This window comes from Epinephelus fuscoguttatus, linkage group LG23 (genome assembly GCF_011397635.1).
Source record: "Epinephelus fuscoguttatus linkage group LG23, E.fuscoguttatus.final_Chr_v1".
In the NCBI taxonomy this organism is placed as follows: domain Eukaryota; kingdom Metazoa; phylum Chordata; class Actinopteri; order Perciformes; family Serranidae; genus Epinephelus; species Epinephelus fuscoguttatus.
The window spans coordinates 234030-293058 of record NC_064774.1 but is presented as its reverse complement, the minus strand read 5'-3'; the positions used below and the strand labels follow the sequence as shown (position 1 = coordinate 293058).

At 41.8% G+C, this 59029-nt stretch overlaps 4 protein-coding genes across 5 annotated transcripts; 3 read left to right on the top strand and 1 right to left on the bottom strand.

The window, feature by feature from the left end:
- Positions 1–1704: 1704 nt before the first annotated feature.
- On the top strand, positions 1705–3483 carry LOC125884171 (tripartite motif-containing protein 16-like). Its single transcript, XM_049569008.1, has one exon. The coding sequence runs from the start codon at positions 1705–1707 to the stop codon at positions 3322–3324; it is 1620 nt and encodes a 539-aa protein (XP_049424965.1). The 3' UTR covers positions 3325–3483.
- Positions 3484–5551: 2068 nt separating this feature from the next.
- On the top strand, positions 5552–8269 carry LOC125884172 (tripartite motif-containing protein 16-like). The gene has a single exon (XM_049569009.1). It carries the CDS (start codon positions 5647–5649, stop codon positions 7252–7254), a length of 1608 nt encoding a protein of 535 aa, XP_049424966.1. The 5' UTR covers positions 5552–5646; the 3' UTR covers positions 7255–8269.
- A 1369-nt stretch (positions 8270–9638) lies between these two features.
- On the top strand, positions 9639–12582 carry LOC125884168 (tripartite motif-containing protein 16-like). The gene has a single exon (XM_049569005.1). The coding sequence runs from the start codon at positions 9647–9649 to the stop codon at positions 11267–11269; it is 1623 nt and encodes a 540-aa protein (XP_049424962.1). The 5' UTR covers positions 9639–9646; the 3' UTR covers positions 11270–12582.
- A 1237-nt stretch (positions 12583–13819) lies between these two features.
- On the bottom strand, positions 13820–58608 carry LOC125884154 (SH3 domain-containing protein 19-like). Of its 2 annotated transcripts, none has more exons than XM_049568968.1 (17): positions 58138–58608; positions 44144–44180; positions 37824–37864; positions 36555–36648; positions 33961–34096; positions 33361–33514; positions 32094–33281; positions 27669–27740; positions 24726–25014; positions 24161–24455; positions 23886–24077; positions 23173–23231; positions 22793–23049; positions 22539–22570; positions 21052–21226; positions 20238–20326; positions 13820–19121 (listed from the first exon to the last, which is right to left on the bottom strand). In XM_049568968.1, exons 1-17 carry the CDS (start codon positions 58226–58228, stop codon positions 19014–19016), a joined length of 3309 nt encoding a protein of 1102 aa, XP_049424925.1. In that variant the 5' UTR covers positions 58229–58608; the 3' UTR covers positions 13820–19013. The 2 variants fall into 2 exon arrangements, with proteins under 2 accessions (XP_049424925.1, XP_049424927.1); XM_049568970.1 differs by having other exon boundaries at positions 22805–23049; positions 58138–58605.
- Positions 58609–59029: the final 421 nt, after the last annotated feature.

Genomic DNA, 59029 nt, shown 5'->3' with positions numbered 1-59029 from the left:
TTGACACTGACTTGGTCCTTCGATGGGATTCGTTGACGTAGCCTCCTTGAAATTCAGCTGTTCAAGGATCCTTCTTTGACTTTGAGAAGCACCAACTGTGCGTTACCGGGAATCTGTGAAGGAAATGTTTTTCTTGCATGCCTCCACAGGCAATGAAGAATCCAAAAGAGGCAAAAATTCTTCATGAAGTCTCAATTATACTCCCTTTACAAACAAAAATATGTTTGTTTGTTTGTTTCAAACGCTGTAAACTTCACGACCCTTATACTTCCGTGCGTCCTTTATGGTGGTATAGATACAGTCAATAGATGGCACGAGAGGGTGGAGTCTCACGCAAAAACAAACATGGTGACGGTGGAGGATGTCGAATAAAAACGGAGGCAGTGTTGTAGACCACGGTGGTATGTGAGGCCATAAAATACATCGGACCTGCGGAAGGAGAACTCTTTTCACTGTATTATTGATTCGTTCTGTAAGTCATTATTGAAATGTCTTTGTTGTCTCCTACGGTCATATCTCACTTCAACTACACTGCACTGCCCCCATGATCTTCGGTGGTACTGCTCTGTATCTGTAAGGTTTCAGAAAACATGCACAAATTCAGACAAAATTACTACAGCGTACAGACAGAAGACTCCGTCCATCTCTAACATGAAGCATAAATGAGCTCATAGGCGACCACTTTTAGCAACAATACAACTATATCAAAACATCAGTTTACAAAAATTTGTGTGAGGTAAAATCCAAGTCTCGTTTATCCAGTCATATGATCAGTACTTCCTAGAAAAGTAAGTGGTTCTTCACAACAGAGGCAGACCTGCTGATCATCACTCCCTCCATTCTTAAAGCCCTAGACATAAACCCTGCGTACCTGTTCACCAAAGGGAACTCACAAAGGGACTTTCACAAAGAGCATTTCATTAAAACAAAACTTAATAGGTTGTTTGCAATCACGTGCAAAATTCAGATGGAGGGCAGGAAGTGATAAATCTATTTAATTACGTTAATTGGGAAAAAGAAGAATGTGATGACATAAAAAGGTTGGATGAACCTCTAGTATCATCAGAAAACTTGAACTTTGTTCGGTCTCTTAATTCGCAGGTTTTGCGAGTCTGTAAATTTAGCCCTTCCAATCTGGTCTTAACAGTTTGTGTTTGTCCTTTTTTTGTTTCAACATTACAATGTCCCCGTATACACAGTCACGTCCATAAAGAAATGGTGGACAAACCTAACTGGTCTGCACAGAGCCCAGACCTCAACCCCATTCAACACATCCCAATAAATTCTGAAAGGGAAAGTTTCTCATACATAACTTTTTCTGCTTTGCCTCAACACTGACTACCTAAGCCAGAGAGCTGAACTGTGTTCTCAACCACCTCAACCAGGTGACCAAAGCTCAGTCTTGGTTTAAAGGAGGGCAGCACACGCTGCCAAAGTGCAAACTGACTGTAAAACCTTTAGATAAAGGCCATAAATGCTGCCATGGTTTAAACCGCGCCCTTTCAGTCCAACTCCAACTGAATATTTTCTGGTTCCCACCTCTTTTATTGATCTACCAGTTTGGGGATTGGTGTACTCACCATGCTGCAAAGTGCAATCAGCTTGGCAGCGGGACAGCAAAGAAGGTTTGGCTTCCTTCTTGATGACTTTATTTGCTCAGAGGAAAGTCCAACTCCAAGACATTCCCTGTTGTTGAGGGGTGAAATGGCGCAGCAAAGAAATGAAGCATATGAGGTGAAATTCTGCTGTTCAATCTGTCTGGATCTGCTGAAGGATCCGGTGACTATTCCCTGTGGACACAACTACTGCATGAGCTGTATTAAAGCCCACTGGGATGAAGCAGATCAGAAGAATATCTACACCTGTCCTCAGTGCAAACAGACTTTCTACCCGAGGCCTGTCCTCGTGAAAAACACCATGTTGGCAGAGTTAATTGAGGAACGGAGGAAGACAGAAGTTGCTCCAGCTGATCACTGCTATGCCAGACCTGGAGATGTGGCCTGTGATTTCTGCACTGGGAGGAAGCTGAAAGCCTTCAAGTCCTGTCTGGTGTGTCTGGCCTCTTACTGTGAGCAACACCTTCAGCCTCACTATGAATCTCCTACTTTTAAAAAACACAAACTCATTGAAGCCTCCCTGAAGCTTCAGGAGAACATCTGCTCCCGTCATGATGAGGTGATGAAGATTTTCTGCTGCACTGATCAGCAGTGTATCTGCATTCTCTGCTCAATGGATGAACATAAAGACCATGACACAGTGTCAGCTGCAGCAGAACGGACTGAGAGGCAAAAGGAGCTTGGTGAAAGTCGGCAAAAAATCCAGCAGAGAATCCAGGACCGAGAGAAAGATGTGAAGGTGCTTCAGCAGGAGATGAAGGATATCGATTCCTCTGCTGATAAAGCAGCGGAGGACAGTGAGAAGATTTTTACTGAGTTGATACATCTCATTGAGAAAAGACGCTCTGATGTGAAGCAGAAGATCAGATCTCTGCAGAAAACTGAAGTGAGTCGAGTCAAAGAGCTTCAGGAGAAGCTGGACCAGGAGATCGCTGAGCTAAAGAGGAAGGACGCTGAGCTGGATCAGCTCTCACACACAGAGGACCACATCCAGTTTCTTTACAGTTACCCCTCACTGTCCAAACTAACGGAGTCCACAGAGTCACCAAGACCAAACATCTACTGTCTGCAGCACTTTAAGGATGTGGTGGCAGCTGTGACAGCAGCCAGAGATAAAATGCAGACCATCCTTACTGAGAAACTGTCGTTAGCAGAGCCCACGACCAGAGCTGAGCTCTTACAATACTCACGTGAAATCACGCTGGATCCAAACACAGCAAACAGCTTCATGGTTTTATCAGAGGGGAACAGAAAAATAACATTTAATACAAAAAATCCGCCATATTCTCAGCATCCAGACAGATTCACTCGCATATCTCAGGTCTTGAGTAAAGATGATCTGACTGGACGTTGTTACTGGGAGGTGGAGAGGAGCAGGAAAGCTGTTGTTGTTGCTTATAAGAGTATTGCCAGATCAGGGGACTTGAATGCATGTGTATTTGGATTCAATGAGAAGTCTTGGAATTTACATTGTGACAATAGTTATACCTTCAGACATGACAGCCACTCAATCAGCATCTCAGGACCTAAATCCTCCAGAATAGGAGTGTACCTGGATCACAGTGCAGGTATTCTGTCTTTCTACAGCGTCTCTCAAACAATGACTCTCCTCCACAGAGTCCAGACCACATTCACTGAGCCGCTCTATGCTGGACTTTTTCTTGGTGGTTCTAATGGAGACACTGCTGAGTTCTGTCAACTCAAGTAGTCATTGAAGAGGCAGAGGACAGGGTAATATCCAAGAAACATATTAACTTATGGAGGACATGAATGCAGGTGCAGTTATGTATGCTTTACAGGGACAAAGTGATTTGACACAGGGTGGCTGGTGTTGTTGATTTTGTGTGTGATTTTATCAAATGCAGAAAGTGTGTACCTGTGTGATTGTTTCAAATCATGCCTCATGTACAACAGGAAGTCAGGGGTGTCAATGGAGACACTGCTGAGCTGTGTGAGCTCATGTAGATAGACTTATTAAAGAGACAGTGCGTAACATTGTGTTTGAATTTATCTTTCAATTTCCTTTTATTATTTTTCTGTATCTTTTTAGTCAGTCCTGATCCTGCTTATTATTATTATCATTAATATTTTGTGTTTACTAATTTTAGTTTTTTGTTTTGTTTTGTTTTTTAATTTTATTTACTTTTATTGGTATGACTTTTTAAATAATTCTCTCTATTTCCTATTATCATCTGTCTTCTTCCTGATATGTTCTCTTAATCCTTGTTTAATTCTACCTTAATGTTTGTCTGGCCTTAGTTCAGCATTACTGATTGGCTCCTATTGTTATATTGCCTCTGATGTTTTTGTTTCTGCTTTGCTTTGTTTGTCAGAGCACTTTGTAAACTCTGTTTTTCACAGTGTCATATAAATAAAGTTAATATTATTATTATTATTATTACTATTATAAAAAGATATAATCAATAATTTGAGGGACTGTAAAATGTATTCATCGTTTGGTATTAGCTTGTATTGCTGTTTATTTCCTGTGTGTGAGAGATAAGATAACTATATATCACCGTCCAGTCCTCTGAATGCAGTGCAAATGTTTTGTTGTTATGTCTCTGAATCAGTAAATCCCTAAGTAACAGGAACATTCACTTTGTTAATGCATACATTTACAGCAGCTAAAGGGTGTTTTCTAAAAATGTAAGTTTGGTGAGAGAACTGCACCTTTGCAGAAATATGAGGGTTTTTTTGAAAAACATAATGACTGTAAAAATTAAATAAAAATAAATACACACCAGCTGATTCTATGAATTTATGTAATTCCTTTTTAAGTGTTTAAAGTCTTATTCTTCTAATCATCCAGTCATTATTATATAAATTAAGATGCAGACCTGCTGAATTATTCATGGTAAACCCTGACCAAACTTCTACGTTAATTTATTTAATTTAACAGATATGAATATGATTACTTTTTTCTGTCTGAAAAAATGTGTCTTGGTACCTTTTCCTCTTCCTCTTCAGTTACCATAAATTCAGCCATGGTCTCATGTTCCACAAATGATTTAACTTTTAAGAGACTGGTATAGGTCTCTTAAATTTTTCGGAGGTAAATGCTAGGACCTTCTGACACCCTATTAAGGGAATACTTAAGTAGCAAAGTGCAAACACTTGGAGATCCAAGGGTTTTCCTTTACAACATCATGATGAACTCTAGGTAATTCATCATCTAGGTAGGAAATTCATATAGCCTGAGTGGTTTTATGCAACCAGGCACCTGTAGCTGGTCATGTGCCTTCTCAAATGCGATGCTAGCGTCCCCAAAGTAATGTTATGTAATGTAAATAAAGGTTATAAATGCAACCAAAGATCAAACTGCTCCATTTCCTTGAATGAAACAAACACTTACAACCCCCACCCCCCGACACACACACACACACGCACACACTTGTTTCAAACACAGACTGGGTATTTCCTTGTTACTGTTCCTTTTACAGTACAGTAGTGGATGTTTAACCTAACACAGGACCAGAGATTTAAACATTTGTTTTTACAATGCACTGGGTCCAATCAGAAAAAGACAACAAATATATTATTAGAATTTCTATTTTTAGTTGGAAAGTAGGCAAAACTGAAGAGCAACCTCAGCTGCTGACACATAATTGGACATATTCACAGGCTTATTCAGATCAATCAACCAACTGAAAACCACCACTGTAAACCTGAAAAAGACAGTTGAACATGCTGCTGAAGTTCAAACCAACGATAAACATGTAAATAAAGGCTGTAAATGCAGCCAAAGCTCAAACTGCTCCATTTCCTTAAATGAAACAGACACTGATAACCACTCCCTTCTTTTCTGAAACACAGATTCAATTTTAAGGGTTCCCTCCCCTTTAGTAGATCTGCAAGTTTAGAGATGGGTGTGGCCAACATGTTGTTGAGTGCAAGAGCTGCCAGACCACATTACTGCAGATCGGTGTGCAGTATTGTGAGAAAAGCAGGTTTGGCTTCCTGTGTGACGCATTTATATGCTGAGAGGAATGTGAAACTGTTCAGGCATTCCCTGTTGTTGAGAGGTGAAATGGCGCAGCAAGGAAAAAAAGCTGACGAGGTGAAATTCTGCTGTTCGATCTGTCTGGATCTGCTGAAGGATCCGGTGACTATTTCTTGTGGACACAACTACTGTATGAGCTGTATTAAAGCCCACTGGGATGAAGAAGATGACAAGAATATCTACACCTGTCCTCAGTGCAGACAGACTTTCTACCCGAGGCCTGTCCTCGTGAAAAACACCATGTTGGCAGAGTTAATTGAGGAACGGAGGAAGACAGAAGCTGCTCCAGCTGATCACTGCTATGCCAGACCTGGAGATGTGGCCTGTGATTTCTGCACTGGGAGGAAGCTGAAAGCCTTCAAGTCCTGTCTGGTGTGTCTGGCCTCTTACTGTGAGCAACACCTTCAGCCTCACTATGAATCTCCTACTTTTAAAAAACACAAACTCACTGAAGCCTCCCTGAAGCTTCAGGAGAACATCTGCTCCCGTCATGATGAGGTGATGAAGATTTTCTGCCGCACTGATCAGCAGTGTATCTGTTATCTCTGCTCAATGGATGAACATAAAGGCCACAACACAGTGTCAGCTGCAGCAGAACGGACTGAGAGGCAAAAGGAGCTTGGTGAAAGTCGGCAAAAAATCCAGCAGAGAATCCAGGACCGAGAGAAAGATGTGAAGGTGCTTCAGCAGGAGATGAAGGATATCGATTCCTCTGCTGATAAAGCAGCGGAGGACAGTGAGAAGATTTTTACTGAGTTGATCCGTCTCCTTGAGAAAAGACGCTCTGATGTGAAGCAGAAGATCAGATCCAGACAGAAAACTGAAGAGCTTCAGGAGAAGCTGGATCAGGAGATCACAGAGCTAAGGAGGAAGGACGCTGAGCTGGATCAGCTCTCACACACGGAGGACCACATCCAGTTTCTTCACAGTTACCCCTCACTGTCCAAACTAACGGAGTCCACAGAGTCACCAAGACCAAACATCTACTGTCTGCAGGACTTTGAGGATGTGGTGGCAGCTGTGACAGCAGCTAGAGACAAAATGCAGACCATCCTTACTGAGAAACTGCCTTTAGCAGAGCCCACGACCAGAGCTGGGCTCTTACAATATTCTCGTGAAATCACGCTGGATCCAAACACAGCAAACAACTTCATGGTTTTATCAGAGGGGAACAGAAAAATAACATTTAATACAAAAAATCCACCATATTCTCAGCATCCAGACAGATTCATTCACATACCTCAGGTCTTGAGTAAAGATGGACTGACTGGACGTTGTTACTGGGAGGTGGAGATGAGCAGGAAAGCTGGAGTAGCAGTCGCCTACAAGAGTATTGGCAGATCAGGGGATTTTAATGTACATGTATTTGGATACAATGAGAAGTCTTGGGCACTATATTGTGACAATAGTTATACCTTCAGACATGACAGCCACTCAATCAGCATCTCAGGACCTAAATCCTCCAGAATAGGAGTGTACCTGGATCACAGTGCAGGTATTCTGTCTTTCTACAGCGTCTCTCAAACAATGACTCTCCTCCACAGAGTCCAGACCACATTCACTGAGCCGCTCTATGCTGGACTTTTTCTTGGTGGTTCTAATGGAGACACTGCTGAGTTCTGTAAACTCAAGTAGTCATTGAAGAGGCAGAGGACAGGGTAATATCCAAGAAACATATTAACTTATGGAGGACATGAATGCAGGTGCAGTTATGTATGCTTTACAGGGACAAAGTGATTTGACACAGGGTGGCTGGTGTTGTTGATTTTGTGTGTGATTTTATCAAATGCAGAAAGTGTGTACCTGTATGATTGTTTCAAATCATGCCTCATGTACAACAGGAAGTCAGGAGTCTAAAGTACAGTATGTTCACTCAGCAGCTCAGTGCTGGACTCTGGCTTCGGGGTGTCAATGGAGACACTGCTGAGCTGTGTGAGCTCATGTAGATAGACTTATTAAACAGACAGTGTAATATTGTGTTTGAATTTATCTTTCAATTTCTTTTGATTATTTTTCTGTATCTTTTTAGTCAGTCTTGATCCTGCTTATTATTATTACCATAATTAATATTTTGTGTTTACTAATTTTAGTCTTTTAAAAAATTGTACTTACTTTTATTGGTATGGGTTTTTTTTAATAATTCCTCTCTATGTCCTATTATCATCTTTCTTCTTCCTGATATGTTCTCTTAATCCTTGTTTAATTCTACCTTAATTTTATGTCTGGCCTTAGTTCAGCATTACTGTTTGGCTCCTATTGTTATATTGCCTCTGATGTTTTTGCTTCTGCTTTGCTTTGTTTTGTCAAAGCACTTTGTAAACTCTGTTTTTAACAGTGCCATATAAATAAAGTTCATATTATTATTACTATTCTAAAAAGATATAAACAATAATTTGAGGGACTGTAAAATGTGTTTATCATTTGGTGTTGATTTGTATTTTTATTTGCTGTGTGTGAGAGATAAGATAACTATATATCACCGTCCAGTCCTCTGAATGCAGTGCAAATGTTTTGTTGTTGTGTCTCTGAATCAGTAAATCCCTAAGTAACAGGAGCATTCACTTTGTTAATGCATACATTTACAGCAACTAAAGGGTGTTTTCTAAAAATGAAATTTTTGGTGAGAGAACTCCACCTTTGCAGAAATATGAGGGGGGGTTTTTTTTAAACAAAAACATAATGACTGTAAAAATTAAATAAAAAGGAATTACATAAATTCATAGAATCAGCTTGTGTGTGTTTATTTTTAAGTGTTTAAAGTCTCACTCTTCTAATCATCCAGTCATTATTATATAAATTAAGCTGTAGACCTGCTGAATTATTCATGGTAAACCCTGACCAAACTTCTATGTTAATTTATTTAATTTGACAGATATGAATATGATTACTTTTTTCTGTCTTAAAAAATGTGTCTTGGTACCTTTTCCTCTTCCTCTTCAGTTACCATAAATTCAGCCATGGTCTCATGTTCCACAAATTATTTAACTTTTAAGAGACTGGTATAGGTCTCTTGAATTATTTCGGAGGTAAATGCTAACAAAGGACCTTCTGACACCCTATTAACGGAATACTTAAGTAGCAAAGTGCAAACACTTGGAGATCCAAGGGTTTTCCTTTACAACATCATGATGAACTCTAGGTAATTTTATGAAATGTGTATTTTTTCTAAGGTATCCTAAGATGAAAATTTAAGGGCAACCAAAGCCTGAGTGGTTTTATGCAACCAGGTACCCGTAGCTGGTCATGTGCCTCCTCAAATGCGATGCTAGCATCCCCAAAGAAATGTTAATGTAATGTAAATAAAGGTTAGAAATGCAACCAAAGATCAAACTGCTCCGTTTCCTTGAATGAAACAAACACTTACAACCCCCACCCCCCGACACACACACACACACGCACACACTTGTTTCAAACACAGACTGGGTATTTCCTTGTTACTGTTCCTTTTACAGTACAGTAGTGGATGTTTAATCTAACACAGGACCAGAGATTTAAACATTTGTTTTTACAATGCACTGGGTCCAATCAGAAAAAGACAACAAATATATTATTAGAATTACTATTTTTAGTTGGAAAGTAGGCAAAACTGAAGAGCAACCTCAGCTGCTGACACATAATTGGACATATTAACACAGGCTTATTCAGATCAATCAACCAACTCAGAAAAAGACCACCACTGTAAACCTGAAAAGACAGTTGAACATGCTGCTGAAGTTCAAACCAACGATAAACATGTAAATAAAGACTGTAAATGCAGCCAGAGCTCAAACTGCTCCATTTCCTTGAATGAAACAGACACTGATAACCACTCCCTTCTTTTCTGAAACACAGATTCAATTTTAAGGGTTCCCTCCCCTTTAGTAGATCTGCAAGTTTAGAGATGGGTGTGGCCAACATGTTGTTGAGTGCAAGAGCTGCCAGACCACATTACTGCAGATCGGTGTGCAGTATTGTGAGAAAAGTAGGTTTGGCTTCCTGTGTGATGCATTTATATGCTGAGAGGAATGTGAAACTGTTGAGAGGTGAAATGGCGCAGCAAGGAAAAAAAGCTGACGAGGTGAAATTCTGCTGTTCGATCTGTCTGGATCTGCTGAAGGATCCGGTGACTATTTCTTGTGGACACAACTACTGTATGAGCTGTATTAAAGCCCACTGGGATGAAGAAGATGACAAGAATATCTACACCTGTCCTCAGTGCAGACAGACTTTCTACCTGAGGCCTGTCCTCGTGAAAAACACCATGTTGGCAGAGTTAATTGAGGAACGGAGGAAGACAGAAGCTGCTCCAGCTGATCACTGCTATGCCAGACCTGGAGATGTGGCCTGTGATTTCTGCACTGGGAGGAAGCTGAAAGCCTTCAAGTCCTGTCTGGTGTGTCTGGCCTCTTACTGTGAGCAACACCTTCAGCCTCACTATGAATCTCCTACTTTTAAAAAACACAAACTCACTGAAGCCTCCCTGAAGCTTCAGGAGAACATCTGCTCCCGTCATGATGAGGTGATGAAGATTTTCTGCCGCACTGATCAGCAGTGTATCTGCATTCTCTGCTCAATGGATGAACATAAAGGCCACGACACAGTGTCAGCTGCAGCAGAGCGGACTGAGAGGCAGAAGGAGCTTGGTGAAAGTCGGCAAAAAATCCAGCAGAGAATCCAGGACAGAGAGAAAGATGTGAAGGTGCTTCAGCAGGAGATGAAGGATATCGATTCCTCTGCTGATAAAGCAGCGGAGGACAGTGAGAAGATTTTTACTGAGTTGATACATCTCATTGAGAAAAGACGCTCTGATGTGAAGCAGAAGATCAGATCTCTGCAGAAAACTGAAGTGAGTCGAGTCAAAGAGCTTCAGGAGAAGCTGGACCAGGAGATCACAGAGTTAAGGAGGAAGGACGCTGAGCTGGATCAGCTCTCACACACGGAGGACCACATCCAGTTTCTTTACAGTTACCCCTCACTGTCAAAACTTACTGAGTCCACAGAGTCACCAAGACCAAACATCTACTGTCTGCAGTACTTTGAGGATGTGATGGCAGCTGTGACAGCAGCCAGAGATAAAATGCAGACCATCCTTACTGAGAAACTGCCTTTAGCAGAGCCCATGACCAGAGCTGAGCTCTTACAATACTCACGTGAAATCACGCTGGATCCAAACACAGCAAACAACTTCATGGTTTTATCAGAGGGGAACAGAAAAATAACATATAATTACAAAAATCCACCATATTCTCAGCATCCAGACAGATTCATTCACATACCTCAGGTCTTGAGTAAAGATGATCTGACTGGACGTTGTTACTGGGAGGTGGAGAGGAGCAGGAAAGCTGGAGTAGCAGTCGCCTACAAGAGTATTGGCAGATCAGGGGATTTTAATGTACATGTATTTGGATTCAATGAGAAGTCTTGGGCACTATATTGTGACAATAGTTATACCTTCAGACATGACAGCCACTCAATCAGCATCTCAGGACCTAAATCCTCCAGAATAGGAGTGTACCTGGATCACAGTGCAGGTATTCTGTCTTTCTACAGCGTCTCTCAAACAATGACTCTCCTCCACAGAGTCCAGACCACATTCACTGAGCCGCTCTATGCTGGACTTTTTCTTGGTGGTTCTAATGGAGACACTGCTGAGTTCTGTAAACTCAAGTAGTCATTGAAGAGGCAGAGGACAGGGTAATATCCAAGAAACATATTAACTTATGGAGGACATGAATGCAGGTGCAGGTATGTATGCTTTACAGGGACAAAGTGATTTGACACGGGTGGCTGGTGTTGTTGATTTTGTGTGTGATTTTATCAAATGCAGAAAGTGTGTACCTGTGTGATTGTTTCAAATCATGCCTCATGTAAAACAGGAAGTCAGGGGTGTCAATGGAGACACTGCTGAGCTGTGTGAGCTCATGTAGATAGACTTATAGAGACAGTGTCTAAAATTCCCTTTCAATTTTTTTGGATTTATTTTTTACGTATCTTGTTATTCTTTTTGATCCTGCTTATTTTTATTAATATTTTGTGTTTACTAATTTGATTCTTTTTTTTATTGTATTTAGTTTTAGTGGTTTTGGTGATTGTGATTTTTTTTTTTTTTATCTCTATTTCCCATTATCATCTGTCTTCTTCCTAATATGTTCTCTTAAAGGGCCAGTGTGTAATATTTGGCATGGTTTATTGTCAATCTGAATCTGAATCTTCTACCCATTAATATGTTTATACAAGTGTATGATCGCTATAAAATAAAATTCGTTTGGTTTTCGTAGCCTTATAATTACGCTTTTATATATATATATATATATATATATATATATATATCTATATCAAGGGCCTTGCTTTAGAGAGGTCGCCATCTTGCGCCGCCATGTATGTACGGTAGCCCGAGCGGACAATCCAGCCAGCCAGAGAACGCGTTGCGCGTGTATAAATGAACCAACGAAGACAGCGGAAGGAAGGACGAAGGAGGAGGAAACAGCAGAGTGTTAGTAGTTCGTTGATAGAGAGTAGTGAAAAGTTTTTTTAGTTATAAAGTTTGCGAATGGACCACACTTACCACGCAACAGGAGAGAATGAACCTGAACCGTCATCTGCGAGGAAAAGAAGACGCAACTTCACTCCTTGTGATGCACTCTCTGCGGTGCTTTTCCTCCTGGTGATATGTCTCCCCAATGATGGTAGCAGTAGCACCGAATCCCATTCTGTGCATTCAGCCTCTCTTCTCACCCGCTCAGCATCAAACACATGGAGTTCCTCATCTGTATGCTCCGGCTCAAACAGGTATGGCTCTGGGTCTGTGTCCGCTACAAGAAACTCTTCAAAATCGCGTTCAAAGTCGTCCATTGCAGCTACTATAGTCCGGAGATATTGCTAGGCTAAATAAACAGCTGAGCTCTGTTTACAGGCTACGCTGTCAGTCAGTGTGCGGGCTGGAGATTGGTGGAGCAGAGAGGGGAGGGGGTCCCACTCGGTATGGTAAACGAGTATGTGTGTATGAAGTGTGTCTGTTACGCTAGAAGAGTCAGAGTTTGGGACGGAGTCTTTTACCCCCTGGAGTGTTACCGGAGTTTTTGGAGTGCTCAAATAAACAGGCCTTTTTCCCGAACGCTCCTCTGGTCTCCTGCTCGTGAGGGATTCATTACAATATCGTAACATGGTTTAGATTTCTAAATAAATATTCACCTCATTGATAGAGATAGACCTACTCCTGAAAAAGTCGTGCGCAAGGCTTTTTGTCCCTACAAGGCCACCGTCATTTACCCGACGGGAGGGGTGAGCGAGTGAGCCCTGCAATCTAGAATTTGACCACTGATGTCACTGTTTTCAACCCATTTTACACAGTGGGCCTTTAATCCTTGTTTCATTCTACCTTATTTTATGTCTGGCTTTAGTTCAGCATTATTGTTTGGCTCCTATTGTTATATTGCCTCTGGGTTTGTTGCTTCTGCTTTGCTTTGTTTGTCAAAGCACTTTGTAAACTCTATTTTCAACAATGCCATATAAATAATCTGTAAAATGTGTTTGTCATTTGGTGTTAGTTTGTATTCTTGTTTATTTCCTGTGTGAGAACATTTTGTTGATGTGTCTCTGGATTTGTAAATTCATAAGTAACAAGAACATTTACCCTGTTAATGCATACATTTACAGCAACTAAAGGGTGTTTTCTTAAAAGTTTTTGCTAAAATATGATGAATTTTTACATTTAATAAAAATGAATTCTTTAAATCTAAAAAAACAGCTTGTGCTTGTGTTTCATTATTGAGCGTTAAGAGTCTCATTCTTCTAATAATCCAGATACTATTATATAAATTAAGCAGTAGACATGCTGAATTATTCATCTACAAACCCGACCAGACTTCGGAGTAAATTTACTTAATTTAAAAGATATAAATATGACTACAATTACAAAATATTAAGCCTGCAAAGACAAAAATCAAAGCCTATGGTTTATAATTTTAGGACTCAACAATTGGGGTATATTTGATTAAAAACTGAATGGCTGAAACCAAGATCGGATTTATTACTTTCTCGGTTGGACAGTATTTCCGTCATTCTCTCTGGTGTAAATTGAACAGTTAATCTTCATGTTCAGTTGCCAGTCATTCTGTCAGAGTCAGTAGAGATCTGAAACATGTCAGCTATACGACAACCTCTGATGAAACACACCAACAATTAACACAAAAACACATAAGAAAAAACAAAACAAATTAAATTAATTAAAAGTCTGAAAGTTTTATTTGTATTAAAAAGTTGGAATGTTTGGTTATACACAAAATATCTCTGACAAAGCACTTTATAAACCTCTTTCATTGTGTGTCTTTCTCACTCACACGCATGTTAGTGCCACAGTCTTAAAGACGCCACATGGAAGATTTCCTCTCTTGACGAGCTGCCACCAGATTAGTTGTGATGACGCCTGCAAATCGTGTCAAAGTTAGAAACTGCTCGGCACACAAATATGCAAATACAGACACCAAAAGACTTGCCCCACTGAACGTAAAAATACTGAGTGATACCAAAACTGTTCACTTCTCCCTCTTGAGTGCACATACCCAATCGTCCGGTGGGATTTAACAGACAGCTAAATACAGTGGCTGCAAAGTGCAAAAAATAGTAACACGTCTGCATTTCCTACATTAAAATTTTTCAGTTTACAAATATATCATGTGAACAGTTCCCCATGTCTCTTTCATGACTGTAAAGAAATGACCAAATCTGTTCTTGTTTCTTATCTGATAGCCCTGTTCATACACGAACAGTATTAACTGGGGACTTCCTGTGATTTGTAGTAATATCCAAGGTCGTCTGTGAGTTTAAGCCTGTGTTAATCTGCCATGTCCGTAATTTGTCAAGTCAAATGTCTCCCCTTCTGTTCCTGAGATATGACGTTTAATAATAGCCAGAAAAGCTTTTTTTTGCAGAATATTATGATGTCAAAGTGAAGTTGACCTTTGACCTTTTGGATATAAAATGTCATCACATCATTATTTTATCCTGTTAGACATTTGTGTGAAGTTTTGTCACAATTAGCAAATGAATTCTCAAAACATGTTTTGGGAGGTCACACTGACCTTCAACCTTTGACCACCAAATTCGTATCAGTTAATTCTTAAGTCCATGTGGACGTTTGTGCCAAATCTGAGGAAATACCCTCAAGGACCCGAAAATGAGGCAGGCGCAATGTTACAGTGACCTTTGACCTTCAACCACCAAAACTGTTTGTGCCAAATTTGAAAAAAAATCTGGTCCTGAGAAATTGTGCTCACAAGAATGAGGCAGACACGGTCACACTGACTATTACTTTTGACCACCAAAATCTAACAGATCATCATTAAAGTCCGAGTGGAAGTTTGTGCCAAATTTTAAGAAATTCCCTCAAGGTGTTCGTGTTTACAAGAACAGGATGGATGGACAAATATGCCTCAGCTGTCGCCGGCACAGAGGCCTAAAACGGAGGTTAACACCGTACATGACCACTGGTTGTGCTTCGTCATATTTCTGTGTTGTGTAGTGGAGTTAAATTGAGTGTGGGCATCATATCCTCGAGAAAATGTCAGTGAATCTGAGTAAAATACAGATTTAACTGATCCTGTGCGAATGTGCTGCACAAACACAGACCTGGGGAGTTATTTCTGAATCACATGAAGTCCCCTGGTTACACAGGTCCTGTAACTACAAACTTTAGTCTAACAAAGAAAAATTCATCGTCATCACTGCTGATTTGCTGACAGCACGTTTAGAGAGAGAAAATCCTCCATGTTTTTATCTTTAATAAAACACCAAAGAGTTTCAGTTGAGTAAATATTCAGTCTGGAAACGTGAGATGCTGTTTTTTTTTTTTTTTTTGAGATGTAGTGTTTTAACTCAGGAAACATGTTGAGGAAACAGTGAAAGAGAAAAGACCATAGTACAGTACATCTAAAAAAAAAAATACAGCCAGAGCTTTGTATCTGTGAAAGAGTTCGGTACGATAATGCTGTGATGAAAAGACACTTCCTATTGTTGGTGCAGGATGGTGCAAGATCGCCTAAAGATACTGTTTAACTGAAGGAAATCAAACCTGAACCAAAGTGGGTGTGAAATCGTTTTTTAGTTCCTCGCTGTTCCAACTTTCACTTCCTGGTTCACTCTGTGCAAGTTATGTATTTATATGACCTTTAAACATGTTTTATGATGACATCTTAAAATACCGAATGTGATTTTTCAAATTCTGTAAAGCTTATTTTTAATATCTTAACAACATCTTTGTATAAAAATTTCAAAATATCTTCTTAATCCAGGTTTGTTTGCTTTTATTGAGCCACTTGCTCTTCTAGTGTCAAGTTTTAGTTTAGCTTGTTTAAATCTGTTGAATGAAACCCACGTACACCTATCGGCCAAAACATTGAAACCACTGACAGGTGAAGTGAATAACACTTATCATTTTGTTACAATTCAATGCTCTTCTGAGGAACCTTGGGTCCTGGCCTTTATGTGGATGCCACTTGACATGCACCACCCACCCAAATACCATTAAAGACCAATACACCCCCTCATGGCAACTGCACTCCCTGATGGAAGTGCACCCCACAGCAGGACAATGCACCATGCCACACCACAAAAACTGCTCAGGAATGGCACGGGGACGTGGCAAGAGCTCTAGGCGTCAACCTGGCCTCCAAATTCCCCAGATCCCAATCCGATCGAACATCCACTGGGCATGCTGGTACCTTACCTCACAACCCACAGGACTCAAAGGATCTGTTGACAATGCCTTGGTACCAGACAACACAGGACACCCCCAGAGGTCCTGCCTCCATGCCTCGACAGGTCAGAGGCTCCATCAGAGATCATACTTGGCTCTGACTTGTCAAGGCCTGGACAAAGGACCTTTGGAGTACTGGTTTGCCCCACAAGTGCTTGATCAGATCAGGATCTGGGGAATCTGAATGCTAGATCGACGTCTTAAGGTCCTTGTCACATTCCTTGGACCATTCCTGAGCAGTTTTTGCCGTGTGGCTACTGTGGCTTGCTGAGGGGCTACTGCTATCGGGGGTACTGCTGCCATGAGAGGGGGTACTTGGTCTATAAAGGCGCATCCACATGAATGTCAGGACCAAAGGTTTCCAAGCAGAACATTGCATTGTAATGAAATGATCGATGTTATTCACTTCACCTGTCCCGTCAGTGGTTTTAATGTGCCTGATCGGTGTATACGTTACATTACTGCCAACTGTTTTCCAAATCATGGCACAACTCTTCTCCAGTTCATCGTGTTTCGTTCACTGGGATATTTTGACTTCATCAGGATGGCGAAACAGCCGCAAACATTCAGCTCTCAAGTTAGAAACCAGCTTTTGGAAAATGTTGAGCGGTGATGTATCATCAGTTTCTAGATGACAGATGAAAACCAGCTTTAGTGTTCTTTATGTAAAGTGATCTGGTTCATACGTCAAAGTGTTGGGGATGTAAGACATTGGAAAAAAAAAGCTTTGTTGTAAGAGTGGATGAGCAAAAACGTGCAACAAAAAAAACTAAACCTTTATAAATATCTACAGGCTCCTACAGTGTCACAAAATTAAACATTCTGACAGTTACTTTTACCTACACTGACAACGTCCTACGACTTCCTGTCTTAAAAGTGGCTATTTTGGGGCCCTCAGATGGCTGAGCGCTGCATGTTAAAATCATTGAGCAAGCAGAGCTGGTGTTTCCTCTCAGGAGGCTTTAGCGGAAAAACATCCTGCCTGCGGCTCACACTCGCCTCGTCGATCGGCTTAAAGCTACACATTACTCAGTTTTTATTCAGTTTTCTGATCTCCTCTGGCTCAGGATGAGAATAGTGTTCTTCACTATGTTAATGATAATGTGAGTTTTAACTGATTAGAGTGAATTAGTCCTCCTCTCTGAACCTTGCAAGCTTTCCAGTTTGAATACTGCAAGTTGGCCTGATTTTGAAAATGTATCTGACGCATGTTTTTAAAAGTCTGTGTTAAAAAGATAGTTCGGATTATTTGCAGTGGGGTTGTATGAGGTACTTAACTACAGTCAGTGTATTACATAAAGTAGATGGCGGTCAGCTGCAGCAACATTTAGCCACCTAAATAAATCAATATCAGTTGAAGGAGCCTTTAAATCAGGGACCAGGCCAGGATCTGAGTGCACCTGACCCCAAAGTTCAGTCTGTTTGATTACTCTAAACACTACGTACCGTGCCAGGGCACATTACCCCAATCCATGTCAGTGTCTATTTCAAAAGCTGGGGGGCAACTGGGGCGGGCAACACCTCTCTTTGACGCCACCAGACTCCATTGACAGAACAGTACTTTTATCTCACAGTACAGGAGAGCTGCTGGTCTACCGCTGCTTCGATTGGTTAGTTTGTCTGTGTTACTGTGTGACTGTGGTGAATCTGAACTAAACTTTTAAAACACCAAAGTCACACAATTACACAAACCAACAAACTGATCAAGGTAGCAGTCTATTGTTCTGTGTGGTAAAATTAATGTTTTTGTCAATGGAGTCTGGCTTTGTTTAAAGCATGGCTATGTTTCACATTCAATCAGCTCCCTGTCGGAAAGGTTTGTCTGGCCACAACGTCAACCCAGTGAAAATGTTCTAAATATAGCATACACTTGATACTGATATTGATTTTTTCTAGGTGGCTGAAACAGTAGGACATTGTTTAGTTTCCATGGTGGTACTCCTGTCTGCTTCTATAAACTACGGCCGTGCCGACTCACTGTAGGTAATAAACTGACTGTAAATAAGTACCGTATACAACCCCACTTCGAACCTTCGAACCTTTCTACTTTCAATACTGCAAGTTGGCCTGAATTTGAAAATCTGACATGTAACATTTTTCAACAGTGCGTTAAACATCTGCAATCAGACACAAAGAGGAAAGTCATCCAACAGCTGCTCTTCGAAGCAGGTCCATGTGCAGGCCGGTCACGACTGATGAACCAAAAAGAGTCAGTGAAAGACAAAAAGTCAAATCCAGTCCAGATGGGAAATCGTCCAACATGAGAATCAACGGTGTAATATCAGTTTTACTCCGTCATTATGTGGCCTAGGTACGTCCCGTTCTCAGTTGTCATGCCAATCGTGAGCAGGTGCCAGTTGCCCAGGTGACGTCAGGTCAATGGTTGTCAATCAAAGAGACGATCCAATTGCATCTCAGAGTTCCGATTTCCAAACTCCAAATAAAAACTGAGCAGGCGGCTTTTGTTTCATTGCCTGGAAAGTTTTTGGAAAACCTTGGAATTAAGTGTACACAGCACGCTCTGTAGTGTTCACAGGTGAGGGGAGGTCACCAGTTCAAAAACCCTCCGACCAACCTGTTCACACAGAGCGGCTGTGAAAACTGAGAAGAAAAAAAGTTATTTCCTAGTTTTCCCCCATTGGCTGTTTCCATGTTTTCCTCATCAGAGAAGTGAAATGTAGTTTTTAGGCACAATCCCACGCTTCCCGCCCACAACTCCCAAAATCCACTGCTCATCCACAAACTCCACCTGTGTTATTATGTCACCAACCTGCAGGGAAAAGACAGAAAGAGAGCACGTTTGTTAGTTATGTAGAATTACCGCATCACAGTTGATTGCCTTTGACCTTCAAATTATTATCAGTTTATTCTAAAGTGGGCGTTCGGGCCAAATCTAAAAAAATTTCCCCAACATATTCTCGAGGTATCGAGTTCATGAGAATGAGACGGATGAGGTCACACTGCTGTTGACATCCGACTTTCAAACTCTGATCAGCTTAGTCTTGTGTCCAAGTTGACGTTTGTGCCCAATTTGAGGTAATTCTCTGAAGGCCCTCTTGAAATAAAATGTTCAAAAAAACGAGACAGATGCAAGGTAACAGGGACATTCTACCACCAAATTCTAATCAGTTCATCGTTGAGTCCAAGTGGACGTTTGTGCCAAATTTGTGAAAATCCCCTAAAAGCGTTCTACAGATATTGCGTTTCTGAGAATGAGCTGGATGCAAGGTCACAGTGACCTTTCACCACCGTTTGTGCAAAATCTGTTTAAGTTTCCTCAAGGCCTTCTTCAGATATCATGTTCACAAGAATGAGACAGACGCAAGGTCACAGTGACCTTTGACCACCAAATTCTAATCAGTTCATCGTTGAGTCAAAGTGGACGTTTGTGCCAAATTTTAAGAAATTCTCTACAGGCCTTCTTGAAATGACGTGTTAAAGAAAACGAGATGGATGGAAGGTAAGAGTGACACTCGACCACCATTTCTAATCAATTCACTGTTGAGTCCAAGTAGACGCTTGTCCCTCAAGGTGTTCTTGAGATATCGCGTTCACCAGAACAGGACGGACAAATGCACAACCCAAAAAACATACTGCCTCCAACCACTCCGATGTGTGTCCCTTTAAGTTTAGTTAATCAAAATGTATGTATACAATATGTTGTGTGTGCAGTAATTGTTGAATAAAGATGGGAAAGGAAGAATATGAGGGAATGAAACAATCTTAAACTGTTTTTTTTTTTGTCTTCACTGACAAACTAACAGTTATTACATTAAATTTATCAGCCGACATAAAAATAAAGATCTGACATAAACTTACATCTAATCTGTGCAGAGAATACCAACTAAAACTTCCTCATCACACACACACAGACACACATAGGCACCTTTAACGTGAGCTCATCCTCGCTCTCTGCTGCAAAGTCAAACTTGGCCACTGCTTTAACCTCCGACTGCTGGAGTTGGATTGGCTTAGCTGGAAACAGGAAGAGGAAGTTATGGTAAGCGACCTCAGTGACCACACACACACACACACTCATGCATCACAGCACAAGTAAAACATTTAGGGCTGCCCCCGACAAAGAATTTTCCTAGTCAATAGTCGTCATTATGGTCCATCAGTGGACTAGTCTCCTGCATGTTTCTGATATGAATGTAATGATTAAATGATATATTTTGGTGGTTTGAGTTGAAGGTGTGAGAAAGAATAGTATCAGTAACATTGTTAACACTGTGCTACATTACAGAGAAATACAAAACCGTACTAATGAACCTTCATTAATATAGGCCTATATTTTATCTACAAGTGCACGTCACACACTGAGCGAGCCGCCTGTTAATGACGCTGTGGGCTAATGGGCATGTAGCTACTTCCATGTTTCACATGATACGTCATGTTTGTAGTCGACCAATGAAGATGAGTTTACATATCACCTTGGGTTCGTCCTTCACCTTCTCAAAATGATCCCACACTTTGGATTTCCTGCCCGACATGTTATTAACTAGCCTGTGGAATAACCACAGGTACCAGCCCTGGAAATTAACCTGACTCCCCTCACAGAGGGCATTTTTACTTTTACTTTTGATACTTCAACTACATTTTCTTGATACTAGAGTACTTTCACAGTGTGGTATTTGAACTTTCAGTAAAGGACTTGATTAGGTATTTTTCTCTGATGTATTTCAGTGTGTGTGTTTTACCCTGGCAGGGCTGTGTGAAGGCAGCAGGGTAGATCCCCTCCCTCCCTTCCAGTCTTCCTCTCCTCCACTCAGCGTCGATGTGCTCCATCACCTCGATGAGTGCCCCCTTGTGGAAGGAAAGATCCTCTGCAGTCTGCCCGGGGAAGTCAAACAGAGCCTCGGCCCACTCCTTCACCTGCGCACACACACATCCACAGATTCAGACAAAAAACACAACCAATAATAGAATAATCAGTGAAATATATAAACAAAAATCTGACTGTAAACAAAATTATTAAGAGAATGCACTTTACAGTACAAAAAACCATACTGTGTAGGGCTGCAGGATTATTTTAATTAGTTAGTAGCAGTTTATTTCGAACATTTAAGTAGCAAATAAATAAAATAATGATACAGTAGCAGACACATAACAACAGGTTACTTAAGGAAGCTTAAAAACTGAAAAACAACATTTAATGATGTGATTTACATGTCCAAAAAGGAGTGGGAGGAAGTACAAGCTTATTTATTGCTTCCCCTTGTCCACAAATTAACAAAAGTGAATTATGCAGTTTCCCATCAGTATAAAGCTGTACAATAATTAATTCTCCTAGACCTATTCTAATATATTAATTACCAATAATATTTGTCTTAAAAATAACATAATAATACTAATAATACATTTTATTTAAAGGCGCCTTTCACAACACTAAAGGTCACCTTACAGGTAACAATAGCGAAAATAACAGCAGATTAAAAGTCAACAAGATAAGGAATGAAGTAACATAAAATAAGTGACTAAATAATAAAATAATAATAACAACATAACCAATAAATATTCAGCAAAATATGTTTACAGTAATAAAATTCCTTGTCAGGAAAGATGACAAGAACGTGGTTTCTGCAGGTCGTCGGACTAAAACTTTTCCCAGTGTGAAAACACATCCAGGAAACGCTCCAGGAAATACACCCCACCAAAGGTGAGACCTCCTTGGCTGCAGACGTCGGCTGTAGCGCTACACCATCTAAACAGCCAAACTGGATTTTAACCGTGTCTAGCTGCAGGACACAAAGAAGCAATGAAGGTTTGTGGTGGATGAAATGTTGCTCCATGAGTGACTCTCCGTCTTTCAGGCAGATCTTTGGGAAAATACAGTTTACAGGCAACTGAAGACCCCCAGGTAAAAAGAAAATAAATTTGCAAGTGATCTAGCTTTAGCTGCACTTACCTGTGATTACCGTGACACTCGCACAGACGCACACATCTGAATATTGGGCAAGTTTTATGTGGTGTAACAGGAATATAATAAAACGAGTAGCGTAACGAACGTTGGCAGGGAGTAATAACTAAAGTTAAATAATTACTTAAGAGTGATGAGTAATGAGTAATTTATTACGAGCACAACACTGCTACTTGTGAGCCCTTTTTCTTGTTTATCTTCAATGAATATAAATTACACACACACACACACACACACACACACACACACACACACACACACACTCACCTTGGAGTCGAGGTCCTGTGATGTCTTTGGTGCTGTTGAGAACAAAAAAAAAATACCATTACATTCAACTCTAGAGGACATGAGGAAGAATGGGTGAAAGCTCTGCAAGGAAAGTTAAACACCTTGTAGGAAGCAAAGGCAACATTTATTAAAAACTAAACATTTAAAAAAACTGTGCCAGTGGATTTAGAGTATTTTTAACCATCAAACATAATCAATCAGTGATTTAGTAAATCAGTCAGTGTGAGCAGGACCTGGTGGCTCACCAGTACTCTCTGTCACTATGGTATCTGTTGGCACTGTTTTTTCCCCCGGTGACGACGCCAGCTGCGGGGGCGGCTCCACCACCTCAGCAAAGTTCAGGGGGAATATTCCGATTCGCCCGTGGATCTGGCCCCGCCCCCACTCTTGCCCGATGAGCTCCAGCAGGGCGATGACGTCCCCCTGGGAGAAGGTGAGCTCGTCCTCCTCCTCCCCCTCATAGTCAAACAAGGCGACGCACCGAGGGCCGCTGCACACACACACACACACACATTAAGAAATCCACACACAATGACACACCTGGTCTTCTAAAAAGAACTGATGTTTTTCAGTGATCAGTCTGGCGTGTAGTTTTTCATGTTGTGAGTCTGACCTGACAGGAGGAGGGTCGGGCTGCTCTTTCTGCTCAGTGGGCTGCACAGGCAGGATGGACTAGATGAGAGAGGAAAACAAAACTTTAGTTATCAGGGGTGGAGTAAAACTTGATTCTTAGATGCATCGCGATGTGGACGTGGACGATTCAGCATTAGTTCACAGATGTCAGTAAAAGGTCATAAAACATGACGTCGACGTAACAAAAGAGACGGAACTCAACTGTGAAGTCAGCGCAGCACCCAGACAGTCTCCAGCGCGGACGAGCTAAAATTAACTTGTACTAATTCATTCATCATCAGCGGCTGCAGCTTGTTTTAATGTGATGTCTGAATAATTTGAGGCGAACATGAAGTACACACCTACAGCACCGAACTTCCCATTGACAAAACAGCGTTTCGGCTTTTACAACTCTATCAACTAGGCGCCTCGTCTTGTTTAAGTTCAAGTACACTCTTCCACCCTCACACAACAGCTGGTTTAAGGAGATCCTAAACCTTCTCAAGCTTGAAAAGATTAGATTGGAGACACTGGTAAATCCTCCGACAACACCTCGAAGCCCTTTATGGAGTTTTTGAGTAAGGCTACCACTCACTCAGATGACACCTCAGGTATAGCGGCCTGCCTCCTGACATAATATAATCATCTATATTATATAATATGGGCATTTTCAGGCTTTATTAGAAGACTAGATTTAGAGGACTGTTCCATTACCTGGGAGTCTGATAGGCTGAGGCCCTCTAAGGACAGTTTTGATTGGCTGTCCTGATCAGGAGCAGGCTCTGGTTGGGTGTCCAGGTCCAGGAGACACTGCAATGGGCTGATGACAGCAGTTTGACTCCTCCCCTCACCTGACAGGTGCTCTGAGGGGCTTGGGTCATCCAGGACGATCAGGACTTCCTGTTTCTGAGATAAAGGTAAGAAATTACACAATTTCAGCTAAAATCTACGACAGTATGTTGTGTGTGTGTGCATTTGTTTGTTTATACCATGTAGCTGCTGTAGAGAGGGTGTCCAGGTTTGGGACGGGGGGGCAGAGGTGGCCCTTTCTTTGGTGCCTTTTGAGGCTGCACCTGATTGACTGACACAGGAGGAGGGGATGGAGTGGTTTGTGAAGGTGGGGTCAGGTTGGCAGGGGGAACAGAGGGGGTGGGACTAGTTCTGGAGGGAGGAGGAGCTGTCGGGTTGGATGGTAAAGTGGAGCCGACGGAAGGTGGCGGAGGTCGCCCGGGGATGGATTTGATTGGTGGAGGACGCAGGGGGAGGAGCCTGACACTTGAAGGCCTGGAGAGAAAAACAGTTCTTGATTTAAGGCATGAAACAGGTGTGAAGTGAAGCAACTCTCTGAAAGAAAATAGAGCTACGAACAGCGTTTTGTTTGTGGTGATAGATAATGGCGGGTCGGTCCATGTTTCTGAGCGACACACTGATCTCTGACAATTGTTTCTTTGTTTTACCTTTTCTCTATAGATACATGAAGCTTAAACAGAGGAGACAGTCATTTAAAGTTGATGGTTTATTTCTATCCTGGATTACTACAAATCTCTTTCTCACCGTGGAGGGAGAGGAGGGTCTGAGGGGGTGGGGTTTGCAGTGGTGGAGGTTTCTGGTTTGGTCTGGGTCACGGGGCCTTTCCTCAGGGCCGGAGCCGGAGCTGGAGCTGGAGCTGGAGCTGGAGCCGGAGCTGGAGCTGGGTTTGGGGTTGGAGCTGGTGGTTTGAGGCCTGGAATCGGAACCACAGCCAGTCCTGAAGGTTTGGGGGCCGTGGCTGGGGCAGCAGCTGTAGGTTTGGGCGGGAATGGGTTTGGATCTGGAGATGTGGGTTTAGGGGCCAGATTTGGAGCTGGAGGTGGAGAGCAGATGTCAATCTTCATCATTAATCATTATCCAGATCAGGAAGGAACATTTTACAGGGTGCAGCTACAAGGATTGCCCAAATGCTGCTTAGTCAAAATCGGGTACAAATTCAGCTATGACTACTCCAAACAGAGTAACTCCTCACGTTTGTAAGCTCACTCCAGCTGTAACTTCCTGCAACAACTCAAATCTTGCGAGACCAACTGCTGTAAAACACCAAAGAAGAAGAATCTTGTGAGACGTGAGATTTCAGAGCCAGCCTTTCACTCTCTGAGTGAGTGTTTTGACTTGCCACAACAAACATGTCCAAATTTTTACCCAATTTTGACCAACTGGATCTGGATGAGCCATTTGAATGTGATGAACACGGACGTACAAGGACACAGAGCTCATTGAAACTGAAGAGCGGACAAGGAGAGAGAGGGAGCAGCAACAGGCAGAGGAACATGTCTGAATCCAGCTAAAGGTAAAAACAGACGTTCATTTCTCCTTTCCGTTATGTTGTCAGATAATTATACTAACAATCCGAGCCTATCTGTGTGAAAAAAATGCACTTTTAGTGGACGTATTTTGATGTTGCTTGACGCTGTCTGAGTGCCCTATTATTTAATATAGCGTGCACTCACTGGCTGCAGGCAGGTCAGCCCTAGCTTCGTACTGGAGAAATGTCACATATTGAACATCCTATCACTCATTTACACAAAAGTAGATTGGAAAATAGGGCCCAGGTTGAAAAAAAACATTAGTTCCCCTTTAAGGTAAAATAAACCTTTATTGATCCCCAGAGGGGAAACTCTGGGTGTTGCAGCAGTAAAAATAAAATACAAATGTTCTCTGGCAGGTTTTGAAACTATGACACAACTGAATATCCTGACTGGAACGTTTTGTCTCACCGTGAAACAACTTAACTAGCTGCCCGGTTTCTACAAGTTCATGCAGCAGTCGGGACAGTTGCATAATGGGAATTCTCTGTCAGATCGACCAATCACACGACTTGGCTGAATGTACCAAAATACACACGTCAGCGACAGTACAGTACAGCTGGCAGCACACACACATCAAACTCACACAGCAGTAAGAACAGTGGAGGCTTTTTTCTCCTCACACAATCACTGCATTTTTCTTTCACAAGGTTTGGATTGAATAATATAACAACACACCCCGCTCCCTCCGCTGCACACACACTCTGCTACTGCTATCTTTGTGAGGACCCTGACTGACATAATGCATTTCCGAGCCCCTTCCCTTGCCTCAGTTTCTGCTAATTGCGTTTTCAATTTCGCCGACAATTTAAAAATTGTCCGATGCTCCACTGAGGTGAGATGTTCCAGTGAGGGGCAAACTTGCTGCTGAAACATGGTGACCAGACACTTGTAATTATGATGGTGTACAGATTTGAAACACCGAAGTTCATGTCGTCAAGATTCCTTAAAAAGGAAATCATTGTTATATTCAATTCAAGAAGTCTAATTGTTTCTTGACCTGTCCATAAACACATATTTTGATTCTTTCACTGCACTGTGTTCTACTTATTTCTCGGATTTTATTTTTCACTGACAGCTCAGTGTGTTTCTTGTTGTCATTCATCTTTGGTTGTATTGTTCTGTATCATGCCAGTTTGGTACTTTAGGGCCCGTCCCAATACCCTCCCCCGGCCCTACCCCTAGATTTGCGCGTTCCCGCAAGGGGGAAGGGGTGTCCCAATTCCTTTTTGCGTGTAGGGGTAGGGGGCATAACGAGGGGTAGTGGGTATGAAACTAGCTCTTCGGAGCGAGGGATTTCAGATGCTGACTTGCCAGCGAGGGGTAGACGTTGCCATGGCTACCACCGAGCAAGAGACGGGGAAAAAAGTTCATACATAGCTAACGTTACCGTTGTCAGGTTGCTTGTTAGCTAGCTAGCTAGCTAGCTCGCACTATCTGGCGTCTGTCATCTGTCCTGTTCTGCAAAGTTCTCGGATTTTTCACATTACGATAACACGCCAGCTAGTATAACTATGCTGCCTCGTAATGTTAGCTGGTTAGCTAGCTAGCTTGCTAGCAGGAGTCCCCTTTCATCTGTCGTTCATCAAACGAAGTATGATGAATACAGCGAAATGCAATCGGTTGGAAATGCAGATGGCTCGCAGCTTCCTGTTTACAATAGTTACGTTTGCGTGAATGTAACCGACGTGGTGATGTAGTGAGTGGTGTCCCAATTCCTAGGGAAAGATTTCAACCCCTACCCGTCGTTGCTTCATTTCAAGGGCCAAGGGCTAAGGGGTAGTGGACAAGGGGAGGTACTGGGATTGGGCCTTAGTCGACCTTTCTCCCCACAACTCGTCCAATTAAATTCCCACATGGTCCAGTCATATAGGTTTTGATTTATTTTGACACGTTTGCTTATTTTTCCCTGCCTTCCCGACTCACATTTGGTCGACTGTTAGGGGGCAGCCTTGCTAGAAACATACTTCAGTCCTCACTATGTCGCAAATACAAGGTCAAATATACACAAGCACTCTGTGATATGCTGCAAATGCATAATTGCATATTTCTGCTACATAATGAGCAGGATTTGTGTCTCTAAGCTCTCAAACCCCCCATTGTACTGGCGCTACATCCAGCTTAGTGTTCACACACACACACACACACACACTCTTACCACTGGCTCTGCGTGGTGAGGTCAGTGATGCTGGTTTGGCCGGGATGTCTGGACGAGCACTTCCTACTTTCACTGAAACAACAAAAAGACAAAAAAACAGAAATATAAGTGGTGTCACACGACATCACATATCCGACTTATCTGGTTCAGTTAGATTTAGATGTGACTAAACAAAACCGTTTTAATGTTTCGGTAGATAAGACAGTCTGACAGCAGATTCAGTAGAAACTGTTGCAGACTCAACAGGTATCTGTCATGTCAGAGGCAGAGAGAAAGAGTCACTTCCTCCAACGTCAATCAGACTTTCTTCACTGTCTCTCCTTTATCCTTCTCTGTGAGCTGAGGCGTTTGCTCATTGTTTAGTCTGAGGTTTGTACAATGAAACTCTGTTCAGGATTTAACACAGAGGCAATCAGAAACACTGACGTCAGAGAGGCCTCGGTAAAAAGCAAAGAGGATTTCAAATGTCATCAACGTCCACTCCCCTTCATGAGTTCAAACACTTGAAACCTTGATTGAAATATTGATCTACTAGAGCTCACGACACAAAACAAAACCAAGGCTGTTATTTCGGAAAACCCCACAAAGTTAGTCTTAATGTCAGACTCACTGAAGTCCAAATAATCAAACAGAAAAATGTACAATACCATTCTGTGCTTTATGCCTGACAGATTAATCAACAGTGGAACTAATCATTTGATGCAGCCCTACTGTAAGTGTTTGGGTCAGGGTGGGAATGCCTGGGTGGGAATGCCGGGTTTAGACAGGAGGCAGAAGTGCTGTGAAGCGTCCCAAAGACTGGAAGCCAGCCATGGAGCTCCGAGGCCTACAAGGGAGCTCTGTGGAACTGCCATGTTCAACTTTAGACAGGAGGCAGGAAGTAGGCTGAGAAAAAATACAATATTTCAGGGTATTTTTGTGATAACGATAATGATAAACGATAAGAAAATAGAATTGCAACAAAATAAGTGATATAGTTTTACAGTTTGCTTCAAATATTAAGTTAAAACAAAAACGATCTCTCATTTCGATCTGCATCGAGAGTTTCGGTATCCAGTCTTTTCTCTTTTCTGTATTATTTTCTAATAGCCTACTGTCACTGCTGGAAGAGCAGACATATACAGAATTGTTTTTCATCTACGTCTCCCCTGCAGCTTGTTTAAAAATTAGATTTTTGTTCGCACAGAAAAAGTAAAAACTGTAAAAAGGTACCTGTACTGAGCTCTAGGTACTGGAGCTGGTACTGATATCAGCTCAGATGTGAACAGTGTCCAACCATAGTCATCAGCATCACCAGTTTCTTTCCTAATGAGCAAATCATAGCTACACAGTAGTGATACCTTATCAGCAGCAGCTACACAAACATTCAGGTTATCTGGTAGATAAGCAGTGTAAGCATGGAGAAGCACGCCTCCTCCAAACCTCCTGTAAATATTTGTGAAATGACCCGCTTTACTGTTTCTGCACGTGTGCAGAAGTTCACCAGCTGACTCAGATAGACTGTTTTAAACAGTCAAAGTTACTGCTGAAAATACTCCCAAATATAAAACACTCTCTTGAAATCAAAAAATAAATACCAATGTATGCATCTTAATGTTAGTTCAAATGTACATGTATTCACAGAAAAAAGGCTCAGGTGGAAAGACTACTCTCGGTATTTTAACATCAATTTGACGTCTAACCTGTCCATGTTACATGCTGAAATCCACTTGTGATTAGGCCTGCAGCTAACCATTATTTTCCTTGACTTATCGATTATATTGTCTTTTATAAAATGTAAAAAAAATAACAAAAAATGAACATGACAATTTCCTAAAGCTCAAAGTGACTTATTCAAATTGCTTGTTTTGTCCAAAACCCAAATATGCTCAGTTTACTATCACAGAAGACCAAGAAACCAAGTAAATACACGCTGGAATCAGTTGTGTTTTGTTTCATTTTAGTTTAAAATCTGTTGTCAAATAACTTTCTGTCAATCCACCGACTGATTCAGCTCTACTCATGATGGGGTTTTTTTTTGAGAATCTGAATTAAGACAAGTAAAATGTGACTTTGTAATTGCAACTTACCTTAGTGTCTCTTTTCTTCTCTCTTTTTTTAATTTATATAAACTAGTCTATACCCATTGGTAGCTTTGTCACCTTCTACCTATGCCAGTCCTCAATGCCTATGTGCAGTTTCACATAGATTGACCACGTCAGTGAGTAGAAAAACGTGGGACAGACAGAATGACTGACTGACAGAATGACACACTGACAGTTTCTGTGATTATGTACAGCATACCATACCATGACTTAGTCATACCAAACATTAGAAACAACACCAACATTGGTCCACAGGGGGAGCCACAGCGATCGGTCACATTTTAGCCATTTTGAAGCATTTTTCTGTTGTTATAGCGCCACCCAGTTGCCAATTAGAGTTAAATTTCTCCAGTCACCTTGAGGCGTCCTGTTCTACATATCTACCAAGTTTAGTAAAAATCCATATGGCGGTTAGGCCTAGATAAGAAATGAGCTCTCTAGCGCCCCCATTTTGTTTGATGGGGTCAATAATGGAGGGGTCCCCTCAGATTATGTGTGGTCATATGCCTACAAAGTTGAGTGGTGATGGGTGAAACCCTTGAGATGTTCTACACCTTTATGTGATGAGCCACGCCCTCCGCAATATTCATTGCCTTATAGAAGCTCAGTTTTAGGAAGTTTTCCAACTTTTGCCAAGAGGGAACTTTAGATATTGCTCCCTAGATTATGTTCACCCAGTTTCATGCAGATCGCTCAAACTTCCTAGGAAGAGATCCATTTGAAGTGTTTTTCAAAAAATTCAAAATGGCGGAAAATCTATATAAGCGGAAGTTATGGGTTCTTGAGGCAAATGTGTTCCTCATGAGGAGAGGCATCTCTGTGCAAAGTTTCATGTCTCTACGACATACGGGGCATGAGATATGCCCATTCAAAGTTTGACATTTCAATGGGTTGCTATAGCGCCCCCCTTTGGCCAATTGATGTAATATTGCTTCATTGGCATCCTCCCATGACCCTCTACCACTGTGCCAAATTTCACATGGATTGACCAAGTCAGTGAGGAGAAAAACGTGGAACAGACACACACACACACAGAGTTTTTGTCATTATATAGAAAGATAGTGGGTATTGGAAACCCAATGAATTATTTTTCAAGTATTTTGATAATCAATTACACATTTCAGTCATTTTCAGACATTTAATATTTTAGGGTTTGGAAATGTTAGTTGGACAAATTGAAACATTCTAGGACATTCTTAAAGGCCAAACAATTCATCAGATAATTGAGAAAATAATCTACAGATTAATCAGTAACGAACATCATCGTCAGTTGCAGGTTCAGAGCGAGAGAAAATAATCAGTGACTCCTTTATTACTCTGAAATGAACCCCCACTTCCCTGCCTGCTCTGATTGGGAACATAATATGCAGAGTTTGTTTTTGCAGATCCTCTGATCTGCCTGCAGAGGTCAGTGAAGGTCACAGACGACCTAGAGACCTTAAAAATAGACCTAAGTGGGTGGTCTGGGGGATTCAAAACCTTTGTCTCCTGTATCTGGTGATTTTAAATGAATGAAAATAAAATAATACGCACACTGCATCAGAATTTTATGTTGGGTTAGTTTTTGGGTCATGCCCCTGGTGCTGCAGCAGAGTACCAGGAAGAGGGAAGAAGGCCAGGATGTAGGCTTGGCCCACGCCAGGGATCCACAGCCAGCTGTCCTCCCTGGCCCACACACCCCTGGGCCCTTGATGCCTAAGAGGTGGAACGGGAGGCTCACGGTCTCTGGAGGACAGCTGGGTATCAACCCTTCACTAAACGTCATGTGTCCTTTATGGGGGACAAAAACCTCAGATACTGCTGAAGTCAGTGCAACTTGACATGTGTTTGGATTTCTGACAAGATTCAACCTTGTTTTTTACACAGCTGAACAAATGTTTGTTTTGCAGCCTCGCCTGAACCTCAGCGTTCTCGATAACTTAATAAATTAAAGTCAGTCTTTTCCTGTCCACCTGGATCAGTGACCCAAGAAGGTGCACAGTCTCGGCGATGATGCCATGACATGATGCTGGCCTGATCTTTGTGTGTCACATGATACTAGTGATGTCTGAAAGGTCACGCAGCGCAGCAAGCGCTAGATTTTAAATTCGTAATACTAGGAATGTACTTCCTGTGACGTTAGATAATGTGGGGGATTTTTTATGAACATATCTTAAACAATAGCTGAAACAATGTACATTCAAAGGTTTTCCAAAACGCTCTGTTAATTCCAAACCATTTCCAGGCCTGGAAAACAGAAGTGCGAAACCGAGGAGAGGGAAAAGAAAAACGAGAGTCTTATGGGAACAATGGGAGGCTTGGCGAGTTTGGACTGAGTGCACCTTTCAAGAAAAACACTCACCAGTTTGTTTTGCAGCCTCCTGCGTCTCCTCACTTCCTGATGTCTGAGTCTGTGCTCCACTGCTGACCTCCACATGCGGCCTCGGGGGCAGAGTTGGGGTGCTCTTATCCTGGTGTGGAGCTCCTACGCTGGCCCTCGGGGCGACTGGAGGTCTGGGCGGAGGTTTGGGGTTGGCTAAGGACGGAGACTCACTGACAGCAGGGGTGAGTTTGGGTGGAGGGGGCCTGGGGGCAGGGACAGGGGCAGACAGGAGGGGGTCTGTAGCAGACTGTGGTTTTGGTAATATTGAGGGTTTGTCAGGGGTTTTGGAGGGGTCGGGTACCACAGCTGGAGCAGGTTTCGGGGTTTGCGTCGCAGTTTGAGGGTTTGAATCTGCAGGTGTTTCAGCGCTGCCTGAGTCTGCTGCCAACTCACCATCCTCCCAGAACACCTTACTGGAGGGTTTGGGTGCATGTGAAAAGTTTTTGGGTTTCGGGGCGACAGTAGGGGGAATGGATTTGGCTGGTTGCCCCTGGAGACGAGGGCGTGGCCGGGGTTCAGGTCTCTTTGTGGCCACAAAGTCTCTGTCGTCTCCACAGCTCGTATCAGCCACCTGCTGCTGCTCAAAGGCTTGTATCCTCGCTTTCAGGGTCGCCATGTCCTCCTCTTCTTCCTCCTCGCTCTCCGATTGGCTGTGCCCACTGCTGTCGCTGCGGCGGTCAGGGAAGCCCCAGTCGTCTGCGCTGAAGGCCTCGAGCAGCTCCTGAAGGTACTTCCCCTGACTCACTTCCTGGTTCGAGGTGGTAGTTCCTGCTTGGGCAGCTAGCGTGGCCAAACCGTCGTCGCGCAGTTTCACCAAAGTCTGAACTTTGACGTCGCTGCTGACAGGCGGCGCGCTGAGCCTGGAGCGGGGGCGTGGCCTGGGGCGCTCCAGCGGGACGTGAGAGGAAGTGGTGGGAGGAGTTGCCACGTCAGCAGCAACAAATGACCGATCCCATGTGTCCGTTTGAGCACTGGAGGTTGAGGTCAACGGCGAGCAAAGCTCAGTGAGGAGGTCACAGCACTGTGTGGGAGCGCCGCCGTGTGTGTCTGGTACCACACTGTGAAGGGAGGTGAGTGACTGGCTGGCTGTGATGGTGATGTCATTAACGTGAGATGGTCTGGGAGGGAAAGGGAGAGGCGGCCGCGGCGGTCTCACTGGTCTTCTCACTGAGACACAAACACACAAATTAATGTCACTCTCAAATATTCACTGACAAAAACAAAACACAAGCGAGCCTCCTCTCACCCTGCGAGTCTTGGGGGTCGGGGACTGATCCTGGTTCAGTCTGAGTGGCGATGGTTACAGAAGCTGGACGTGATGGGGATGAGGAGGAAGGAGGAGGAAGGAGGACCTGCTCCTGTGTCTTCTCCCTGATCACCTCCTCGTAGGAAGGAGGTGGCTGAGGAGACAAACAGGAAAAAATATGAACATGATTCAGCGTCTCAAAAGTGAGGATTTGCTGATATGCAAATCTCAAAGATCGTTATCGGAGCGATCGGGCATTTGGACCCGATCCTTTGTTCTACGTCTGCTGTCACATGGGTTTCACTCGTTATGTTTTAATGCACAGCAACACAACAAGACAGCAGGGTTGGGGCCCTGCAGTCATGAAACACCACACAACCGCTTATCCTGTTAGGGGTCGCGGGGGGCTGGAGCCTATCCCAGCTGACACTGGGTGAGAGGCGGGGTTCACCCTGGACAGGACACCAGACTATCACAGGGCTGACACATAGAGACAACCACCTAACAAACCTAAAACAACAAGACGTCCTCAGCAGAGGGACAAAGACCTTTAATAACTGGACTCCATATTCAAAGTGACACCTCGACACAAACAGTCACCTGTAAGGACGGAGGGATTGAGGGTCCCCAGATCTGAGCTGCAGGAGGAGGGGGAGGTGGGAATCCTCCAGAAGCTCCAGGGAACCAGGAGGTGGAGGCCAGCGGCTCCGCTGACAGGATGGTGATCTCCGGTCGCCTAGCAACAGTTCCAGATAGCAGGAAGTCAGCAACAGAGAAATCCATGCATTGACGTGCTGTTTAACAGCAGAAGGCTCATTTTGAACTGAAGCATGGTGCGCTTTAAAGTCATTTTCTTGCGTCTGCTATTTTATTTATTTTTCTTACAATCTTACTTTAATTCTAATTTCATTAATGTCTTGTGTGAAGGGAGACTGGCAATTAAGAATTTCACTGTACGGTGTAAACCACTGAGTTTAAATATCGCAAATCACTTAGAGCCAAACAGATGTCTTTAAACTGACTGTTTAGTTTCACACAAGGTTGCCCAATTTAAAATAATGTGATTCAAATCTCCATTTTACTTAATAAACAACTCCCTTATAAGTAATTATCCAAAATGTCAGTGATTCTGTCACCTGATTAATTAACAGAATATATAAGAGAAAAGGTTACATTCCTGCACACTGTATAATTTATTGTAAATACAACACAATACAAAACGTCTTTATTTTAAAGCCACACGCCGCAACAACCAATCAAATAAAGGAAAGCCAGATAAAATAAATTATTAATAGCTGATGAAAAATAAAACCACTCATGTCAAGACATGTAGAATACAAATTAAAATAGAAAAAAGAAATTTTCACTCTCTATTTGCTGACACTGTGCAGGAATTCAGTTTTAACTTGTATTATTTATTTATTTATGTTTGTTTGTTGTTTGTTTTCTGTTATTATTTAGGTTCTGTTTGCACTGCAGATATTTTCTCATGCCTCCCTCTTTCTGTCAGATACGCAAGTTTACTTGATCTCATGTTTGCTGTGTTCTGTAATGTATTCACAAATTATAATGAAACTATAAATCTCAAAAAATATATATTTATTTATATGGCACCTTTCATAAAAACATGCAGCCTAGAGTGCCTCACACAACAAAATTTAACAACAGACAAAATAAATAAATGAATAAAAATATAATAAATGCAAATAAATTGTCTAAAAATTTCAATAAAATTTTAAAAATCAACAAATGTTTATTTATTTATTATTATTATTACCTTTCATGAAAAACCTTTCATAAAAATTTCAATTAAATGTTAAAAAACAACAAATAAAATTCAACAGAATAAATAAAATTATCACCATGGATAAAAAATAATATAAACCAACGATAAAAAGACTACGGCTACAACATTACTCCAGATTAAAATCTTCAAAATTGGGTTGTCGTTAATTTAGTGGATAGTGTCGGCACCCCATGTATAGAGGTCATGCCTCACTGCAGCGGTCGCGAGTTCGACTCCAGCTTGCAACCCTTTGCTGTGTGTCGTCCCCCCACTCTATCTGTCTCCCCATTTCACACTGTCCTGTACGTTAAAGGCAAAAAGCCCCCCAAAAAATAAAAAATAAATAAATAAAAATCTCCAAAATTCAACTTCACCTTTTGCTTATTTTCATTTTTCTTTTTTTTATTTTATAATGAAAAAAATACTAACAATTGGTAAATTGATAAAATGTCAGTAAGACATCTCATGTCTAGATATATGGAATACAAATTAAAATGGAAATAGGAAAAAATTATTTGCATACGCCATTTGCTGGCAGTGTGCAGGAATTTAACTTCATATTTTGCACATTTTTATTTTCCTATGCAGAAGTCTTTGAGGTGTGCGCCAGAACCACTGGTTCCCAACTGGTCCAGCCACAGGGTCCAGGCTTTTCCGTAGTCATTAGTTCAAGGTCCACACAGTTTAATACATTCAGCGTCATACTCCCTGACTCTACAGCAGAAAACAGCACTTCAAAATAAAAGCTCTGTGTCTAAAATTCACTGCACTTCAAAATAAAGAGTGTTTTTTAAAAAAAAAAAAAAAAAAAAAAAAGACACGTTTGCAAGTCACAATAAAAGATACATTCACAATAACCACGGTTCATGCTGTTTATATGACCCTTATCAGTTTCAGGATACTGTCAAACTTGGGGTAATAGGGGAATATTGGTGTGCATGTAAACACACCCAGTATTAGTAAACAGCGTGTGAGGAAGGGGAGGACATCAGCGCAGTAACCTCCATCAACACTTTTTGCGAACAGCTGAGTGGGAGTTTCCATTTGAAAAACAGACAGCGACACACATGGGGTTCAGCCCTCAGCGTTCCGAGGTGGTTATGAAAAGGAAATGGAGCTCAGCTGTGACCTCAACATGAAGGAGGCAACCCACAGAAACAAATGACTCGATGATTAAAGACTGGTTTTATGAATGTTTACATCTAAGAATGTGACTCACGGTGAAGGTGTGTGATAGTGGACCCAGTGAAACTCCGTACATGAAGCTTATTTACTGTAAACACAAATCATCACGCTTGCTTGTTGACCACAAATACTCCCTCCTTCTCCTGACTCGACAAATTGATTACAGAGCACGCACACCAGTTCAGCCTCATTAAGCTGTTACATTTCTTGCAGTGTGTCTTACCTCCTGTCTCTGTCTCTGTCTCTGTCCCTGTCCCTGTCCCGCTCTCTGTCTCTGTCTCTGGATGACTCAGACAGAGACGTTGACCTGGTGGAGGCTGACAGACAGACAGGAAACAGTTAAATATGGATGATATGATAGACAGTGACTCTGACAAAGACGTACTCCTGAATCACATCCGGTGCATTTAGTCATGTAGACATGTTGAAGACGAGCTGCTGAAGTTCAAACGGAGCATCAGAATGATGAAGAAAGGTGATTGAAGTGGCTTTGAACGTGGCATGGTTGTTGGTGCCAGACGGGCTGCTCTGAGTATTTACTGGGATTTTCAGCACAACCATCTCTAGGGTTTACAGAGGATGGTCCCAAAAAGAGAAAATATCCAGTGAGCCAAAATGCCTTGTTGATGCCAGAGGTCAGAGGAGAATGGCCAGACTGGTTCAAGATGATAGAAAGGCAACAGGAAGTCACATAGGCACTGGTTCCAACCAAGGTGTGCAGAAGTCTACCTGAGTATTGTTGCTGACCATGTCCATCCCTTTATGACCACAGTGGGTACACTGTGCAGACTATGCATACGCCTTTTTTCCACACATAAACCAGTACTTCTAACGGAAGAATGTGCACACCTCACACATTCCTCAGACCGGGCATACACACAGTTTTACCTGACACAGCTGCGGGTGACATGATAAAAAGGAGATTAAATATTAGATTAAAGATGGAAGGTTGTTTGCCGATTTCACTGATTGTGTTTATATTTCGTTGTACTGTGCATTTTAAATTATTTGAGTGTTGAACTCATCAGAGTAGATATAAAATATGTGATGTGTTGTACACTATAAAAACTGTGTTGCTATTTTAAATCTACATCAGGGAACCTAAAAAGGACAGACGCAAGTGCAAGCGGTTAAACTGAAGGCTGTGGCGACAGTCCAGTGTTGGGAGTCGCTGCTTTTCGTTGCTATGCAGGATTTTATTTCCCCACAAAAGGTCAAAATGCATATTTTCCATTTTTATAAGTCCACACTTTTCCAGGCCACAGCTCAAACGGACTTCAGACGTCAACAAAGCTCGGTTAGACAAATCAATATGCACTCAGGAATATATCCATCACCCACAATCCAAGCTTTGCTAAAAATACCAAAGTTAGACTGATTACATTTCATGCACCGGTTGTTTTAGGTTATATGGTTTCTGAGGTGAATCTAAACGTCAGACTTAAGTAAGAATGAGAGAGACTTGATGAGGAGGTAGGGGATGAATACTCACTTCTCTTAATGGCTGCTCTGATGGATGAGAGAGGACCCTGGCTGCAGAGAGAAAACGGGGGGGGGGGGGGTAAGAAAAAAAGGAAATCATGAGTCACATTATTTCACCTCTGTTGCCACTTCTCCTCCCTCCCTCCCTCTCCAGTGACAAACACTGCTCAGCCGTCCCACCCAGTCCTCAAACTCCACACAGTCTGCAGAAGTCATCTTCCAACATTTCTTTCCTCTGCCTCACGTCCAGAAAGCTGAGCGGTCAATGCCTTGCTCCAGGGCACATCAAGAACACCAGCTTGGCTCTCGGATTTAAAATCTTTTACCCTCAGTGCAGGAACGATTGACTGCTGAGACAAAAGTTTTGTTTTTTATCTGGTCAGGAATAAGCCTGGAGGGGACAGTGTGTGAGGAGAGTGTGTTTCCAATCTCACAAACTATTGGACCAATCAGCCTAAAATTTTGTGGGCATATTTATGACTGTATGCTCAAGGACCTTGTGTGATTGCAGTGAATTTTAATGGTTGAAAAACCGTTATGATTCTGCTGACTCCTCACTCTTTTTAATAGCCAAAAGGGGCCAAAAGTTTTCCAGAAATAAACTTAGCCTAAAACAAGTTGCAGGACACACTTTGGCCTTCATCAAAGCCTAAAAACTGACATCACTAGCGAGGTACTGGAATATAGTCCTCCTGAAGCCTCAAGGTTTTGGGGGAATTATTCCTCTGTGAAACCCTCTGATGGAGGTGAAACTTTCTAACCAGCACAATGAACAATTAAGTTTCACTTTCACTGGGCCTGACGCTCTGCTGCTCTGCTGCTCCATCCCTGTCCAGACATTCTGCTCTGCAAGAATGTGGAGCAATAACTAACTGAACTTCGTATATATTCCAACGGCACGCCTAATGAACGGCCCAGCTCCAGAAATATAAAATCAAAACGTGGCGGCAGATGTTTTAATTGTGGCAGGCCACCACAAATAAATGATGTGTGGAAAACCCTGTGGTTTGGACATCTCAAAAGCAAAAAAGCGCAGATTGAGACAAACAAAACGTCAGTCGGTGCCACCCAAGATGGGAGAAACAACAAATTGAGAGTTATGGATGTAACTAGGGTTCTATGAATTCTGGATGACTGCCAGTGACCACGCCCTTATTTCAATATGTTACAAGTTAAAGGGGCAATAAGCGGAAATTCATCATTTATAGATTGAAGGAATTAAAAAATTGCTATGTGAAGAACTAGAGGTGTAATTTCATCTGGAGTATAGCATGACCTCACACACCCTCTCTCTGTGTTGATCTCCAGCCCCTTGTTTACAAGCTGGTCCGGCTGCGCGTTCATGTACGTTCATGTGAATCGCCGCCTCCTCCTCCTCCCCCTCTCGGAGCCCTTGGCCCTCCCTCCCTATAAAAGGCTACAGCCGGTGAGCAATGGCAGCGCGTATTTTCGAAGTGAAATGGCAGAGAGTGGAATGAAACGTTCACCTGAAGACAACCAGGATCCGACATTACCTCTAAAGAAACAACAGTCATTGGCGAAGAAGTTGTTGGATAAAGAAAGGGACAGAACCCAGATTAACATTGGCCTTGTATTTCCAAGGTGGAGAGCACTGCAAGAGCTAAAGGGGCTACAATCTGACTCAGAGCTAGCTCTTCTTCTCCTGGACAGGTACAACATAAAGTCAAATGTCTGTTTTAATTTTAATTTTATTAGTGCTACAGTAACATTAGGCACATGTCGCTATGTCGATTCAATTAAATTTAATGTCACAATCGTAGCATGGTTAATGTCCGGAGCTTGAGCTATTAGCGGCTCGGTCCCAGCAATGGGTCAGGCGTTACAGTTGTGTTAGGTGAGTAGCCCAGCAGCCCAGCTAACATTTGCAATTGGCATTGTAAAATGCAGCCAGGCTAAAACGTCGCTCTCACTAACAGAGAAGAGTAGGAACATTAGCGTTAGCTCCTGGTGTTAGCACTAGCTGGGATCCGGCGATGGCTCTAGCCGAGTCGGCTGCCACCGGCTACTTGAGTAACTTACAGCTATGGAGCGCTTCTACCAGCTCTTCTAGTCACTGAGCCTCGCCTCCATCTCAGCAAATATACTGCATTTATTACAGGGACCATCATCATTGAAGTAGGCAGGGGAATAGCTAAACACAGCGACCGAGAGTGAGTGAAAGATATCGCTAACTGCTAAACTAAGCTTAGACGAGGCGAGTGGGGGGTGGAGTTGGAGAGCAGAGGTAGAGGGAGGTGTGTCTCATGACACACTTTGTTTTGGTCTACAGGCAGTGCACAACAGCAAACCTAGCGGTGAAACGATTTCACTTTTTGCCCCTTTAACTTGTTTTATGGAGGCAGGTAAAGTTTGCAAAGTTAATCAATACATCACTTTATCACAAATCATCTTCTAAACCAAGCCACATTTATTATGTGGGACGTTTGGGTCGCCAGATTTTGCCTCGGAGAAAGTGCTCTCAACTTTCGCGCTATTCTTTGGGACAGACAGCTGCAGACACAATGCCCACCCAACTTCTTAGATAAGATTATCTCCTGTCTTTTGCTTAGAAGTGGTGAATATACAGCTCACAAATACTGAATACAACAGTCATATTAGTGCCGTTAGCTTGGTCATTATGGCTGTGTTCAGAAAGACTCACTTTGAGCACTGAAGCACACTCTAGGCACTGTGTGGCAAAGTGAATGTGTGATTACCTTAACTGTTCCTTAATTCATGCAGAAACAGAACTCCCCTTTTCCTTGAGCAACAGCTCTCTCATGTTAGTATAGAGCATCAGATTAGATTTAAAAACGCAGGGCGCCTGGTGGCTCAGTGGGTAGAGCAGGCGTCCCATATACGAAGACAATGTCCTTGCTGCAGCTTCCACGGGTTTGCAGCCTGCAGCCCTTTGCTGCATGTCCTCCCCGCTCTCTCCCCATTTCAAACTTAGACTGTCCTATCTGATGAAGGCAAAAGGCCAAAGAAATCATCTTCTACATAAATGCCACTGTCACACTGAACATCCTGCTGAAACTTAGCAGCTGAATCTGATTCAACTGACATAATTCTGAATCGGGCACAGCGCTACAGTTTCCAACTGCCTCTGAGTGTGAAATAACACGACACAACAGGTCCAGTCGATGCTTTGAGTAGTGAGAAAAAGAAGGACGCACATACAATGCAACCACGCAAGAGGTCATCCTCGTGAGAGGAAAATGAAGAAGACACAGGATGTGGTCTGGTTCACATCCTGATAAGAGAGTGGAAAAAGCCTTTTCACATTCCAGAGGAGAAACACTTACAGACATCTGTTGTAAGTGTGGAGCGACTGAGAGGTACAATCATTACAAATATAAATGATTAAAACAGTGACAGCCTTAAAGCCCTGACAAGACCAACAACTCAGTTTTTCGTGTCCTTAACGGCGCAGTATAGACGCCTTTTTAGAGCCTAACAAAAGCAAAAATATGTCATTGTCATTGTGTCGTCATCATCGCGAGAAGTTTTTGTCGTACAGTGGAGTAGATTCTTCAGCTAAACACCTTCTTCCTTTGTGATTTGTGAAGCACACTTAGCTAAATTCTCATGAAGACATTGAGGAAAATCCCCCTGACCGGAGATATTGAAGGAGCTCCACGACTACTTTTCATTATCTATACAGAGAGGTAGCTGTTGCTAGGCAGGTTAGGAATCAACAGACTCACCCAGATGACAGAAGGAGGTCAGACGTCTGTATCTCTGTATCTCACTTTTTAATCGTCTTTCAGTCTGTTGTCTCTGACCGTCTCTCTTGCTCTTTCTTTCTCTTTCTGCCACAGAGCTGCTAACCATGAACAGACACTCATGACTCACCCCTGACACTGCCCAAACACACACAAAACTCACTGCTTTACTTTCAACAGTGATGGAAAAACAGCCTCCTCTTTATCCTCCTCTTTCCATTTCTCTCTGTCCAAAAAAAAAAAAAAGAAAAAAAAAAGGGTTGGACAAAACAAAAAAACACTGATTTGGTTTGGTGTTAATTTAACTCGCTGGTCGTTTTTGAGGCTGAAGTTTGTGTTTTTGTGAAGTCAGACTTTGGCGAGAGTTGACTTTCTGAACAATGACCTTTTTTTGCTGATGCAGTTTTTCTGTTTGGCAAAGTTTTGAGCCTCTTTCCCAGTTACGTCATTTTGGGGTGTGTGCAAGTGACGGTCCAGCAGTTCAGACAGGGACTGAGCTGAACAGCAAGAAAAGTGAGGGGCTGATTAGGTGCCAGCACCTAAAGTGAGGAAAGAAATGTGTCTTCACAGAGAAGGACAAGACTGAGACATCATGGGGTGCCTACCAGCCCCATGTACAAAGGCTGTTTCCTTGCTACAGCAGCTATGGGTCTGATTCCAACCTGTGGCCCTTTGCTGCATGTCATCCCCCCCCCTTCATCTTCCCCTTCACCCTAGATCTGTCCTATTGAATAAAGGCAAAAAGCTCCAAAAAATATCTTTAAAAAAAAAAAAGACTGATGAATCATACGAATAGGGATAATGTCACACACATTCGGACAATCTTTCCTGGCTTGTACGCTTTCAAACTTAAAGCCCCTACAAGGAACTTTCATTTTGAGTTGATTCTGGCGACCCTGTGGACAAAAGCGGTAGTGTTTTATTTCCCATGAGCTCTAGCGCGTATTGTACCTGGCTTGCACATGTGTTTGTTTTGGCCATTTGAATGACTGGATTTTGATTCATAAAATCCAAGGTCGATCTTTTAATACACGCTTTTTCCTACATATGTGTGGAGCTTTTACTACATTTATCTCACCGGTAGTAAACAGGCACCGGCACTAAATTATTAACGACCGCAGTCGTGAGAAGCTCAGACGTTACCGGCTGTTTCATCTGTAACTGTTAGCTCACCGTTTATTGTTTTGGTGTCATTTATTATCGTGCTGCAGCAGCTGCTCCTCCTGCCGTCTGTGGGCACACACACACAAAGAGTAGAGATGCCACGGAGGAGACAGAGAGGTGAAAATAACTTGAGCTGATGACAACTACGCTTGTTACTGTGAGTGCAATAAAACCTCCACGAGGAAAAAGTCAAGACTTTATCAATACACCAGTGGAGCAACACTGAAACATGTAGAAAAGCGACATTCCAAATTTTTTTTTTTTTTTTTTTTTTAATATATCTAGTGTCGGCAAAAAATGTTGTTACACATTTCCGATCCGTATTTAGCGCAGTTTGCTTGCCATTATGCATATTTGTTGTAAATTTTAAAAAAAAATATATGAACGCAATTGTTGTTGCTAACAGGAGAGAAGTTCAGTTTCGGAGTTATAAGAATTATAAACATTGGCAGATGCATCGCAGGAACAAAGTGCTGTTTGAGAACAGACCTACTGCCATGTTAAAGCAAAGTCAACACTTCCTGAAGCTGCTTCACAGAGAGAAAACCTTTCAGGAAAAGACTGCTGATTATGGTTTTTAATGTGACACAGCTGCAGGAAGTGTTTAGTAACAGTTGAAGGGGAAAGCTTAGCTACACAGGTTTTTTATTGGAGTTAGGATTTGGTTGTTTTCCACAGCTGACTTTGGGAGCAGACCAGTTTTAAACATGTGTTCTGGTGAAGGGAAACTCCTGTGAGGATGCCTGCAAAACGCACGCAAACTGACCTAATCTTATATTTATTCAAATAACACAAAGGCCTCAAAAATTATTTGAACTTTGTCCTGCTCCTTTTAATGCAGACTAATACGAGCAATCAGCTGTTTATGTGTGCACTGGGTGTTTCACAACCTTCTTACGGTCAGTCTTCTTCTCCCGTTACCATCTTTTAGGTGAGACAGACTCAATCTGAGGCTCCAATTCTCCCATAAACACACACACACACACACACACACACAGAGTCTTTAAACTCTGTGACTTCTCCAGCTAGTTGCCATGCCAACCGGCCAACAGCCCAAATACTTTCAGGAGTGTGTCAGACCCGGAGACCAAAGGGAGAAAGTAGATCCTGCAAGTCTGCGAGGACACTGCAGAAAATGGTCCCAAACTGGAGTCTGACGGCAGAAAACATTTACTGCAGGTTTGTAGAGATATATTTTGTTTTTTTTAAAAGCAGGTTTAAACACGCTAAACATCACTGATTAACTTCAAAGAGCTGTCTGAGTCACCTGGATTTCAACATCAAACGCACCTCCTCGGCCAAAACCCTCACTCCTCCATGTGTGTCACATTAAAAGCACCAACAGTTAGTCATCTTGAGCCAAACGGTCAGGTGAGACAAAAAAAGAGGAAAGAGGAGTTTAAAAAAAAAAAAAAAAAAAAAAAAAAAAAAAAAGTCTTACCTGTGACGATGCTCTGGCTTACGTCTCTCAGGACGACCTGGGAAGAGAAAGACACTGTGATTAATAGCTTATTTGCAAATACATGACATTAATGACGCGTGATGTGTTGGTCGTCTTTGCGTTATGCCTGGTTCACACCACACAACATTTTTGTCTGTTTCAACAGTCACCATGTCACATCAGGTGATTGCGGAGTCATATGATTGTGCTGTGACTTGGCCAACAGACTGTACAACAGTCCACACCAATCATCCCCGGTCGTCTTTCACGACGTGTGTGATGTCATCAGGTTATTCTTGTGCTATTCTTACTATTACTACTATTATTTCAGTCACTGGGTCTGTTCATGTGCCAGCCGAAATGTTGTAAAAAGTGCCACCAGATGGCTGCAAAAAGTCTGTTTAGAAAATGAAGGGATTCTGTCAGCCGAGGTAATAAGGGACTTTTAATGTGAAATAGACACAGGAAGTGATGGGTTTGAAATGACAGCGCAATGCATTAACTTTATCAAGGCAACGGGAGCACATTAAAAGTAAATATATAAAAATACAGAGGAATTAAATTAAGCTGGTAGCCTCTGCAGTTGTGGTTAGTCAAAGCCCCGCCTCTATTTTTTAGTTTTATTCCTTTATATCCTCCATTATGAGGAAAGAACATTGTTTGCTAGCTTGATGCTAATGGCAGTACTCAGCGGGTTGACAAAGTGCCTCTACTGTTTCACACCATCATTTTCCCTTTTTACTCTGTGTGGTAGAGGAAATATCAAAAACCCTGGGCTGTTGTTGTCGTACAGTTGTCTATGGCAGCAAATTGCTCTGTGTTCCTACTGGTCAAAGTGACGGCTGTCTGTCGGAACGTCTTGAGGCGTCCCAGCGTGGCGTCGGTTGTCGTCTACTATGACACACAGCACGAGATAAAACTATGGATTATCACATACGACACTCATTGTCATTCACGATCCGAGCTGACACCGTACGACGCTGCGTCATGCTATGATCAGGCCGATATCGTGAAGTGAGAACCAGGTATTAAGTTGCCCATCCTTCATCTGGATGTCACATGCAAAGAAGCTATACGCCTGTACATCCAAACTTGTTTTCTCTGTGTCCGACTCCACAGCATCAAGTATCATAAAGTTTATGAATTTAATGTTTGGTCAGATGTTTTTCATATTTTACAACTTTAGACTATTAGACAGGTGCAAGTATAAAGTGACAGATAAAATTAGGTAAACTGTTGTGGTAATAAAGACAGATTGACAATTTTAAATTTAAGAGTAATGACTTTTGAGGCCTTATATTCATAAAACTGTATTTAAGATATTTTAAGACTTCTTAGGTATCTACAGATATCCTGAAAAAGAGGTTTAAATTATGCTAAAATCCCAAAACCAAAGTTTGGCTCTGCAATGAAAAGCAAGATTCTACCGCACAGGAAGTGATGCGTTTTAGACAGAAGAAGAACTGAGCACACACCAAAAATGGCGCCACCAACAGGACCTACATCCAAAGAGGAATTCAAGGGAAAAGGATGTCAAAGTCTTTGTCGACTCTGATTGACAGGTGATCTTCAGAAACGTCACAGTGAGTAGAAACAATAAAAAAGACGAAGTAAAAATCTTGTGGACTGACGTGTCCTCAGCTGAACCTCAGAACCTGAATGAAAAGACAAAAGTAGTTTCTTTCTCTCTGGCGTAGAGCTGAACTGTTTCTAAACATGTGTGCGTTTCACCATCCCCTACCTCCTTTGCTCTTCTTCTCCTCACACCCCAAACTGATAATCAGGTCAGCTTGACTTCCAGTGGCGTCCAGAGAAACTAAACAATGACGCGTTTGTAAAATATTCTCCAAAAAGAAAAGACTGCTTTCTTTGTATTCCGTTTTAAAAACGCATAAAAAAAAGTCTCTTTTCTGTCTTCTTCTCTTACCCCAAACTCTCCCTCTGTCTCTATAACTCTAATAGGACCGCCCATCTGTTCTGGCCAGCTTCCTGATTGGCAAAGAGCACCCAGGAAGTGAGGCTGTGATTGGCTGCTGTGGGATTCTGCTGCAGTCATCAGGAGTTTTAACACTTCCAGATGTTTGTCCTGCTGCTGCAAGCTGGCTCAGCTTTGTGCTGGAGCTGCGTTCAAACACGCAAAGATGCACACCGCAGCAAATTTTATCCTGCACTCGTCATCTGTTGGCTTTTGTGTTTGACATGGCAGGGTCGGAGGTTACAAGAGAGATTGGAAGAAGGGATTTAATGTTAACTCAAGGAAACTTCAGCTGCTTTAATAAAGACCTTTATATGAACAATGGAACTAATGAGCACATGGATGTGAAAGGTGTTGTCTGTAGTGATGAACCCATGGAGAAGAGAGTTATCACCAAACTCTGCAAAGCTTTTAGCATCTTTCAGCTACAGCTCGCAGTTTAACTGTTCTGGTTCACTCTTCACTGCTCTCATCAAATTAATTTCCAGACTCATGCAGCTCTTTTCACCAAAAAACGTACGTAAATCCACTGTGCACTACCCGTTAAAGACTTGTGAACATCATTTAGCATTTGGATGTTAACTCAAACTAAAACAGAGCGAAAAGAGAGTGAATATTAGACTTATATTCATCAGCTGGACAGGTACACAACCAGGGATGCAACTTAGTACTATTTTCATTGCTGATGCGTCTATAAAATAATGAGTAATAATAAAAATATGCCATCACAGTTCTCTAAAACCCAAAGCAGTAACATCACATTGCTTTATTTTTCCGGCCAACATTTTATCACCTACAGATATGAGTTTATTATCTCCTACAACAAAAAAAGCAGCATTTTGGTTTAAAAAAATTACTTAAACGAATAGCAGATTAATCAGGGTTTTTGACAAGTAGGTTTTTTCCCCTTGTTTTTTTAAATAGGGCTGTCAAAATAACACATTCTTTGATTAATTAATCACAGATTTGCGTGGGCATTAGGGGTACTGTTCTGAAGTAGTTCCGATCCTACCTCTCAAATAGAAGCTTTTCTGTCCAGCTGGGCCAGTATTCTTTGGCCATTAACCCCTATGAGCTGTGGGGTGCCCCAGGGTTCCATTCTAGGCCCTCTCCTTTTTTCAATATACATGCTACCTTTGGGATCTATTTTTAGAAAGCACAATGTCTCGTTTCATTGCTTTGCAGATGATGTACAAATCTATTTGCTGTTAAAAACAAACGATCAAGCCTCTGTCCAGGTTTTATTAGACTGCCTCAATGACATCCGGTCCTGGATGGAAGTAAACTTTCTCTCCTTGAAAAAAAATGAAACTGAAATCATTTTATTTGGCCATCAAAACCTCTTGGATGGCTATGACAGTGCCATTGGGACCCTTAAGTCTCACTGTCATCCTTTTGCAAGGAAGCTTGGTTTTATTTTAGACAGTGATTTTACAGATTTGACAAACAAAGAAGCTCTATGGTCAAAACAAGCTTTTTCAGTTGAGACTATTAACAAAAGTAAAGGCATATCTCCCCAGAAATTATTTTGAGAGAGTTATCCATACCTTTGTTACATCACACTTAGACTACTGTAATTCTTTGTTCGTTGGTCTCGACCAGTCAGCACTGCGCTGTTTACAGGTAGTCCAAAATACAGCCGCCCACCTGCTGACTGGAAAGAAAAAGCGTGATCACATTAGTCCAGTCCTTGCATCTTTGCACTGGCTGCCCATTAATTTTAGGATCCAGCCAAAGTTTTATTAATTGTTTTTAAATGTTTAAATGGTTTGGCATCATCTTATCTATCGGAGCTTGTTCAGCCTCACACTACGACCAGGGCACTTAGGTCGTCAAACTTACTTACTTTCTAAATTACTATTCTAAATTTCTTATTACTGTTTTATTTATTACTATATTTGTGCTTGATTATTTATATTGTATCTTAGTAACTGCACAGCCATTTGGTCAACTGAGGTTGTTTTAAATGTGCTTTATAAATAAACTTTGACTTGATTTGACAGAAAAAAAATAACGTGTTAAAAAAATTAACACCAATTAATCGTGTTCAGTGGTGCCCTTTGACCTGATGTGTCATTGGAGACCACAGTGGCTTTGTCATAGGATGGTGGCAGATGGGACGACGCTGCTTGGCCCCCTGAATCAAACAAATACAAATACAAAAACACCCACATGGAACTGCTGATAGGAGCACCGTCCTCTACAGTTTCTGCAGTGAGGAATTTTAATACCATTGGAGAACTTCAAGCCTGAAACATCACCTCAACACGAACTTCAAGCCTGAAATATCACCTCAACACAAAGCATTTAGCAGCGAACCTGGAGGTCCGAGCTAGCACAGCCTGTGATGCTAGCGCAAGCAGCCAGCCTCATCAAGCCGCACTCAAGCAGGTGATTAAACGCAAACTGAGGAGGTCCACCCGTGACTAACTAACTCCCGTACAAAATGGTTTTGGTGGTCTGCCAAAAGTCATTTGAATAAAAATTTTAAATACTTTCACTGCAAAGATTGATGTATGTGATACATTTAGATTAATTAATCACAGCGCATGTTATTAATTAGATTAATTTTTTTTAAATCGCACGACTAGTTTTAGTACAACAACAATCACAGTCAGGGAAAATAAAAAAGATGAAAAGCAAGAACTGCAAAAGGGAAAAAAGTGAATAAAACAGGAAAATTGACAGTGAAAATATGAAGAAATGTGCACCATATATCATTTTTTAAAATGAAAGAGCTGTGCACTTGTGCAGGGTTCACAGTTTGAAGTATAAAGATTATGTGAGATAATAATAGAAGATACAGTGTAGAAATAAAGTCTCAAATCTTTTTGAAGTGGTCTGGAAACATTTGATGGCCTGATGAAATCTATTAGTGGATGACGTTCACCTACAACTTCGTCAAAAATTCGACTAGTTCCAACCTCCAAGTTTCAACCTCTTCTTATTTTAAATCTGAGACTGTTGATGTCTTCTCTGTTGTTCACTTTATCTTGTAAATATGAAAATGGAGCTGCAGTTTGAGTCAAGATGGTGTTTTGATCGAGCTTCATTTCCCAAAGGTCGGGGAGCGGCTGAAGACAAACAGTGTGGAAACAACAAACTTGAGATGCCAGAAGAATTAATCACAGATTGACTTTAAATGCAGAGCAGAACCACAGAGCTGGAACGCTGCACACAAACACAAACAGTTGCTCTGCAGTGTGCGAGTTAACATTGTGCCTCCAAAGGTTTTCCATGATTTCAACAACATCTCCTGCATGCTGGAAACTGTTGTTGCACTCCTTAACACGCGAAAAAAAAAAAAAAAAAACATATTTAAAAGACACCAGATGAAAACTCGGTGACCTCAGCGTGTCACGATCATATGCTCGAGTTTCATTACACAACAACAGCTGACTGAGCAGCACATGCTCCCAGATCTGCATGTTTAAGCCTCTGTCCTCATGTAGGAGCAGTAGCTGATGAATTAACAACACTGACAGGTGGATTTCTTTGTTGTTGTTTGACAACAGCTGAAAACAGGGGGCTGTTTCAGAAAACAGGGTCATCAAACTCTTAGTGTAACCCTGAACTCGGAGTTGACTAACCTGAGTTGGCAAATGTTCAGTCTGTGTTACGCTTGTGTGCAGTCCGATACTGCAGTTCACCATAGCAACTCATTGAGTGCGTTTACATGGACAGTTTAATTCCATTTTCATTTGGAATGAAAGTTCATTCCTCTTAAAAGTGATCTTGTAAACACCTAATTCAGAATGAAAAGGGCCAATGCGACTGAAAATTAATTCTGATGTAAGGGGCTGGAATATTCTGTTTCTAATTCCGAATGAAAGAATTTCTTGCACTTCTATACACTCATTCCTCTTTAAGTTCATTCCAGTCTTTCTGCGCATGCTCGTTTCCTTGCCCTTCTGGCGTGATGACGTATATAGCGCGCAACGGGCTGAGATAGAGCAGTCGGACTCGTTGCACTCACCAGTTTCCATTCGCCACAGCACGGTCATCTATCTCCCTTCTTCGACCTTCTGCCTCCCTTCTCCTCCTCAACAGACGAAGCATTAACAGAACAAGGTTGTTGTCGTACTGCTGCTTCATGAATATAAGCAAAACACGCCTGAAAAAGGCACTAAGAACGGCGTCGTCAAGCATCTTGTTATCCGGAGCGAGGAATAGTGTCTTCTTCTGGTAGACATAAACACTTAACATCCGCCCCGCCCCCTATCCAATCAGAAACCTTCCCTGCCCCAAACCTTGCGTGGACCCAAGTAAAGGTAATTAAACTGATCTCCTGTGTAAACCCTCATTGGGAATGAATATTTCTCACGTAAACTACCTGGAAAGACTTTAATTCCGTATGATTACATTCAGATTTATTTATTTCCGAATGAGAAGCCATCATGTAACCGCACGCATTGTCATGATCGTATTTTTTTCCATTCACTTAAAACAATTTATTTGAATTTAAATAAATTGCAAAAGCAATATGAAACTCTGCGCCTCATGATGATGTACCAGAAGAAGACACGTACATCTTAGATGGGACAGGAAACGCATACAGGGTGATAGCAGAAACTTCTGTTTGTTATCGTCTAAATCATTCTGGGGAATTGGTGGTGATCGTGTATTATGGGTCCAGGTGATTCGTGATTTTCAGGAACTGGTACCACCCAAGGTGGAAAAGTCTAGATTGGTATCATGGAAAACTCTTTTATCTCTAGATGATATTCCAACATAATAACCCTCCTCCAGTGGCAGTTCAGTCACAGAGATAAACCTTCAACAGCACCAACAGTTAAACCAAAGAATGAAAAGGCCGAGGTATGTTTCAAGTTAATCCTTAAAGGTCTCAGAGTGTTTATATGCATCATGGTTTTCATGGACAAACACATTTATGCAGGAAATGGAATGATTATATACTTAATAACCTAATTTTACTGACTGTTTGGATTCAAAAAAGGTTATTTTGGGTGCAGGTACCCTCTAATGGCACATATACAGTCAGAATAGGTCATATCTGATGGTTTTATGTGAAAGAACACCCTAAAAACTAATGTTGGATGTAAATTCTATGAAAATATCATGTTCAAAAGCAGAGATATGCACTTCTTTGTGTGATGCTGTGACACAATACAATGGTATAATTTTAATATGATTTCTGGATGTCCCAGGAGATCACAAAAAATCTTGAATGATTACTGTTGCAGTGTCCCCAGGGTCAAAACACAGGTTGACAGGACTACAGGGTTCATCTAAGAAAACCAAGCAGGTTGGGTTCACAGAGTCAGTCACCACAGTAACTGACTCACAGTTTAAGTTACCTCTCTCTCTCTGAAACTTAAAACCCAGAGTTTCCCTCGTCTCTGGGGAAACTAACTCAGTTTTCACTGAACCTGCTGTCTGAAACAGGGCCAAGGAGTTTTACCACCAAGGGCGTCGGCTTTACTCACTGTTTAGCGTGATGTTTTAGTGTTTATATAATGATGTGTCTGGAACACACTTCCCCATCACATCAACTGTCACCTGTCGATTGAATTATAACTTCCTATTTCTACTTCTTCAGTTTATTCCAAATAATAAAGACCATCACTTCCTGTTTCTGCAGTGTTGGTTAGGAGTGGGCAATAGGGCAAAAATCCTCCACCCTGATGTATGGAAGTTTACATCAGTCAAAGCAATATAAATTATGATATAGCAAATTTTCTGGAAATTCAATAAAGGAACTTTTTTTGATCAACTGTTTAACCCTTTAAAACCTAAACTAATTGGCTTATTTTTTCAAATGCATGGAAACAGGGCAACAAGCAATGAAAGCAGAAAAGACCCAAAAACTTGGCAAGAAATTGGTAAAAAGAAAAAATTAAAAACAAGAAAATTAGTTAAAAAAAAATTGTGACATCATTTAATAATTAAATAATAATAATAATAATAATAATAATAATAATATTTTTAAATATAGTTTTTCCCTAGCTGTTTTTCTTTTTTCCATTTGCATTTTTGCATCCCCCCATGTTTTTATTTATTCCTGTCACTCACTTTGACACTGCTGCAATGGACTAAGATGGCTGATTTGCGACATAGAAATGAGGAAATGTCTACACGGTATCTTCTAATTTCACAACAGAAACCAACGGGGAGCTGAAAAGTTCCTGGTAAGCTAAATAACCATCGCAAATAACAAGCTAAGCTATCTGGTGTCACAATATAAAACGTGATTTCTATTTAAAAAGTACAAACATATTGAGACAGCAAGTAGGTCACTCACCCATGTTAAAACTGTTACGTCTCCAGTCTGATCTCGAGCCCACAGCTGATAGCTATGTGGTTTGTTTAAATGACGTAACAGAAGTGCATATTTAACAGATTCAGTGTGGAAAGAGCTCAGATGTTAGATAATGTGACCTGATATGGGGACAGGTGATATGGACAAAGAGTCATATCTCGGTATTTACTGGCTGACTGGTGATACGCGATATATATCTCGGCATTTTCTACGTAACGGGAAACATGTTCGGTTACAAGTCAAAGCCACGTTTAAGATGCCACAAGCAGTTTTATAAAAACTGACTGTGATCAAAATAAAATACAAAGACAGGGGTTTTAGTCCCTGTTTGAAAATACACAGCTGCACAACAGTTACACCTCCTGAACACTAGATGGCAGCGGGGTTTCTGTGAAGTGCTGTAAAGTTTAGTTGATTCAAAACACACTTTAAACACGTTAAACGTGGCTTAATAGAGACAATTTCAAACACAAGTACACAAATCAGCTTCACTATAACTCGCAGCATTCACAGTCAAACACTTGTCTTTATCTGGACACATTTCCCCACAAATACAACATGCTAACATTATTAGCACAAGCCTATGGCATTTTACATTGTATAAATAGCTGAGAGATGAGCAGAGATTTCCTCTGCTCATATGAAGCGAGGATAAATCACACACAGGACTTAAGATGCTATTTTTGTGGAGGCTTTATTGTCTTCACAAGTTATTGTTTCTTATCTGTGAAATTAAAGTAGACATAAGCTTTGTTTCCACTGAGGGAAATGGTTTCAGCTTACAGAAACAGACAGGAGGTCTGCGTCGCTGCAATGTGTACTTACATTTCTAAGGGAGGTGCACGTCAGGTGACAACTCTAAAAGGTGTTGCTGGAGAACTTGTGAGTGAGTGAGGGGGTGGAGCTGTGCAAAGAGTGTGACATAAAGGAGAGATAAACACTGGTATGCTTCATGTGACGCAACCTGACCCTATATCAATATAAATGGTGTCTAAATGTAGGCTATATCTTGCTTGAAAATACATCGATGTATCTTTATATCGCCCAGCCCTCAGACACAGCCGTCACCCCACAGTGTCATTATGTTCCACCCAGGAGCGGCTGCTGAGTCAGGTGCAACACATGTTAAGTCATGTTAAGCCTAATATCAAAGGGGTTGATTTTTTTTTTTTTTTTTTTTACAATGGCCCAACCCCAACCACAAACATTATAACTGATATATTGCTCAACCCAAACTGAAACCACGTTATCCAGATAAAAGGCTCCTGTGTGCATCATGTGGGCCACGTCTCTGCTCTCAGAGCTGCTGCTATTTACTCAACACAAAGGAGAAACTACATGCAGAGAAGGCTGTCTACAGTGAGCATGGCTTCCTGTACTGACAGCAGAACATCTCTTATATACTGCATCATGTGGTTATTCAAAATAAATAACCTCAAATGCAAATAATCCAGGTTATGCTCAGGGATGTGTTCTTTCAGTTCAAAGTCTTGACTGGGTGCTCTGTGTCACAGTATCACTTCAAAAAAAGGTGCTCAGACTTGTGTCGTAATTTCCCCAAACATGAACCCAGCCCTCGCCTGGAGGGGCTGAGGCGAGGGCATCGTCTGAAAGGCTCCTGTGGGATTACACACTCCTCTAACTCTCACACACAAAAACACGAGTACAAAGAAGAATCACGTTAAATTATAACTTGTGTTTCCCTGAATGAGACAGAGTCTTGGCACAGGCCTGCACCATTACTCTGTGTATTTATGCCCACATGTGTAAACTTTGACCCAAATGATGACATGTCGGCATGTTGATACAAGAATTTATGGCTTTGAGGTTCAAGCCGGTTACGCCCACACTCACACAGAGCTTTTCTGCCTGCAATTTGAATCTCTTATCAGTTGTTTAAGAATACATCCGCGTGCATAAAGTCAGTCATTCCTCAAATATTCTCTTTGTGAATAAGGGTGCATTAAATGTAAGAGGACAGTAAAAAATATTCAACACAGTCTCTCAAACCTCAAGCTGACATGTTCACACTGCTTGTTTTGTCCAAACAATATTCCAAAACCTGGAGATATTCAGCTGTATGTCACGGAAATAAAAGAAAACCAGCAGCTGGAACCAGAGATTTTTGACATTTTTGCTTCTAATGCGCTCCTGATGCTCGGGGAAAGAAGTTAGAGGTTGTTACTAGTACTTTGCTCCCTGTCTTTTAAACCTCAGGTAGATAATCTTCTTAAAAAGCTGAGGCTGAAGTTTCATTTCTGAAACAAGTCCTGTTTCTGCTCTGAGGCCAGAAAAAGACTGGTTGCTCCTTCGTTCTTACTTATTCTGGGTTATGCACGAATGCATCAGCAACAGTGTTTTCAAAACACCCCTGTTGTTGACAGAAAGTTGAACTCGCCCACCCTCACGCTCAACGTCGCGGTGACGCAGACCCCCATCTGTTTCTGTAAGCTGAAACCATTTCCCTCAGCGGGAATGAAGCTTGTATTTACTTTTATTTCACAGATAAGAAACAATAAATTGTGAAGACAGTAAAGCCTCCACTAAAATAGCATCTTAAGATATCTGTGTGATTTATCCTTCAGGGATTTATACTTCGGGATTTATCCTGGCTTCATAAGAGTAGAGGAAATCTCCACTCATCGCTAGGCTAATGTATACCATGTAAAATGCCATAGGCTGGCGCTAATAACGTTAGCATGTTGTATTTGTTTGGAAAACGTGTTTAGTGTAAGACAGTTGTTTAGTCAGTGAATCTTGTGAGCTGTAATGGAGTCAAATTATGTGCCGTTACCTTTGTTACATGTTGCTGTTGTCCCTGGTTTTATATGAGAAGAGGAAAAGATTGCTAGTTGCTAGGCTAATTTATATAATGTAAAATGCCATAGACTTGTGCTAATAACGTTAGCATGTTGCATTTGTGGGGGAAATGTGTCCAGATAAAGACAAGTGTTTGTCTGTGAATGCTACGATTTATAGTGAAGCCAGTTTGCGTACTTGTGTTTGAAATTGTCTCTATTAAGCCATGTTTAATGTGTGTTTAATGTGTGTTTGAATCAACTATATAAATAAAGTTTGATTTGAACTAAACTTTACAGCACTTAGCACAATCCTCCACCGCCGACTAGTGTTTTGGAGGTGTAACTGCAGAGTGACACAGACACACCACTGCAGAAGTAAAAATAACGTGCAGATTTTTTTTCCCCACGACTAATCGATTAGCTGAAGATTATGTGCGACTTTAGTTGACCGAGATTTTCTTTGGTTGCCTACAGCCCTAGAGATTTGTTACATACTGTAAAGCTCTCACTCATCACTGTACGATATTCTGAGCTGCATTGATGGAATCAGAGTGTAAAATATCAAAATCATGTGTTTAGTGTGTCAACGACCTCTGTGTTTGTTAGAAGCTCTGTTTTAAAACAATGGGAAATAGATCCCTGAGACAATGAAATTATTTTACTGACCTACAACAACGTATGACTCTTTTTTTTACCGGGGACGCCGGACTTCGTTCATGGATACTATTTTCTTCAGTGATCTGATTCGGACACCCGAGGTCTGGGTGTTGACAAGCTAGGATCTGATACTCTGAAGTCAACCTGCTTTATCTTGGTAAAAAAAAAAAGAGAGCCAGCTTGGTAGCACTGAAAACCTAGAGTTATCCCTCAAGTTACCTCACTAACTCCAAATCCTGCTTCGTAGTACGGGCCCCTGGTCTGTTTGTTTAGGAAGGAAGAGACCTCTGCAGACAATTGACCTATGGCTAAGCCCCGCCCTCAAACACGATGAGCCAATCACTGCGTATAGCCATTCCCATACACTCGGACATTCTCTGCCTGGACGTCCATTGAAATGCATTACAGAAAGTCAGTTTTGTTCGGTTTTATGAGCTTTTTCAGAGATTTGAAGTTTAAAAATGGTCAAACGGTGTGCATGGGGTACATGCAACTCTGACACAAGGTATCCTGAGAGGCTGGGCGACCAGGTGTATTTTTACACTTTAAACCACATCTCAACCGAGAAAAGTGTCTCCTTTGGATAAAGTTGTGTGGTAACGTTAGACCACAACATCAACTCAACGTGAATAAGATTAACAATGATGTCTACATCTGTTCTAAGGTAAGTCAACATTGTGTTTGAGGCAACATATTGTCACTTTGCTGCAAAGAAATATAAAGTTATCTTTAACATCTCTAGCTAATCATCATGTCACCTTGTTTGCTTGGTACTTTTGGCTTCATATTTTTCGGTTCGTCATTGTTAGCTGTTGTTGTCCAAAGGGCTCTAGTTAAGCTAACGTTAACTTCTGGAGCTTAGCTTCATTAACTTATCTGTAATGGCAGAGATAACAAAGGTTGGCAAACGTTATGCTGAATGATTCAGTGTAAATACTGTAGCACCAAACTAACGGAGAGACACTCTTGGTAAAGATGGTAAAAAGGCCGTTATCCTTTTCTCATATTCTGAGCCAAAAACCTTAACTTCAGTGGCACTTTAACTTGTTGTCTTTGATGGCGACGGCAACCAGATGCGGTTCACAAGCGTACACTGTGACCTGTAAATTTTGGCTTGTAATTTAAGCTTTTCATCGACCTTCTCAACAATAAAATGATGAATATATCCCTCAATGCGTAGTTTAGGCCCTTTTGGTTACTTCTCAATGACATCTGATCGTTATGTCTCCAAAAATCATCAGTTGCCTCCTGTGAAATGCCGTGTACTGTGACACCTGCCATAGCGCCGGTCACTGAATGTTGATAGTTTGTCCCAGTGAGTGGAGGGGGGCGTGGCTTAGCCATAGGTCAATTAGGCTCTCGTATCGGAGTAAAAAGGTGAGCACATGTTAGCAGGTCCTACAGTAGGTTAGCGGCCCATGTCAAACATGCTGAGCAGCACTGGGGAAACACTGGAGGCATGCAAGCGAGAAGAAGTGTCAGCTGAAATTAACAACTTATTTCAGGTGTTTCACACTATGTGGCTTTTTTTTGTCGCATACTTGATTGAACGGGCCTCTGGTCTCTCTTGTAAATGAGATTCCAATCTCAATGGGACTTCCTGGTTCAATAAAGGTTAAACAAATAAATTAAAATAAACAGTTTGTGCAGCTCTCAAGGAAGCTGCAGGACCAGTATCGGCTGTAAAAATCCAGTATAGTCAGGCTCTGAAAAATGCTTAAAATGATTAATCAGATACCAAAACATGGAGGATGGTCGACTATTGACAAAACTTCTACACAAATTCAGCACTTTAAACAATAAATACAAACCCACAGGATCTTTTAAGCTTTTCAGCACAGACTCTGTGCTGCACACTGCTTTGTGGCTTTATGACAGCTTCATATTTTGCATGTTAAACCAGTAAGTTACTGGTATTTCAGTCCAGTGTACTGTACATACAGTGGTAGGAATAGCTGTGTCAGTGCTATGAGAGATTTTACAGGGACACTACAAATATCACAGAGGTGGAGGGGCCTGAAGCAGCTCTGAGGACTTGAAGTACCTTTAAACTCACCAGTATTAGCACAAAATACTGCAGTGACACATAAAGAATATTAAAGATATATTAAAGGGGCTTTCTCCTTTGATATCTGGTCCTCTGTAGTGTCAGTTCAGGGTTTGTATTTCCAGTTTAAGCATGTGACAACTTATTTTTCCCACAGCAGTTAAACTGAATCAATGTCAGGTGCAAACGGCTTTAAACAGGAGATATAAGCGACATATTTTGGGTTTGTTTTACCTCCGGAGCTGTTCGGCTGCCGTCGTACCACTTGTTCCCGTGTGTCCCTCATCATGTTTTCCTCCTCTTCCTCTGACCGGGCTTCGGCCATTTCTCCTGTCTTTGCGTCTTTATCCTCACTTTTCTGTCTGTCTGGAGAAAATGGAGCTGGGTCACAACAGAGACAGCGGCACCGACATTATTCCGCCTCCTGTTTTGTCGTCGCTAACATCCACCACAACAACCCGGGACAAGTTCACCCAAACACGGTCAACTTTCCGGGCCCGGGAGGACTTCCAGCCTCGGTCAAACTCTCCGGCTCCGTGTCGGAAAGCTCCGGAGACGTTAACCCGTCCAAACCGCGCTGTTAGTTGGACACAATAAGTGTCGTTGTGTTTGGTTTCGGCTGAAGAGTTTCTCCAAGCTTCCCTGTCCCCCCCCCCCGCCGGCCGGGTCGCGAGCTCAAGATACAGAGCTGCACGCGCTGAGGCTGCGTGACGTCACCAACTGGAGAAAAAAAAAAGAAAGAAAAGAAACATGAGGAAAAATGGAGGGCAAAACAATTAGCTTAGCTAACACAACACATGCTACTGTCTGTGCTGAAGGAGCAGCAGAAGTTGCAACACCAGAATTTAAAAATACATTTTTACAACTTAAAGTTCTGCATTCAAAGTAAAGTGAAATACAGGGAGAAAATAATCTTACTATGTAATGATGAAAACTCTGTGTGTGTGTCTGTTCCACGTTTTTCTCCTCACTGACTTGGTCAATCCATGTGAAATTTGGCACAGTGGTAGAGGGTCATGGGAGGATGCCAATGGAGCAATATTACATCAATTGGCCAAAGGGGGGCGCTATAGCAACCCATTGAAATGTCAAACTTTGAATGGGCATATCTCATGCCCCGTATGTG

Excerpts from the sequence above, each read along its gene's own strand:
- LOC125884172 (XM_049569009.1), top strand. The coding sequence starts at position 5,647 with ATGGCGCAGCAAGGAAAAAAAGCTGACGAGGTGAAATTCTGCTGTTCG.
- LOC125884154 (XM_049568968.1), bottom strand. The coding sequence starts at position 58,228 with ATGGCCGAAGCCCGGTCAGAGGAAGAGGAGGAAAACATGATGAGGGAC. Across the intron at positions 37,865-44,143 it reads AAGCCAGAGCATCGTCACAG|CCAGGGTCCTCTCTCATCCA; the intron begins GTAAGACTTTTT and ends TTCTCTCTGCAG. Across the intron at positions 36,649-37,823 it reads CAGAGCAGCCATTAAGAGAA|CCTCCACCAGGTCAACGTCT; the intron begins GTGAGTATTCAT and ends TCTGTCTGTCAG.
- LOC125884168 (XM_049569005.1), top strand. The coding sequence starts at position 9,647 with ATGGCGCAGCAAGGAAAAAAAGCTGACGAGGTGAAATTCTGCTGTTCG.
- LOC125884171 (XM_049569008.1), top strand. The coding sequence starts at position 1,705 with ATGGCGCAGCAAAGAAATGAAGCATATGAGGTGAAATTCTGCTGTTCA.